This window comes from Rissa tridactyla, chromosome 8 (assembly GCF_028500815.1).
Source record: "Rissa tridactyla isolate bRisTri1 chromosome 8, bRisTri1.patW.cur.20221130, whole genome shotgun sequence".
Lineage (NCBI taxonomy): Eukaryota > Metazoa > Chordata > Aves > Charadriiformes > Laridae > Rissa > Rissa tridactyla.
Genome location: NC_071473.1, coordinates 3,447,335 through 3,516,432, shown reverse-complemented (window position 1 = coordinate 3,516,432; position 69,098 = coordinate 3,447,335). Strand labels below are relative to the sequence as shown.

General features: G+C 45.2%; 3 protein-coding genes across 8 annotated transcripts in view; 1 reads left to right on the top strand and 2 right to left on the bottom strand.

The window, feature by feature from the left end:
• AMZ1 (archaelysin family metallopeptidase 1) overlaps window positions 1–7,493 on the bottom strand; it is an 8,912-nt gene extending 1,419 nt beyond the window's left edge. The window contains exons 1-5 of one of the 2 annotated variants that reach the window (XM_054212161.1): window positions 7,061–7,493; window positions 5,857–6,024; window positions 4,868–4,996; window positions 4,362–4,525; window positions 2,847–3,023 (exon numbers count right to left, since the gene is read on the bottom strand). In XM_054212161.1, coding sequence (XP_054068136.1) covers window positions 2,847–3,023; window positions 4,362–4,525; window positions 4,868–4,996; window positions 5,857–6,024; window positions 7,061–7,364 — 942 coding nt within the window. In that variant the 5' untranslated portion in view covers window positions 7,365–7,493. The remainder of the gene's footprint in view (window positions 1–2,846; window positions 3,024–4,361; window positions 4,526–4,867; window positions 4,997–5,856; window positions 6,025–7,060) is intronic. The other variant, XM_054212162.1, reaches the window with a different exon arrangement.
• Window positions 7,494–29,173: 21,680 nt separating this feature from the next.
• On the bottom strand, window positions 29,174–38,531 carry BRAT1 (BRCA1 associated ATM activator 1). Of its 2 annotated transcripts, XM_054212451.1 has the most exons (13): window positions 38,275–38,531; window positions 37,793–37,947; window positions 36,881–37,028; window positions 35,593–35,965; window positions 35,378–35,497; window positions 34,150–34,241; window positions 33,774–33,892; window positions 33,087–33,273; window positions 32,624–32,697; window positions 31,940–32,042; window positions 31,558–31,656; window positions 30,356–30,534; window positions 29,174–30,136 (listed from the first exon to the last, which is right to left on the bottom strand). In XM_054212451.1, exons 1-13 carry the CDS (start codon window positions 38,450–38,452, stop codon window positions 29,405–29,407), a joined length of 2,559 nt encoding a protein of 852 aa, XP_054068426.1. In that variant the 5' UTR covers window positions 38,453–38,531; the 3' UTR covers window positions 29,174–29,404. The 2 variants fall into 2 exon arrangements, with proteins under 2 accessions (XP_054068426.1, XP_054068427.1); XM_054212452.1 differs by lacking the exon at window positions 38,275–38,531 and adding an exon at window positions 38,068–38,248 and having other exon boundaries at window positions 36,881–37,947.
• A 286-nt stretch (window positions 38,532–38,817) lies between these two features.
• IQCE (IQ motif containing E) lies at window positions 38,818–66,684 on the top strand. 4 transcript variants are annotated; one of them, XM_054211874.1, is made up of 22 exons: window positions 38,819–38,973; window positions 40,355–40,402; window positions 41,058–41,100; window positions 42,453–42,593; window positions 42,883–43,014; window positions 43,964–44,034; window positions 44,718–44,831; window positions 45,465–45,515; window positions 46,072–46,142; window positions 46,364–46,436; window positions 46,854–46,903; window positions 49,230–49,387; window positions 49,886–49,941; window positions 50,257–50,465; window positions 51,268–51,372; window positions 52,138–52,240; window positions 54,521–54,616; window positions 55,315–55,338; window positions 56,485–56,580; window positions 57,620–57,750; window positions 58,480–58,598; window positions 62,996–66,684. In XM_054211874.1, exons 1-22 carry the CDS (start codon window positions 38,932–38,934, stop codon window positions 63,121–63,123), a joined length of 2,061 nt encoding a protein of 686 aa, XP_054067849.1. In that variant the 5' UTR covers window positions 38,819–38,931; the 3' UTR covers window positions 63,124–66,684. The 4 variants fall into 4 exon arrangements, 3 of the variants coding, with proteins under 3 accessions (XP_054067849.1, XP_054067848.1, XP_054067847.1); XM_054211873.1 differs by having other exon boundaries at window positions 54,521–54,640; window positions 56,485–56,576; window positions 57,619–57,750; XM_054211872.1 differs by having other exon boundaries at window positions 54,521–54,640.
• The last annotated feature ends 2,414 nt before the right edge of the window (window positions 66,685–69,098 follow it).

Here is a 69,098-nt window from a genome sequence, read left to right as displayed (position 1 = left end):
CCGCTCTGGGTCCGCACGTGCCCAGCGCAGGGTGAGTCGGGGTGTTTGAGAAGGGCAGGAGTTTTCCAGCCCTGCCGATCTCCTTTTCCCGGCTCCCTCCCCCTTCCCTCCTCCTTTGCTCTCTCTTCAGGCCAGTGACAGAGAGGATAAAGAGCTCAAATTGAGTGGGTGGGAGAAACGGGCCCCGTTTCTCATTTCAGTCTGTGCATGAAGCCTCGGGGGAGAATTTCGTCCAAGAATAAAATGGACTCTTTCAGCTAAGTTAATCCACCCTGCCCCCTCCCTTTGGGGCAAGAAAAGATGGAAAGGGACAACTTTTCTCCTGCCCCGTCCCACCTCCGATAGCCCTTCCCTCCCTCTGGGTTTAAAAAACAAAGGCGGAGCCGGACTGGGGAAGGGGACAGCAGAGCTACCAGCCCGTGATTTTATAACGTCTTTTAAAATTCCCAAGAGTGGTGAATCTGGGAAGGTGTCACAACTGCCGCTTAGCCCCGTTCCCAAGAAGAGAAAAAGCTGCGGAGATACGGATGTTCAAACAGTATATCCGGATTATTTGAGGCAAAAGGAGGGGATGATTGACTCGCGATTGCTACCAAAACCCCAAAATCTTTCCTGCCTCTTTCTTGTGGGTGGTTTGTTGATTCAGGTTTGGGAAGGGTTTGTAGGGCTGCAGCCTCTCTTTTCTGTTCTCCTATTTAACTAGAAAAGGGACAACCTCTTCGCAGTGTTAGCCTACCTGCAGGCGGGAGCATTTGAGGTGGATGCCCACCCCAGGTCGGTCGCTAAGAGTGAAACCTCCTGCCTGACACCTCCAGGGGCTCCCGGTTTGGCACTGGAAGCTCCCCAAACCCCTCTGCCATGGCAGCGCCATCACCCCCAGCAGCGGTGCTGCTGCGCTGCGGCCGAGCACCGGCTCTGCCACGGACACTGCGGTGAGGACGGAGCTAACCCAGCCTCTAACCGCACCTCCAGCGCTGGCTTTCCTCCTGCCCCTGCAAACTAACCCCGGCGCTGGGTGCAGGACAGCCTGGGCTGCTGCGGAGGCAGCAGGTGGAAGCGCCGGCTGCGGTGGGGAAAACACCAGGAGAAGGGATTTGCTTTCGGTGTTCAAGAGGACTCACGCTGGAATAAGCAGCCGTGATGCACAACCAGAGCGCGCTCCTGAGCGCAGCTCGGATAAATAAACGGAGGGGCTCTTCCTCCTGCCTGAGGAATGGCTTCCCGTCCCGCCTGCTCTTCTGCCCCTTACCTCGTCTGGGCCGCAGACTCCAGCGGCGTTACCTGCTCCTGGCCGGGAACAGCCTCGTGTCTGGCATTTCCTGGATTTGTCTCGAGTGTCTGGGGCCGTCTCGTGGCAGGTGGGGCTCCGTGCTAGCTTTCCGAAGGGAAATGGGGCTTCAGACTTGCACTTGGCCAACCGCAGCCTCTCAAAACACGCTTAGCGAGGAACTCTGCTGTCTGATATCGTCTCCAAATGCTTTGTGCTCTCTTCTGCCACGTTCCCTAACTATTTAATTCCTCTCTGGCGTTTATATTTCCTCTCACTGCTATAGGGAAGCCTCTTACAGAGTTTATCACAACTGTCTTACACCAGCTTGTACTGTATCTAGCTGAGCTTTGCCTTGTCAAGGCACCAGATGTGATATTTGGCAAGTGTATCCTCTCTTCAGGCTTGTGTTCATCGTCGCCAGAGGATGCTGAGCCAATTGCAGTATTTACTGCAGGTGTAAAGGTAAAAATGTTGCTAGAAAAGCTTCACGTAGATGTCAGTTCTCTTGTAGAAAGCAAGAGCTGGATGCTGACAGGTCGGGTGTTTAAATAAACCGGAGTTTAACCTTCTGGTGCTCTGGGCAATTTAGGCACCTCTCGGAGAGAAGCAGGGACCAAACACGGAGTCAGAGAGGGGTCTCGCCCGCAGACACACAGGGAAGCAGCAAATCCACACGAGAGTCGTGGGTTTTTTTCTTGCCCCACGTGCTTTGCCGCGCTTCTGTGCGGCTGGTTCCCGGCTGAATGAAACTAGAGGCATCCCCGCTCTCCTCCTGCTCGTGTCTTGTTACAAATACAACCCACAGGCTTTAAAATAGGCAGCCGTGGAAAATCCTGCCTCTGAATACATGATGTGTGTCAGACGGGAATTATAACCAGGGAGAAGATAGGGTACTGAGTGAGAATAGTGAAATTATTTATATTCCACCAGCCTTTTAGCTACGGAATCCCGCTTTTTAGACAACGGAGGTAGAAAACCCTTTCTAGCGCTAAGGAATGTCTGAGTGCTATTCCTGATGTTGTCTAAATGTGGTGTTAGCAGTTCTGTGGGTGGGAGAGAAGTGGCAAAAGATGAGTCTGGGACCCGCCACTTCTTAGGCAGTAATGATTCGGGACCTTTTCTCACGTCTTTAAACAGGAACTGCAGCAAAGTACCTGCCTAGTGTTTTCTCCCTGTTACCAGCGGAACCCGAGAGGCAGAAAACCGCGGTGGCCCATAGGAAAGGGCAGGGATGTGGGAATTGCTGCCCTCCCACTGCCGCTCTGGCTTGGAATCCGCCTGCCCTCGTTTCTGGGAGTGGGGAGATGTGGGCAGGCTGTTGTGCTGTGACCAGCCTTCTTGTGAACCCCCGAAAGCTCCAGAGCTTGCGTGAAGTGCTGCGTTAGTCACAGACCATGGGCACAACACCCGCCTTGTTTAGCTGTTAAGCTTTTTCTCTCAGCACCGTGCACCGAGAGCAGCGGCCGCGTTTAACGCGCCGCCACAGCACATTCAGCGCCGTGGTTTGGGGTGAGCCGCTCCGCTCCCTGCCCCGTCCCCTTGCTCCTGGCATGGCTGCGCGGGGTCTGTCTCTCACCCGGTAGCGCTCGACCAGCTTGAAGCCCACGACGTGCTGCAGCTTCCGAAGGCAGATGGGACACGGCTCCAGGGGCCGCAGCAGGGCTTCGTCCAGGCTGAGGGCGCCCTGCATGATGCACTGCAGCCAGCGGCAGGTCCCCAGCCCCATCAGGTGGCAGATCTCGTGACAGGTCACCTTTCGGGAAAGCAAACATCACGGGAGCACACGGTCAGTCCCGCTTCCCCTGCCCCTCTCCTCCTCCTCCGCCGTTCCTCCTTCCTGCTCCCCAACAGCCGAACCAGCGCATCGCTCGCCCCGGCACCCCCCAGCCCCGGGCTTTCCCCAGGTGAACCTTCTTCCCAGGTAACCCACCACCCATGGTTGTACGGTGGAGGAGGAGGGGTGGGTGTGTGTTTCAGAAGCGGATGTGGGAAGACCCCGTAGGCAGCGTGTTCAGAGCTCCAGGGCAGTGCTGCTGTCACTCTCTTCCTCAAGGACAGTAGTGTTTTTTAAGTTTTTTAAGGACGAAGACCAGTCCCACTGGGGTCTGCAAAGAGCAGCACCACCCACGAGAGAAATCTCTAAGAAGCTACTGGCAATAACAGATCTGGTTCTTCCAAAGCAGACGCTCTTAACGTTTGTGCCAAAGCAAAAACTAAGCTGGAATCCGCTGGCCAAGCGTGACTGCCTTGGGAACCGGCAACCAGGGAAAGGCTGAGGATGGAGGATTCCCCTCCTCCCATTGCTGCCTAACAGCATTCGAAATTACTACAGAAAGAGACCTCAGACCAGAAAATCCTGAGCAAATAGCAGGGGAGGCAGAGGGCAACGGCATGGAAGGCGCTGGTGTGGCTGCTCCACCTGGGACAGCTTTGGGAGAAACGCGAGAAGCAGAGCTGGCAGGGGGGAGATGCTGGGAGGAGGGAGGACAGCGCTTGTGAAGAGGACGAGTTGGAGATGAGTGGGATTTAAGGGCATCTGCATATAAATATACGTGCAAACTTGTCTTAGGAATTTTTCTCATCCACACATGTAAGCGGGGCTGGCACGTGGTCCTCTGCCCTTATGGATACCAGTGTCTGAGGAAGACACAGTCCCCCCCTTCCCAGCCATCCCTTAGGTAACACGCAACTCCCCTAGATATTCTGATTAACCTCCAAATACTGTATCAGCTAACAGATCCTACTGCACGTGAGAAATACCCGGTTTGCCCAAGCGTGAGCCCGGGAGCTGGGCAGGGGGGTTTGTCTCCGTGTCGCTCCATGCTGTAAGGCAAGTCCTGTAGCCTCACTATACAGCTGGTGCCATTAGTTTGCTGCAGTGGCAAGAGGAGTGAGAGTTGTCTACGCGGTTCACTGCAATACAAGCTCTGTAGGACTGCGGTAAGCGTGTGGGCTTAGCTGTGATTGCCTGCGTCTCCTGGGAGCAGTCTCCTGCCCGCTTCACCGGGCTGAGACACAGCCTGTGCCCAGGCCTGAAACATTTAACCCTACATGGCGAGAAACTGGGGGTGCAGGAGGTCGCTGGTCCTACCTTGCAGCACTGGACCATCTCTTGGGCACTGAAGAGCAATGTCCGGTCTCTGCTTTCATTGACGACTTCACATAACTCTTCCTTCTGCGTGAGTGGATTCAAGCTGCTACAACCAGCCTGGGGGAAATCCCCAGAAAATCTGGCAAAGCTGCAGACTCCCACTTCTGTAAAGAGAGGCACGTACAAGTTAGGCATCGGCTCTCTAACGACTGTCTCTCACCTTAGGCATCGTGGCAAGAAAGCTGTGGTAGCAGGGTCCCGTTGAGCACACGGGGCGTGATGAGACACCCTTCCCAAAGGTTTGTAGCACCTCAGTTACCTTTATCTGGATCAAGATCCTTGACTCCCCTAATTTTAAATTGGGAAAATCCAGTTCCTCTTATCGAGGGGGTGAATAGAATATTAAGGATAAGATTTGGCTATTCCAGTCCCCCAGGGAAGGCTTTTTGGTACATTGCTGCCTTATTCACACACCATGCTGGGAGACCAGGGGTCACCAATCCCACCTTGTCCTGGCAGGAATTTGCTGAACGTGAAGCTCCAGGTCTCACACGGGTAAAGGTCCAGCAGAGTGAGTCCAAGGACACACAGGGCATCCATGGGCTTGTTGTTCTTCAGGAAATTCAGGATCCCATCTGGACAAATGCACGAGAGGTGTTCATTAAAATAAAGCATCCCTAGAAGGCATGCAAGAGCCAGAATTTCTCCTGTTTGTTAACGGGAAGGAGGATGCAATCCAAGCCTCAAACAGGCAGAGCTGCTGCCTTCAGCATCTCGGATGCAGCACCATGTGTGGCCCATCCCTGTCAAATCAAAGTATGAGCAGACCTGACTTCTGAAGCGGCCCTGAGCACAGAGTTAAAACAAAGCAGGTGAATTCAGTAGTAACCCATGGAAACAAGCCCCTGGGAGCAGAAGAATTTCCCTACGGGCATTTCAGACCTGAGCTGGAACGGGCGCTGGGTCTGTGCTGAGCTCCTGCTGCCGTCGGTACCTGCAAACAGCTCGTTCCGGAGGGATGTTTGCGCAGGGCGAGTTTGGCAGCTGACAAACCCATTTCCCCGGGGAGCTGCGTGACACTCGAACCCAAATTTCCTAACATGAAAGGCTGGTGAGTTCCCCACCTGCACCACCCCAGCCACGAGTTTACTTTGGCTCCGGAGAAGAGCTGGGAGAGCTCGGACAACACCAAATCAACAATGCCTACCCGCGGAGCCCATCCCATCGCTTTGCAGAGCTGGACCTAAGTGTAATAGCACTGAAAAATACAAACAGCAGAGGGAAAATATGATGAAAGTCACTTTGTGTTTTATTCCTGTTTCCAGCCTCCAAGTTCTGGGTTTTCCATGGGAACAGGATTTCTCCCTTTTCACTCCCTTCCTCGTCCCCTCCCTGCTCAGGCAATGAAGGGCTATTTCAGGCGTTTCCTGAGGGAGGGCTCGTGCCCGCGTGCCGAGCTGATGTCTGCCCGGGCTCCTCGCTGCCAGGTCCTCACCTGCGTGAAGCTGCACCCTGTCCGTGTCCCGGCTGTGGCGGTAGCAGCAGTGAATGGAAGAGATGGAGATAGAGGGAAGGCACTTCACGCGGAGACCCAGGAAGAAAGACTCGACACAGCTCTGGAGGGAATCCAGCAGCGAGAGCCCGGCAGGTCCTTCGGTCAGGTCTAAGAAGAGAAGCTCTATTAATCAGTTCCTTAAATCCAGGGTGAACCATAAGGTCCAAAGGGGTTTTGTGGGTCTAGCCACAGCAACTGGGTTCATTACGAAGTTAATTGTTTACTCTGGGATGTGGCAGACGGCTCTAGATGGTGATACAGATACGGAGGAGAAGAGGGGGCTCCTCCTGAGAGGCGGCTCAGGGCATTAGTGCGCCCTCTCATTAGCAGAGCAGATGTGCTAGGAAGGTTGTCTCCTATTTAACTTGTGCAGAAAGATTAATGTGGGAAAGGGTGGTGGTTTTTAATGAACCATCAGGGATGGAGCTCCAGAAACGCTGTTTTATCCAGCATAGTTTTACATATATATCTATATAGGAGCGATTGGAGGAGCCGGGACTGTTTAGTTTGAGGAAGAGGAGGCTGAGGGGAGACCTCATCACTCTCTACAACTACTTGAAGGGACATTGTAGAGAGGTTGGTGCTGGTCTCTTCTCACAGGTAATTAGCGATAGAACAAGAGGGAATGGGTTCAAGCTGCAGCAGGGTAGGTTTAGGCTGGACATCAGGAAAAAATTCTTCACAGAAAGAGTGGTCGGACACTGGGATAGGCTGCCCAGGGAGGTGGTGGAGTCACCATCCCTGAACGTGTTTAAGACTCATTTAGACATGGTGTTAAGGGATATGGTGTAAGGGAGAACTTTGTAGAGTGGAGTTGATGGTTGGACTCGATGATCCCAAGGGTCTTTTCCAACCTAAATGAGCCTATGATTCTATATGTATGTGTCTATGCATACATCTATTCATAGCAAGTCTCACCCAGGGGCACACGTGCCATTTACAGGGCAGGTCTACTGATGGTTGTCATCACGGCTTGTGAGTCTGGACCGGGGGCATGTCAGAGCCTTTGGTATTACAGACCTATCTTTGCTACGGCAATTGCATTTTGCAGGTTGGTCCTCAGAAGAGGATGTTCGTAGCGCTCAGCACCACCCTCCTCCCTCCCGTATCTTTCCAGGTGGCTCAGTGAAGATGCCCACGTTACCTATAGGTTGGAGGTAAATGTGCTTTCGATAGAAGTTCTGCTTCCTCCTCAGCATGGCATGGTAGAACGTCTCAAAGTCCTCGGGGGCATCGGGATGGCTGAGGAGCCAGTCGAAAGCCGTCCGGATGAGCAGCGTGCAGAAGAGCGTTCTCTGCGGGTTGTAGGCTTCGGAGAGGAACAGCTTCTCTGCCCTGGAGAAAGCTTTGGTGTAGAGCTCCTGCAGGGCCGGGTCGGTGGAGATGAGCGCGTCCTTCAGAGCCCGGGGCCCGAAGCTGAATTCCTGAGCGTGTTTGCACTGCAGCATCGCGGAGAGACCCACTGGCTGTGGCACTGCCTGCAGGAGGGGACACAACCATCGACACGTGGCCTCGCGAGGGACCTGGAAACCTTCTCACGCTTTGCTCTCAAGGCAGTTTTCCCCAGGATCCCAGCTATAAGGTTTGACTGGGAGCTTATAAACGCTGTACATAGAGCTGGCCAGGAGCCCTACGCGTTTCCGTGAGAGAAGCTGTTACAGGGAGCTCTACATCTGCCTATATGTCACTGATTTATGGCCAATGTACCAGTAGATGGTGCTCAAGAATGCATAGCCCCATTATCGCTACCAGATGTCTGGATTAAATCAGATAGTTTGATTATTTTTTGTTGTTGTCGCTCCATCTCAAAGTCCCAGTAAGACGGGAAATACCTCTCTGTGTTGTACAACTGGCTGCGCTGGCGCTCCCATGATGTCGAAAGGTGGTGCTCCTTTTTGTTTAAGCTAAAACACACTCCTTGAGGCTGTCAAAGGTCCATGGCAGGAAAGAAGAGGTAGATCTTGGTCTTTATTTATCTATCAGAACCCTAAACTTCTGACTTACCTGAAACCAATGAAAGCAGCTGTTCACTGATGACAATTCCCTTGAACAGGCTTAAATCCTCGCCCTTAGGTATTGCCCCGGGGCATCTGCCGGCTCACAGAGCTGTTGTCAGCCTGCGAGATGCGGGAAGGTTTGCCCAGCCTGATCCACAGGTGGGACACGACGTGCGAGACTTGTGTTTGTTGGTGCTGCCCCTCTAGCGAGATACGTACGGGCCCATCGCCATCATGTCACCTCGTGAATAACTTCATGTCACACCGCGTTATCGTCAAGAACACTGGTGATGATGTAAAGTGGTAAATAAAGAGCAAACGAACGCCTGCAGCAGAAAGAAATTAATTCAGAACATCCCAGAAATATCCTCTCGGGGGTCCTTTCTAAGGCCAGCGTGTTCCAAAGCTGCAGAAGTCACGCATCCATTTCCCATTGCAGTTTACGCACTTACGGGTGTGCTGGTAGAGAAAGGGAAGAAAAAGGGGAAACAAAGTACAACGCCTATGGCTAACCTATGTCTGGATTTTTCCAAAGCCGTTCATTTTTTGTAAGGAAATCGTGCCAAGTAGAACTATTCTGGAGAGGTACCTGGGGCAAAGCTGCCTACCAGGGGTAAGTGTTCCACCTGGACGGAGCAGAAAGAAAACACACAGGTATGCGCACACAAAAGCACGGGGTCTCTAGAAAGTATTGGCTCCTGTTGGGCAAGTTAATGGTAACCTAAAGGAAACGAGACAAGCTTTCTGGGTGCATAAGCACGTGTATGAGCTGCTGACCATCACCATTATAGCAGCATTATTATTTTTCATTAATTTAGGAGGAACTGGTTAAGTCTATAATTTAAGCTTTCTGGCTGGATAAGCAAACGTATGAGCTGCTGACCATCACCGTTATAACAGCATTGTTATTTTTATTTATTTTAGGAGGAACTAGTTAAGTCTATAATTTAAGTGGGTCTGGAGCCTAGCTTTGTCAGGCAGATGATATTCAGTGGCCCTTGAGGACAGCAATATAACAAGAAAATTCAATATTTTTAAAAATTGTGCCAACATGAGCCAAAGTCTTTCCTCAGTAATGCAGAGAAGGCTCTGGTAGTTCGCACCGTAAGGGAAAGGTGGCAGCCCATTAAAATTAACACCGAGTTTCTTTGCATCCAGCCCTTGGGAAGACATGTGTATGGATGAGCAGTCCTTTAAAAAAGACTCGGTTTCGTATGACCCTTTTTGGGGCTAAGGGTATATAGCCTGGGAGAGGGAGCGGGTAAGCAGTTTTCTTTTATTTTTGCAAGCTTTGTATTTCGCTAGCATTAAAGGCTGACAGCAGACGGCACGGCGGGATCTGAAGCGGTACAAGGGCCCGACTCCAATGAAAGTTTAGAAATAAAATCTGCGATGCTTCCTCAGCCACCTCGTCTTATTGCCCAAAAAATGTCCAAATTGCTTCTGCTGCTTTTTTTTTTCCACAGGTAGCAAAAGGAGTTCGTGTGAGGTTGTTCTGCGCTCTGTCACCCAAATCTCTGCACTTCTGACTTGCTTCCAGATTTGGGAGGCCAAAGTGAGAGTCTGACCCCGCCAGGTCATCAGGAGTTTTGCCTTTGCCTAAGGCCAAGCTTTCACTTGTTCTGCACAAACTTTAAATACAAGCATCGTGTTTGTGGTCATATGCAGAACGAACTTAGACCTGGGGATTATTAAGGATATTAAAACGACCGGGGATGTGATCCTGTGAGCTACTGGCTGCCTGTTGCTCCCAGGGAAATCAGGGAGACACGTCGCACTTGGCCCAGGTTGAGAATGATCTTGTCAAAGAAGGTTTCTGGGAGGCACCGGCCGCTTCCATCAGCGCTTCCTGGCAACAAATGGAGTGTGGGTCTGGGGGAGGAGGAGCTGCTTAGAAAATGAATGGATTTTTCTTTTCTAAATGGGAAGTAGCAAAGAGTGGATGTATGCAACAGCAGATACAATGAGCACACAGTCTTCTAGCCCGTGTTCCCCCAGGGGTCTCTCGTGGAATATAGTGTGTACCCAAAGTTATGGGATACACATTGTTTCCCAAGGCTTCCTAAAAGGGGACATTCACCCAGCTCCAGACGTTCCCAGCTATGAGCATGGGTGTTTTGTGCGTGTCCGCCATGCCCAAGGACGTCCGTCATTGGTTTGAAGGCTCACGCACAGGAATTCACTTGGGGCGCAGGGTCTGGGGCGACGCGTGTCTCCTGCTCCCCGAGACACTGGGTTTGCTCCCGACAGAACAGCACCAGCCCCTCACGCCCGCCAGACCCAACACAGCTCCTTCTCTTTGACAAGCTTTTCTAAAATACTTCACTGGAGAAAATTAATGCTTCAGAAAATCTTTATGGACAACTCGAGCTGTTTAAAGAGAGAAGCTGTTTTACAACATTAACTACACTAGCTGTTATTTGTGCTCGATCTGATATATGGCTATAGTGTTTCACTAACTGAAGTGGTGCAAAAGGGCTGCGTAATTTTTAGCTCTCGTGTCGAGGGTGCCTTGTGTAACTCCCCGGTGCAGTGCTTCGGGAGGGAACGGCGCTTTAGCTGGGATATTTTTTTTTCCCCCCTCAGTTTTTAAGATGCCAAGGTGGTGGATGAAGAATTGGACGCACCGATGCATCCTAATGCCCGTCAGGTATATAGGAAGGAATTACCATGTCTTTAAAGTAAAAAGCAGCTAATTTGGCCCCTTGTTTAACGAGAAGGAGTAAGACTTGAGTAGCAAGTCCTGAGGAGGAGAAAGTAACCCTATTTATTTAAAAGGCCAATAACTTGAGGAAATGCTTTAAGCAAAATAATAATGTAAAGATCTGCTGTGAGTGGAGACACTCCCCACATCCACTCCTGTGCCATTCTCTACTTTAACCTTTAGAAAAAAAGCATCCTGTTCCCAATCTGCATTTTGTAATTTTTTCCAAAACAAGGAGCACCCGTATTGGATCGTACGAAGGAGCGATGCCCATCCGTGCCCTCCCAGCACCCGCGGGGTCCCTGACAGCGCAGGGAGGGAGCCGGCCTGTGCCGGGAATCCTAATCTGGTGTATGGACACCTCCCTCTCTTTTCTGTTACTCGTATCTTTCCTACTACTCGCCATCCCATCCACGCAGTGCAGCGGGGATGCAGATAACCCCCAGGTTTTGGCACTTGGCTCCGCCAGGGACGACCTTTCCCAGTGATTATGTCGTAGGGACCCGTTCGTGTCATCTTTTTACTATGGAATTCGACAGATTTTTTCACAGTGGTTGTTTTCACAAGGAATGCCCCCAAAATCCAGACTCAGCACGTGACAGCTGAGCCGTCGGCATACCCCCTTTCTTACGGTAACCTGTAACGTGCTCTATATGCAATTCGGGTTACTCATAAATTATTCTCTTTCCAAATCAGGCACCTATAAATTATTCTCTGTAATTGAAAATTACCTATGAATTATTCTTTTTGTAATTCACAGATATGTCATTTATTCTCTATTATATTGACATTGCTTTCTTGGATAGATGTGCCCGGGGCTGACGGTAACAGTGTAATTCTCCAAAGCCACGGCAATATCACACAGCGCGAGTTCATTCGGGATATTCTGACAAGACAGAAACGGTCTCGTGTGCAGAAAACCTGCGTTGTACAGGTCCAGAGAAGGGCACTCAGTACATAATGGATTTATTTGGGGGTTTTTTGTGGAATTTGGCCCTAACATTGCACAGACTGTATTCTTATATACGTGTTTTTAAGCCCTTTTTTTTTTAAGCTAGTCATTCTGAAGTTGTTTGTTTTATAAATCAACTTGTAAGTCATTTCTAACTCTGACTCTCCTCTATACGCTGCAGCCTGCAGACGCACAGAAGGAGATTCATCCCGTTCCCTTCCCCTCTCAGCTCCTGTGAAGTATTTAGAGGCAGACTCACTCAACTGGGCCCTCGCCACGTCAAGAGGGACATTAGCAGAGTCTCTTAAAACTGATTAATTGCTTAAGCTAGGTGCCGTACTGTAAACAAGCAGTGATAGTGCAGAGAATGCATGGCCAGTCAACAGAAATGAAAAGCCCAGAGCAAACATAACAAGCATTACCTAATTATCAACACATGCCCTAGTTGCTTAATAGCTCTTTTCCTGAGATTTGCAGTCGGTGTCCGCTACTCCAGAGGATCCGACTCCCCTTCCCGGGATCACCCGGACGACAGCCTGAAAGCAATTTTCTCAATTTATTTGTTGACATGTACAGAAAGAGATTTTTCTTGACTGAGATGCTGAACTCTCAGCCGGCAACAAGTCCAGCGTGACGGGACAGAGAAAGGACACTGAGGTGTGCTGGCATCTAACCAAATAAAAATAAAATTCTCACTAGTCCAGCTCCTTCCGAAGGACCTAAACGCAGCCCCGTGCTCGGAGCCGGGCTCTGCCCGCGGAAAAGGCTCAGCTGCTGGGGTCAGCCCAAATCTGCTTGGCCAGGTTCAGACCCAAAATGGGGCAACTCCCAGGGGCTGCGGGGGAACTTCAAGACGCTCGGCGCTTCTCAGAATCAATCTCCTCTGCTCACGGAGGAAACACCCTGGACCTCATCATCCCCATCCAGGTACCCACGAGGAACTGCAGCATCTTCTGTTCGCTTTGCACTAAATGGCCACAAAACTCTGAGTCAGAGCTGCGTGTGTCCCAGACCATAAAGTCAGATAAAACCTTCTGGCCTCACGTACTGCCAGATCCCAATCATATTTGTGTGCAATGTCTCTAGAACATGTTTGTGACTCGGAAACAGATGCTCTGTGTGGTCTCTCCCAAAATGAGTCATTCCTGGAGTTGCGGAAACCTTCAGGGATTCACACGCGCGTTTACCAGGAGGAGACTCTACCTGTCATATTGTGACTGTGATTGATATGTTACTGCCGCACGGCTCTGTCCTGGAAGTTTGTCCTCACATGAATCTTCCTCATTAATTTACTTGGGCTGTTGGCCAAGCCAGATGGACACCTCGTAGGCAGACAGGTTTGTGGGACTGGAGACTAGATTTGTAAAGGTCATTAAATACCTAAGATGGAGACAGGTGCTTGCATCTGTCTTTATTTAAATCTTCTTATTTAAGTGTTCTTAAGTATTTAAGAACACCTATACATCCACTTTCCCCTTGGTTTTGTTTTACATTAAAGCCTGCTCTCTTCAATACACTTTTCTTCATGTCAATATGCATTAAGGACACACATTATCCCTAGTTTCAGTCTTCTGTCCTAAGGGGTTTATTTATTCTATGCTTATACATAATGATACTTTTTTTTTTTAGCACCTTCTATCTGAGACTCTCTAAGCGTCATACAAACATGCATGAACTTCTCTGTGCTACCTTCCAGAAAACAAGCTGACAGTACATGCCTTTGCCCCTGCTCCCCCTCATCGCCCATTTATTCATCATTTTCGGTGCTGTCTCTATTCATTTCAGTCTGGTTAACCTCTCTGAGATGCTTCTCCCATGCAGATGTGTGACGAAGGGCTGGCTGCCGCCTTCTTCCCTTGCTCTTACACGAAGCAAACCTCTACAATCCACTGGCGGGTTCCTGTGCGTTTGCTAACCAGAGACCCAAAAGCACCCAGAAGCAGAGCAACACCTATCAGTGCTGTACAACAAACCTAACGCTGCAGAGATACCCGACCTCTAATCATTCACAGCTCCAGGCACTTTGCTCTTCATCATACTTGTCTAGACAGACTAAATGGGTTCTGCAAGACAACCCCGGTGTCAGCCAGGAAAGAGGCTGCGTTTTTCCATACAGATGGATGCCCAAACAGGTATGGCGATGGTTAGATATTCCCTCGAGCACAGGCATCATAAAAGTGGTTCATCATGCTGTATAAATGCGCTGTAATGCTGTGCCTCCTCCCAAGAAATCAAGTGCTTTTCAAGTGGTGTCGCCGGGCAGGGGATGTTTATGGGCGTTTTACAGCGGAGGAGAAGGAGGGGGCTCCAAGGTGGTGCCGCGGCCGAGGAGCTGCAAAGCCAGAATGGCCGGGGTGGGGGGGCACACCAATGACTGACCCCAAGCCCAAGTCTCCTGAGTGGCCAACTGTACCCTCACAGCCAGAAAGCTCTGCCGGCCCGGAGCTTTGCTGGGTAAGGGGCATGTTCTGGAAACACTGCAGAAGCAGGTCCTGCTCCTGGGACACCGGAGCCCCCAGCCCTACTTGGGAAAAGGGGCCGTTGATGCTGATCCCCGGCATGGACATCACACGGGTGGGTTTGTGGGAAGGACCAGGTCCCCCAGCACCCTGGGACAATGCACCGAGCTCAGCCCCCTGGCACCCCAAGCCCGCGGGAGGGGGCACCAAGGACACTTGCCCCGGGCAGGACCCCCAGCGCCCCGTGGGGATGATGCCCCGAGCAGGACCCCCGTCACCCCGGCGTGGGGTGGGGGATGCCCCAAGCGCGGCCCCCCGCACTCCGGCGCAGGGGATGCCCTAAGCAGCATCCTCCATCACCGGGGGAGGATGCCCCGAGCACGGCCACCAGCACCCGCGGAGCGATGCCCAGCAGCCGGGGAGATGCCCAGCAGCCGGGCAGCGATGCCCGTCCCCCGGGGAGGTGCCCAGCAGCCGGGGAGATGCTCCGAGCCTGCGCTCCCCCGCCGGGGGGGCTCCCATGGCACCCCGATGCCGGCCGGACCCCCCCCTTCCCGTCGCGCCGGGCTGTGCCCTCCCCCCGATGAGGGCGACCCTGCGTCCCCCCGTGCCCACCCCGAGCTGCCCGGGGGAGGGGACAGGACTCACCGCCCGCCGGGCCGGGGCTGCGGAGGCCGGGGAGGTGCGGCAGGGCCGGGGCACCCGGCTGGCGAGGCGGAGCGGAGCCCGGCAGCGGCGGCAGCAGGAGGAGCAGGAGGAGGAGGAGGAGGAGGAGGAGGAAGAAGAAAAAGGGGGAGCAAAGGGAGGGGGGGCTCGGCCCCTCCGCCGGGAGCCCGCGGGATTCGCCGAGCGCCGCCGAGAGCCGCCTCCCGCCGGTGCGCGGGGCAACCGCCGGGGGGCGCCCTCGGGGCGGGGCTGCCCGGGGGCGGCGGCTCCGGGGCGGGGGGGAGGGAGGGGGCATCGGCACCCCGCCGGGCCGAAGACCCCCCTGCAAAGCGGGGAGGGGAGAAAGGGCTCGGGAGGGTCGGGAGGAGAAGCCCCGGCCGGGCCCGGCGAGGTGGTGTCCACGGGTGGTCGCAGGCTGGTGGCAGCGGCAGGTGTGTCCCCGTCCGCCGTCGTCCCCCCCCCCCCCCCCCCCCCCGCAACGTGTCTGGCTGGAGCCTGGGAGAGAGGAGCGAGAGCAAAGCCAGCCCGCATTTTGGGGAGCGCGTTCCCAAAAGCGCCGGGGGCTGAGCAAGACGACAGCGCTGCCAGGGCTGAAAGCCCTTTAATCTTTGTGTTAATAAGAAGTGAATGAAGGAGTGGGCGTCTGGAGAGCGGAGCGCTCGTTATGTGGTTATGCCGGCGACTGATGCCATCTCCTCCATGGGAGCCGTGTTTGCATTCGCCTTGATGCTTCGCTCAGTGCATCTCTCCCACGTGACCTGGATGCATTTCTGTGTCCCACGATGTCCTTTAATTTGGGAATATTATCTGTTCTTGGAAAGGTTAATTATGTTAGGGGAGTGGAGCTCCATTCCCATTTCTGCATGGCTTCATTTATTCTGGCTTTCATGTTTTGATCCCTTCGGTGCTTTGATCCCTCATTTCTGCCATCTCTAGATGGAAGGAAAAAGGAAAACCCTGGCTGGGACCCAAGTGTGTCCCTAAGTGACATAAACTGAAATTAGGAAAAAAATAAATAAATACGTTTTACAGCCTCAGGAGCTGCAGTGGTCCTGGCACTCCAAATGCTGCCCACACGCCCAGCGCAACCAAGGGCCTGCAAGGGCCAGTAGAAATGCCCCGAGGTGGCCATAGAAGTGGACGAATGCCCCCGTGGCGTGCCGGGGGGTGGGCAAGCACCAGGATGAGCCCATCACTGTGTGCTGCAGCCTGCCGTCCCCGGGACCTGCATTGCTCTTGAGGCACCGACAGCATCACTGGTGAAAAATTGCCCTAATTTGCTGCTCTCATCATCAGGCCGAGCGGCGAAGCAGCGGCTTCTCCTGGCAGCGGTGGCGGCTCGCGAAGCCTCTGTGGGAAACCTTCCCGAGATTTGTTGTGCGCGGAGGGCGGGAGGGAGTCCTGAGGCCTTGCCGTAGCATCATCTTCCACTTCGGCTGCCACCCCAGGCACAGGAGATGCCTTCTGTGCTGTTTTAATTGGTTGCTGCTTGTAATTAGAGTTTATTTGTATTAATTAACTGAAATTATCTATTTGCAAGTCGCTCGCAGCACACCATCAACATGTTTGGAACAATACAAAGCTCAAGGAGTCGGCTCCTGCTCCAAGGAAGCCGTGAGCTAAACCAGACAAAAATACTGTCGCGATACAGCGTGCTCCGAAAACGCCTTTTTTTTTTTTTTTTTTTTTGCTAAGAAACGTGTTACATTTAAACATAATAATTAATACTTGGCTTAGCTGCCAGACTGCTGACTGACCAGCACAGGTAAATAGGAGTGGTGGTGTTACTGAATGTTCATAATGATGTGTTTATCCCGGGCAGAACCGGAAAATCCGTGTCCCAGAGAGCTTACACTGAGGGAAACGGGGAGCAGGAACAGGGCGAGCGATGAGGAAACAGCCACAGGTTCACGCTCTGGCTCTTTAGGGGGCGAGGGGTTTTGTTAAGGGAAGATGAGTGAAAGGGGAAGGGGAAAAGGGAGGAGGAGGTGGTCCCCAAGGGGCTGAGAAGAGGGGCAGGAGTTGCGGAGGGCCGACGTGCCGTGAGCCGGAGGGAGGGAGAGGCACGGCCGGGGAGGGGGCGGGAGAGCGCGGGGACCCTGGTGCTCAGCATTAGCTCAGCTGTGATTAAAGCTGGTCGCAGCAGAGACGTGATGCTCACCACAAGCGGCCTTTATCTGCAGCCAGCAGCAGCGATCATTATTCTGCTTCTAAACTCAATTGTTTATGCCCAGTTGCGTTTCCGAGCGAGGCCACGATCTGTTGCCTCTGCCTAGAAGGGTGTAAAATAGAGAGGCGCGTGCCTTGGGTAGGTGAGTGCAGGAAACTTCACGGAGCAGCATGTCCTCAGGGGGAAGAGGAATTAAAAAATGCCCAAACTGATGCCTAAGACTGGAACTGAAGCAACTGTAGTTGTTCAGCTGAAGAAAATCATATGGCGATACATAAATAGCTCCACAAGGAGAAAAGGCAGGTACCCAAGGGCGGTTTAAGCCAGAGACAAGAGACATGGCCCAAACCCACAGCTGCAGGCTGAAGCCAGACCAATTGAAAAGATAAAATAGGCGTTAATTTCTTAAGAATGAAGTTGATTAGCTGCTGGAACAAATTGCTGGGGAAAGTGAAAGTCTTTCCATCTGGTAGCGCTTTCCAATCAAGATAAGATGCCTTTCTGCAAGATAGGCTTCAGCCAGGCTCGTGTTCCTGGGTTCCGCAGGGCAAGGCAGGGGTGAAACGTGGTGGTCTCTGCTCTGAGAAGGTGAAGAGGTGACCTCATGGTCCTGCCTGGCCTTTGGGAGACGAACTGAAGATTCTGCTCTTGGTGTGTATTCCTAAATCCCTCCTGGAGAGCTGTGATGGTGCTCCACTGGATCGTCCCTTTTGGAAAAGCAGCTGGGCAAGGGTGGCCAGAGGATGGCTCAGACCCAGCCTGTCTGGTGGGGTTTTGTGCCCTGTCCCCACAGCCAAGCTGGGGGCACGGACCTGTGGTGGGTCTCCCTGCGTTTGTCCCCTCAGGTTGACGCGAGGCTGCTGGACACCCGGCTGGAGGTAGGTGACCCCCAGGCAGCGTCAGACAGTCGTCCTGAGCTGACGAGGAGTGAGCTCTGCGTTGGCTGTCGGGGACTTTGCGGTCCTGCAGCGTGACTGCAGCGAGTCATCGCCCTCCTGGCTCCCAGTTCCAGCCTTGTTCACCCTTCCAGGGCTTCTGCAGGGGCTCTCTCCCGGTGGGATTACACTCTGAATATTGGTGCAGTTATTTTTCAGAAAGCAAATTGCTCGCTGCAGGTGTGAAATATTCCTCTGTTACTGGAGCCCTGGCTATTCAAAAGTCAGGGTGTTGTTTCTTGTAATCGCGAGGCAGCTTTGAAGTGGCCGGGCTGCCTCTGCAAGGTATAAATGCACATGAGCTAGCTTTTTTTTTTTTTTTTTTTTTAAAGTTTGGCTATTAGTAGCAGGCTAGAGAAACCAGTGTGGGTTCAGCTCTTGTTCTCTCTCTGCTGGTCAACCACAAAGCACTCGCCTACATCTGGGCTGCAGAATTACCAGCAGCTACTTTGCTGTTGGCCCTAAGGCCATTGCAGCCACAGCTGGGCAAGGAGCTGGCTCGCCTTCACGCTGGGCTGTGCACGTGGAGGAGAATTAGGGAATGCCCCAAAAAATCAGAATATGGTCTTATGTTTCTGCATCTATGAAAATGGGGCGGCTGCGAAATTTGCTGGTAGGGCCAGGCACAAAAGCCGAAGGGTGAGATCTGCTCCATGTTAATGGTGATGGAAAGGAAGGGGAGAAACAGGACGGACTGGTTTGTGGTGGAGACTGAGAGTTACCGTCCTGGGCGATACTGGGAGGATGTAGCATGGACTGCCCTTCCCGGGACAGGCTGGCTTCCTTCGCAGGCTGAAGCTCTGGCGGTGTGTTTCTGGCAGAGAGAGGGCCTGAAGCAGGAGATGAGGGATCATTAAAGCAGGTTTTCACCTTGAAGAGCAGAGTCTGAGGGACCGTGTCAGACAGGACTACGGGAGCTTTGTGCTTCCTCACTGAAACCAGTTGGTTTGGCTCTGTGTGCACATCAGAGGGCGTGAAAGGGAGCCGAAATGTTCCTCGTCTCTTCCATTTGCTCATGATACCCTTAAAAAGGCAGCGTGTTGTGTTGGTGCTGTGGACAGGCTCCTCCTTTGCCCAGCTGCTGCCCTGGGCGCTACCCAAGCTGCCCCAGTTTGTGTGCCAGGACGTGCTCTGGGATGCTGCCTAGCCGTCGCCTGTTCCCTAAATGTGGAGGAACCTCACGGGGGCATGGATGTGAGCGTGGGACTCGGGTTTTCCGATGATTCTCTTGAGAAAGCCAAGTGAAGCAGCTCGGATCGGCAGCGGCGAAGGACAGCTTCCCTCCCTCAGCGGGAGGTGGTAGAAGAGAGCAGCAGGCGCCTTCTGGCCGGTGATGGAGCGGAGGCATTAGTGCCCACAGGGAAACATTCACGCTCCGTCCGGAAAACACACCGGACCAGCAAAATTGTCCCTCTCTGCTCTGCCCTGGCAGGGCCCGGGCTCTGTTGGCAGCCTCGGGGAGGAACGTGAATGAAAACAAGCGTTTGGCTGGTGTTACTGTGGTGCCACAGACTCGGAGAAAGAAACAAGGAGAGCCCAGCCCCGCTTCGATGAGTGAGCACAATCTGCTGCCGCGAGCGGCTGCTGGAGGAAAAGAGAGCAGCTACGGAGCGAGGAGGAAAACACTGGGCAGAAGATCTGCGGGGAAGCGAAGGGGAGCCAATAAATAATTATTTGCAAATCGGTAGCTAGATCATGCTTCCATGTGCACCCTGAGCAGCTACTAATACTGTGGGTTTAGTCAGATTTAAGACTTTTTACTGGCATTAGAGACCCCTGAGAAGGGGCTGTTGACCACAGATCTAGGTGATAGCTGGGTCATGTCTGTCTCTGTGCCAATCTAAGGAAAATTTATTTTATCCCGAGCTGTGCCCGTGTGCAGGGCCTTCCTCCCCTTTTACTACTCATTTCATGTTTGAAGTATCTCTGTGGGAAGTCAGTGTGGATGCTCCGTGATTCATTCCCATGAGGAAGCGTGATTTCAGGTCCCCATATGGTCCCAGAGGCTGAGGAGGGGGCAGAGATATATTTTTACAGCAAGGATAAAGCAGCTTTGGTGTAAAAAAATTTGGCCTGGCATAAAAGATCTGGGGATTGTAGAGAGTGATTATCTTTTTTTTTAATTTTTTTTTATTTCTTAAGTTTTCACGTTTGTTTCCTCTTGTCTCCTAGGATTTAGGAACAATGAGGAAGGAGGCTGATGTCTGAGCAATCCATCCCAGGCTTTAAACTCAGCCCGGTACCTGCTCTGTGTGTTCCCTGGGGTTCAGCAGAGTCCACTTATCGAGGCCAGCAGAAATAGCATCTCGCTTCCTGGTTTCAGAGGAGGTGTTAAGTAGGACATAGTTAAATTTGGGATTATTAGTAAGAGAAGAAGGGTAGCTATTTCTTTTTAAATGCTTTGCTTTGCAATAGGTCTTTGGGCAGAAAACTGCAAAGAGCTGCCTTTTGTAGAGGGCCAGAGGATGGATGCAATTAATTATTGGGCAGAAGTGGACGTTTGGGCGTGTTTCAAGTTTCTATACATGCTGCCCTGACCGGCACCCAGTCCTGCAGCGTTTCAGCCCAAGGAGTATCTCGCTGATGTCAGCAGCTGGTAAAGGGCTGGGCAAGTCCTTGGTCTAGAGGAATTTGGGGATCACTGTGTGAAAGCGCGGGGGGGGATTCTCTTTGATAGCATCTCTGGTTTATCAGAGTTTTCCCTAAGCCAGGCACGCATAGACATCAAGTTTCACATCAGCAATAACCTATTTTATTAACTTCTGTAGCAGCAGTACCCTCTATAGAAACGTGTACTCCGCACAGAAGAATGGAAGCCTGTGAGTGAGAGGCAAAGCCCCGCAACGAGCTGCCTGCGTAATTAAAAAGCTGCAGTGAGATGAAATATGAGATGCAGAGGGGAGATAGTTGGAGGTGCTGAGAAACAGAAGTGACTTCAAGTATTTTGCTGCAGAGATGACAGGAGAATTTGCCAGGGGCCTGATTTTTCTCCTTGCGCCGTCCTCCGCCAGGTGACTCACGCTGAGCAGCCTGGTGGCCACCATCACTGACCCAGAAACCTCCAAATGCTGGTGCCGGTGTGAGAGCTAAACCAGGCTTAGGAACAAGGCAGTGGAGTGTCACAGGGCTGCGGAGCTTTAAGCCGGAGGTAGTGTCTGTGTCTCGTTGGACTGACGCATGGCTGTGATATTTGTGCTCGTGGGTAGGCTGCAGCCCGCTTTGCTGTGGGCTGGGTGATGAGCCGCTTGTGCCCAGAGATGCCACGAAGGCGGCTAAAGGCCAAATGCTGTCATTGGAAACCAGCTGCGAATTAATACACTGTGTGTGATTAATGTGCTTTTTAAATGCATTCATGTCCTGTCACACCGGCTGCGGCGCTTGTGTCACATTCGGTGCTCTCAGAACATTTATTAGCCTTACAGATCCCTTGATTATTGCTTTCTCTTTTATAATTAAGCCATGAAACTCAGCATGGCGCAGCTTATGCGGTATTAATTCATGCCTGGCGTACTCAGCCTGTGCCCTAGGATAAGGCTAAACGCTGGCAGCTGGGTTGCTCTCTGCACTGTTGCTACTCTGAATTTGTTTAATATGATTATAAAAATCACGTTCTGCGGGCATACGGGTAACTCGGGGCTCGTCGCTGCGGCGAGCGGTAGCGAGATGCGGTCTGAGTGCCTTGGGAGCAGGCTCTGCCCCCCGGCAGCGCGGCGAGACGGGGCTCCCCCCTGCCCCAGGCGCTGCTGGTGCTCTCCGGGTCGGTGCTATCGGCTCCGCGTCGGCGCTAACGCCGTCCCGCCAGCTCCCCACTCCTGCTCGTCCTTCTCGGGACACGCCTGTGAAAATGTGAGTCTCACGAGTGAATTCTGGTTCCCTCCCTTTTGTCCTGGCTTTTCTGCACATGAGGTTTAAGCAGAATTCGGGATCTCCTGCGAGGCGGCAGCTCCAATGGTTGTTTGAAGAGTTTTCCTCCCGGCCGGTCGCTCCTGCCTCCTGAACGGCAGTTGAACAGTTTGTGTGGCCATGTGGTGAGCTGAGCAGGGAACAAAACCCTCATAGATCACATCTGGTTTACATTTTCTTTTGTTTTTTTTTTTTTTTTTTAATATTTTTCCCTCTCCTGGGAATTAGTTGTAAGAGTGGCTGCTCTGAAGGAACTGGAGCTCAGCACTATTGTAAGGGAACGACCCAGCAGCAGCGCCCCGGCGACTGCAGTTTGAACGCAGCATTGATGGAGCCTTTGCTGGGCTGGGTGCTGGGCCACTTGCCATCTCTTGGGTGAGTCCAAGCAGCTCCGCAGCTGGCTCCTCCGAGGCTCGGGACGCAGCACAGAGCGGGCAGTAGCGGGCTCTAGCCCACATGGCTCTGCTCTCTACATCTGCTGGAAGTCCCCCCCAAACTTCAGATGTGGGGACAGACTGCTGGGCTGCCAGCTATCGGAGAGCACAGGTATCGGTGTCCCTCATCTACTCTGGGCATGATGGAAACAGCCTGGAAGCCGTAGGAGCCAGGGCATGGGATGTCTCCGTGTGCATCTGAACCTCCGCGCTCTTCATGGGCAGCAGATGCCGTAATGCAGCGTCAGTTCTGCTCCGCAGTGTGCGTCTGAGTCGCGCACAGACGCGTGCTGCTCAGGTTATTGATTATTACTAATCAGACCATTTCTGTAGAGACCTGGGTGCTGATCATCTCAAAGCTTCTCCTTGAAAAAAAAAAAAACCAAAACAAAAAAACCAAAAAACCAAAAAAAACCAGTGCCAAACGCTCCGTGCGGGATGCAAAGCCGTAGTGCAGAAACTCTTTGAGCTCAGACGTTTCCATGGAGATGGATCTTTGATCTCGTTGTAATAAATAAAGGGCGGAGAAGACGCTCCCAAACTAGGGAGGAAGGCAAGGCTGATCCCTACGGGGCAGAAGTTCTCAACAGGAATTAGGGAGACAGGAGGTGTCTTTCTCTCTCTTCTCTTTCTTTTTTTTTTTTCCCTCCCCCTCTGTGATGCCGTGTCTGCAGTAACGGCGAGGCTGAGCTGTCTGCCCGCCAGCGCTGCGGCGTACGCGTACGCCGAGGACGTGCCTTTCATCCCGCCAGCCAGACGGCGTGCTACACCTTTGGGCTGCCTAATTTAATGCTGCTGAAAAGTCAGACCTTTGTCGGCACAGCAATATTCACCCTGTGCGGCGGGATTTAGAGAGCAGCGACCCAGGGTCTTAATACCAGTATGAGACACACTCGCTGTCTTGACTGTGGTGAAGCAATCTGAGGAATAAGAACAGCTAGGAAAAGTGCTGCATTTACGGATGAAGTATAGAAGGGGGGAGGAAATGACATTTTACTCTGGCGCCATGTGCAAAATAAAAGTGTTCAACATGCTGACGTGGAGATAGTGACCAAAGGCAACAGTCAAGTTGGCTTGATCCACGTGGATGAGCTTTGACTGGGCTGGTGACTTGCGTGGTGTTAGACCCATCGGCAGGGCCAGGGCTGTTACTCCTGGCACTGGAAATCAGGGCTTCTGTGGATGGAGCCGGAAGAGAATTAGGGAAGGGAAGGGCATAATTGGCTTCAGCAGTCGCTCAGAACTGGGGTAAATGCGGTCTCACGCGCTCTGGTGGGACGTTTCACCCAGATGCGCTGCGTGGGCAGAGGGAGGTGATCCCTCGCGTTGGGGCGCCCGCTGTGCCCCCGCGGGCCCCGGGGCCGGCTGTGTGCGTGCCGAGCTCCGTGGCTGCATTTCCCGCTCCGCTTGGCAGCCGGGTGGCGGCTTTTCCTGGTCACTTCTGATCTGTTCACAGGATGTTGACAGATCCGTCCCTTTGTCTCCGCTGCCAGGTTTTTCTGCGATGTCTAAGAGTACGTAGGGTGAGCGAGCTATTATATACAGCCTCTTGCAATAGGGTTTTTTCTTCTTTTTTTTTTTTTTTTTTTTAAAATTATCTTCCTGGGATGCACTGAGCTGCCTGTTGTGCTAATTAGGGTCTCTCTACTTTAAGGGTTTGCAATACTTCACCCAGGCAAAACGGTGCGTTAAGTACCTCCTATGGCTCCCACCCAGTTCCACCACTGCTTTCACTGGAGCAAGTGACCCCCTTGTGCCTTGCTGGATCCCAGAGTCCTTCACGGCTCAGCCATCGCTTCATGTAGTTTTGAAGTTCCAGCTTAAATACTTTATTTATAAAGTTTATGTTGTTCGCAGCCCTGAAGAAGTTGTCATCTTTTCCAATTATTTCAGAGACCTTCAGTGTTGAACGTAGCCCACAGGTTCGCTTTAGAAGCTGACAGATGGGATTTCTGTTGATTTTTTGTTGTTGTTTTTTCTTCAAATGACTCTCACTGAAAATACTGACACGCAGCTCTGTGTTTTGTTTTGTTGTTTGTTTTGTTTTGTTTTGTTTTTTTTCAGAACTGGGCCATTTATCCAGGAAAGCGGTGGTGTTGTCTTATGCACTAGTTCACTAGGAAGAACATAATGTTGCAAGAGCATGCAATATTAAGGATATCTTGAATCAAACTCACTTCCACTGGCTTCAGTGGAGGCTTTAGCGTTGTTTTCACGGGGCTCTTTGTCAGAACCTAAAGCATGAAATAACCTGACAGGTCAAAGTTAAGGTTACTAGACAGTAATGAAAACAGCATTTTTATCCTCAATTACATGGACAAGATGGGATTGCTGTGCGGCCACAGCTGTTTGTCTCACGGCTGTGACAAGCCTGTGCGGATGCTGTCACTTAGCAACCGTTGCCATTCGTGTTTTAACTGCAGCTTTTTTGTTGTTGGCACGTAATGAGAGTAGTAATCACGAGATCGGTCCCATCAAGGGTGTTCGCTTTAGAGAGCGACGGGCTCCAGGGCTCACCTGTGCCCTGCCCGGCCTCTACAAGGGCTAAAGCAGAAGAATCTCATGCGCGATGGCTAACGCGGATTAATCTGGGTTTATTTTGGAGTTGGCTTGGCCGGGCCAAGGCGTGTTTCGAGTCGTACAGCCTGGATTCACCATCTGCCAGCCCTGGCTCTGCAGCTCCTTCGTGCCGGTCACAGCCCAGCCCAGGAGCTGGTTCGAGGCCAGAGCTCTGAGCGTGGTGGTAGCGGTGGTGAGGGACCAGCCGAGGCAAGCCTTGACGTCCCTGTCACAGCAGCACAACCTCCCTGCCCCCTCCTACTGACCCAGCCCGAAATCTCAGGGACTACGGGCTCAATGGAGACTGCAAATACAAAGAGATAATGAAACGGGGGAAGGAAGATCTGAAAGCGTATCTGTCTCTTGAGCGTAATCCTCACCTATCTTGCACTGAAAAGGAGTGAAGAGTGCTAACGCTCTATGGGAGCTGTTTAAGGTCATGGTTTTATTTTACATCTGATTGGGTCTAACGGGACGATGTCCCTCAAAGGAGCAGATGCACCCCCTGTCCCAGACAGCCCGTTCCTGCCCTTGCATGGACTCTTACAGCTGGCAACTGCAGAAGGAGCTGGGCAGTGACTCGGTTTGGGTGGGTTTCTTTGGGAGGCGGCCGTGTGAGAGGCATCTTCCCAGCTCTCTTCTACGTTTCCAGTAAATAAACACAATAAGCCCCTGTGCTCTAAGCAGAGACTTGGTATTGATTTTACAGCTATAAACACTCTTGTCCTTAGTTTCGTTTTGCTTTAACCGAAACATTTGTGTAATTGCGCCTGTAGTATTGCAGGGACTCTCGATGCAAACTGCTCTATCCCCTTGCACCTGGGGATGAGGCACAAGCGTGCCCCCACGATGTGTGTTTGCAGAGCCCTGGCTGCTTTCGTGACAGCTGTGCCTCACCAGCTTTGCTCCGCCTGGGTCAGACAGACACCCCGCTGCTGTGAAAGAGAGCCCTTCCATTTCTCCGTGTGCCGGTTTGCAAGGTTATAGGCAAGATGCGTGCTGTCTGTGGAGTAGCACATCTGACGCAGGCTGAGGTCTGGCCGCGTTAAGTGGTGGTTTATTTCCCAGCAGAGGACAAAAAAACCCGCTGCTCTAAAGGGAAATGACACAGACTACAGAGGTGCTGCTACCGATACGTTTTTCCATTGTAAACTGCTGAGAAGTTCTGCAGTGAAGCTGGTCAGCGAGTTTCCTCTCCAACTCACGGTGGTTTTTAGAAGCCTTGATGAATATGTATTGAAAGGTGGAGCGAACTTTATTAGGGACGGACAAAAGAAATTGCAAAGATATGCAGGAGTTGGTCTGTAGTCACAGGTTACATATATCTAAGCTAAAGCAACAGCCTTAGACATTTATGGCCCATTTTTGACCAAGTTGTGCAATTAGTATAATTAGGCAAAGAATATTCTCTGTATTTTAAATGCCCGGTGCATTAAAACAGAAAATTAACAGCCGTTCTTTTGGCAGCTTTTATAAAGCCGATGCTAGTGCAGGGCTGAGCCAAAGATGCTTATTCCCTCCTGTGTCTGTGTGAGTCTGAGCAGTTAAAGGATAAAGCCTTTCTTCCGAGCTTTGCTGAAACTTGTTGAAAGCGACTCTAGGCGTTTCGTACCTGCGTACGGATCAGGCAACACAACTTCCATTGCCCCTGTGCAGATAAAGAGCTGAAATGAGCTTTGTCATCATCTTCTCTCACAGCACCAGCCATCGGAAACGTACATTTTTCTAATCTGTGATGTTCAGCGTTGATACCGCTTGTATTGCTACTGCCTGCTGCCCGCATTAAAGCAGATGACAGACCTGAGCCTTGGCGCTTCTGCGTTCAATGAGACCCGCGTCTGCCCACAGCCTTTGCTGAAATCAGCTGGCGTGTGCGTGCATGGAGAAAACTCCCTGTGCTGCCTGCCTCCTGCAGGAACCCTACACAGCCACAGCACTGGTGGCGTGAAAGCAGCAGTTTCCACAGAAATCCATCCCAAAAAGGCAGCTTTGAACTTTCTCCTCTGCCCATAAAGGCAGCCCAGGCAGCCCACCCCCTTCTCTGTGCTGTTGGAGTCCTCAGTGTGCCACAGGAGCGAGCTGGGCGTCTAGAGCTTATGGAGGGACCGCTGTTGTGGCGTCGTGAAGTGACATAACGACGTTATGAAGTGGTAAGTGGCAATAGCACTTGTTGAAGTGAACGCTCAGCGTGCGCGTGGGGGTAACAAGTCTGCTTCTCAGGACCGTCTCCTCGAGAGCGAAAGCCTCCCCCGAGGTGCACCGCAACCACAGCTCCTTGGCAAGGCGTACCACGCGGCGTAAACTCTTAGCCCAGCAGACAGCTGTGTGGCTGGGATAAGGATCCTGTGGAGGTGCAAAAAAAAAAAAAAAAGCTTTGGTAGGTAAGAAGTGGGTTGGAAATGAGTTAGCAGTGTAAGTAAGTGGGGTAGGGCTTGCACGTGAGTTCTTAACTGGAAGCATATGGCTTCCCAGCGTGAGGGATGATTCACGGTAGTAGCTGTTGGTGTGTTTACTAATTCAGTAGCTAAATTTTCATCTCGCAAGACCCACTGCCATCGTTTTCTATGGAAAGAAACATTTTTTTTCTTTTGCTTTCATCTCCGTAATTTCTCTGTTCCCTGGCACTTGTTCCTCACACTGCTCAGATGTTCACGACTCTCCACGTTTCTCCCAATTATCAGGTGCAGGATGTCAGTCCAAGAATCTCAGCGTTAATAAGACTCTCTAATGTAACTAGAGCAGCAGAGACAGCAAAGTAAGGCAATGTAGTGAGCTCGTAAGAGAGAGAAGTACAAAATCAGCACTGAGTCACCTAATTGCTGGAGGTGAAGACCTGTTTTTAATTGAAGATGAGAGGAGTCCTTAATTCCCCTGCTAAAAACAAGGAGCGCTCCCAGTGTGTTGTACATCGGGTTTTTAGGGTACGAGCATCCTGTGTATAAACAAGACTTTGCACTGCAATTAGGGAAATGATATAAACGTAACAATGTCACCATCACCCCAGCAGATATAAAAAGAAAAAAAAGTTCCATCAAAAACTAATAGGTCTGGGAGTCAAGGGACCTCAGTAATAAGCAGTGGAGTTCTCCTTCTGTAACAAGTTACTTTTCCAATTTGCTGATATTTGACTAATTCCTTGGAGTCTCCTAAACTGCACAGCCCTGAAATCAGAAGAATTCCAGTGACGAAGGGGAGGAAAATGTTTACCCAGCAACCTGCTGTCTCCTTTCCTGGAGCACATCTGACCTATTGCCAACACGTGATGCTCGTTTTGGAACTATAATCCCTTTGCCAGACAGGATTGCTAAAACTCCACAAACAATCTGTGCTGCTTTAAAAGCAAATCCCCTCTCTCCCACTAGCCCTTTCAATTTCTGAGAAAAACACAGTGGCAGGAAAAGGGCTGATTTTTAATATCTCCTGTCTTTTGCCAGGTGTAGAATTGTATATCAGAAGCAGAGCTACTTTCTCCTAATGACGGCTGCTGGTACAACACCCAGGGGCTCTGTCATACATAAAGCTGTGCGCAGAGCGAGAGGTAAGTGTGCTGACTTCATTAAAAAGCATGGAGTAACTCCTTAACCTCAACAGCAAGGAATTCCAACTACATCTCACCCCATTGTGCTGCTGCAGGGATAATATTGAAGGAGGAGACGGCAGAAGCTTTTCTACTACATTAAATGCTGTAGCCTCTGTTAGCCCAAAATGAGTGTTATCCTCTACACCGGCTGCTGGAGGATAAAGGATGCTAAGTAACACCTCAGCGCTGGAAAGGAATATGCAGCCTCCATTCACCTACTGGTAAAGGTACTTCCCCGCCCCCAAGTTTCAGAAAGCTTCTTAGCATATGGCAAGACACTGGAGTAAGTTGCAAACTACAGTCTTCCCTGAGTTGTTTTTTTTTTTTTTTTAAATGGCAATTTTTTTCTCAGAAAACAGGTTGCCATTTGCACGATAGCTGCTGTTTTCTAATTGGTTACCAAAACTAAGAGTAGATCTATTTTTATCATGAAAAAGCTGCAGGTGTCAGTTTCTCTTATTAGTTAGAAGCTGTCTTAGTTCTTTAGGAATGGAGAACAGGAGCACTTGAAAAATTCAGCAAAACGGACTTGCTTCTGGCTTCAATTAAAAACAAAGTCAATTTTTTAGTGTGACTGCTGAGATACAGATATATTAGGGGATATAGTATATTATCTGTAGAAGAAAGTCTGTAATGTTAAAGATGATCAGCTTTTGACTCCTTAAATGTGACCACCTGCTCTAGACCTCAAAATGCAACAGGGAACTCTGTTTTTAGAATGGAGTTACGGGCAAAGTCAAAACAAGTGTCCCTCTGGCTCTAAAGGGAGCATGCAACAACTTGTTTTCAGTCACCGTTTTGTTTTTTAAAAATGTTTCCTCATGCAGGCATGGTCTGGTATTTCTTGAATGACACAGGACTTAAAAAAAAAAAAAAAACAAATGCATTTCTTAATGTATTTACTTTGAAAAACAAATTGCAGTTTATTGGAGTCTACACTTTTTAACGAAAAAATTCATCAGTCTTAAAGCAAAGACTTATTTTAACAGTTAATGAAACCATCCTTTTCTCTATTCAGCATAACACTTTCTTGAGAGAGGATAAAAAGAAGACTTCCGGACTGGTAACAAAAAATTCTACTGGAGAAGAAAACTGCCTAAGCACTGCTCCATCAGAGCAAAAGGTGTCTTCAGTAACAGTCAGCTTCATTCTCCTCTATGGTCCCCACAGTAGCAAGGATGTCCTGTAAGAGGGACTGAGGGCTCTTCTCCACATGGTCACTACTTCTATTGAGCTCATCATGGAGCTCTTCTAAGTCTATTGTACCCAAAGCTAGCATCATGCTCTCTGGATCCTCAAAATCCACCCCATTACCACCACCCGTGGGGAAGTTCTGGGCCAGAGAACCCTGCCTTAGTGTCCTTTGTAACCAGGCAATGCCATGTCCTGCAGGTAACTCTCCGGTCTCTTGTGAATCCCTCGGGGTACCAGTTGGATAGAAATTACCTCTTAAGGCAAAGAGTATATCACAGGCTCTCTGACCTACTGGTTTGTCACAGTCACACAAAGACCGAAACAAAAAGCTGAACAGTTTTGCTCTGCAAAATATCTGCAGCGACCTATTCTGATGAATGGAACTAGCGACTGCAGACAAGACAGGAACAGATGAGCATCTAGGAAGGCCAAGTTGGCAAATTGTCTGACTACAGAAAACTTCAACCAGTTCCAAACCACCAAGTCTGACTTCCCAGTCTAAGTCATGCTCCACAGTTTGGATCACTCTAGAGACAAACTGCTCTGTATCTTCCATCCGACCTGTGCAGCCTTGTCTCAGCCACTTGGTGAACATGCTGATCACAGCCCTCCTGGGAAAGCCCTCTGGGTCCTTTGACAAGATTTCCTGAAGTTTTGCTACAGTGTTCTAAATGTAAAAAAGACAAAGAGAAAGCACAATGAGGGGAGGAACATGCAAAGAAACAAGAACAGCACAAATAAAAAAATCTAGTCTCTTCGTTACTGATCGTGAAATCTGCCTGCACAAGACTGCAGATAACTTGCGAAGAAAGTTATAAACGGTACAGCAGAAAACCGATGGGTAGTTCCGCTTGATTCTGCAGCGGGCTACACAAAGTCATCGTACCTCTTTATTATACTGATTCCCTATGACAGGCAACTCTGGAGCAAAGAAAGTAATGAAGGCCAAGTGTCCCACAGCAGTCACAGCACTCGCTCGCACGTAGCTTTCTGGATCCTCAAGGAGGTTTTCTGTAAGACTCGGCACCTCCGAAGACAGGAGAGACTGCCTGAACTCATCCTGGTCTGTAAACAAGACAGCAATCCAAAGAAGCGAGGCTTTATTCTCTCGGAGCATGAAGCTGTTTCCAATGCAAACAGTTCTTTGCGTCATACAAGGATGCCCGCTGACTGCAGGGACAGCTGCCAGTGAGCTGAGCCACTGCAAAGACCAGCCAGCTGCTCACGAGAGCACAGATCCTCTGTGTCAGGCTCCCCATTTTCCAGCACCTTGGTGACTTTCAGTCACGCCCTGCTAGACACTAGAACTTGGAAAAATCCATTTACAGTTGTTCTAGCAGCAAGAAAAACTTTCTCCGGGCAAGCGAGGACATGGTTTCAGCCTCATCAAACTTATGCCTTTGCTTAAAGGAGGAAAAAATAGTCTTCCTTTCTTGCTGTTAAGGCACGTGGCAAAGAAAAAGAATGCAACTGCAGCACGGAGAGGGGCTGCAGGGTAAACTGCTAATGCAGCTGAGCGTGCTGGATACTTCCTTTGTGACCTGGGGACAACAGTAGTCGACAACATCCAACATCGCAGAGCTACTGTAGGAGAATTAACATTGCCTTAGTGCTACCTGCTGCAAAGCCTGAGCTACCAGTAAAGTGGAAAAATCGGTAATTAATCCAAAGCCTGCAAAGCAGATCTAGGCTTTTAGCCTCCTAAATCCCAGCCCCCAGCCTGCTGAGTGAAACCAGGCAGACTCCACTGCAGAGCAAACTCAAAAAAGGGAAAGTATTATCTGCCATTAAGCATTGTCACCTGCCTTCACATACATGTCTCAACATATATGACTGTCTCAACATCCCTCAGTTTAACGTCCCACAGCTGCCATTAAGGAGTGCGCAGTAATCTGAGTTCAACAGAAAAGTAGTTTATTAATCTTTTTGTCAGATTTTGATTGTGATCTAGGAGTGAAAAATCTTGACGCTTCTTTCTTTTCTTACTCCTCCAGTTATAGGTCAGAGGATGCTTCACAAGCCTGACTGACTTTCATAACATTAAAAGAAATACTCCTCCAATCTGAACCATTAAATATCTGCACCTACCTCTCAAGCATTTAATCAGGACAGTGAGGAACTCCAGAGAAGAATCTCTTACTTCCCAGCAAGGACTGCACAAACGCTTCTGCAGCACCAGAAACACATCTGTAAAAGCCAAGTGACAAGCGTGAACAGACATGAAAAGCAACAAGCCTTACTGAAGCAATCGCTGTACAACCTCTCTATCATTTTATCTGCTGCAATCCCTTTTGCTGCTGCCGCGTACTTCTCCCAGAGGTCTTCAAAGCACTATTTGGGCAGCTAAATCTAAATTCAACATAATTGTGGACAAATGAATCCTAAGTGCTTTAAGCAGGAAAGGTAGGCAAGAGCAGATTTCACGTATGCCACTAACTGCTGTTTGTCCCAACTTGAATAGCTTCGTTACCTGCCAAAATCTTCTCAGTTTGTTGCCACTGACTGGTGGAGCAGGACAGTTCATGCAAGCGCACCAACCACTTGGATGTTGCTTGAAATGTTTTCTTTAGAACCTGAAGCAATATAAAGCAGATTTACTTTACTACAGGAGGAGGCATTGTTGCCTTTCTGCTAGATAAAATTTGTTTTAACCTCAAACTTATAGAGAAATTCTCAGAGTAAACAAGTACGTGTCCTTCCTTATTAAGAAGTAAGCCACAAATAAATGGTGCTTACATAACACTTCTAAAGATTCTGGAAATTGACTGTTCTTAGCTTCATATTACAAAGTTCTAGTACTTCCAGCTTTTGATTTGCAGTTGTCATCAGTCATTTGAGGGAAAAAAAAAATTCCAAAGCAAGAAAAGAAAAACCATTAATGCACAGAATTCAATACTTAAAGGCCACATCAAGTTGAGTATGTTGGTGCTATTCTTGGACACGATGGCTCCTGTCCTTTCAAGAAAACTGAATGTATTGTTTATTTACTCAGAGTTTTAGCTATTTCCTGCAAACCACCCAGAATGAAGACACATCTCCTACATATTCTAATACAAACTGTGCTAAGAAATAACTACTGTCAGACAATTTCTCAGAACTACATCCCACTGGGGCAAGCTAACAGACTTGGATCTCTCCTTAGATCTATACTCACAGTAGGGGTGGTGTTTGGACTCTCCAGGTATGCCAGAAGGACATCAAATAGACTTCCTATAAGTGCGTCACAGCCTGAAACACAGAAAACAGAACTCAAGGACCAATACTGGGAGAAGGAGCAGCTGAATCACGATTCAGCTGCTGAAATACAGAAAGACACAGGATTGTAAAACTCTTTTGGAGAAGAAAGCAAGTACAGTCCTCAGAGTAAAGGAGAAACATCCAGTTTCTCACAACCACTAAAACCTTCTTAACTGCAGCATTACCTGCCCTAGCTCATCAACAGAAAGTAAGGTTAGCCAAGACAGTGGGAAGAATGGGAAAAAATGAACAAGTTTCAGAAATGGAAATGGTAGTCTTCATTCAGAAAGATCAGTGAAGGGGGATGAAAAATTCTGCAACTACAGAATAGTCAAGTATTTCCAAAATTAAAAAAATTTGAAGTGCAAAGATTAACCCACCTTTTCGCTCTGAGAGTGCTGCTAGGACATCAAGAGCTGACCTCTGTACTCTGAAGCAATTGATCAAGATTCGGCTTATTGTGCTTCCCAGAGGAGAAGCTGGACTCAGGAAGCCATTACAGAATTGTAATATTGTCATGAGAGAGCGTAGCAAAGATGTATAGGGTAAATCCACTCGCAAATAAACCTAATGAAAGGGGAAAAAGAAAAAGGTTTCCACCAGATGTCTCAAGTGTACATGTAGAGCAGGAGTTTTTGCTCAGGAGGCAGCAGAAACTGCAATTTCTAGCGTGTTCTTAAGGTACTCCAATGCTAATAACTACAAACATCTTCTTCTCTCCCAAGAACTACTGCACAGATGGAAGAAGATTCTTCTTACTGCTTGGGAAAGCAGTTCAGTTTATGCTTTTTCACCAGATCAATAATTGCAGTAGAAGTCAGGTATGGTAACAAAGCTTGTGAAGATGGATTTAAAACTAAGTGCAGTCCCTCTTTACAAGCCTCGATATTCCTCTGCTATCCTGTTTGGAGCCTACTGTGCTAGATCTCTTTAACGTATGGAAGTCCTCACTGTCCATTCCTCTCCACGTTTTGTTAAGCTTTACTGCAAAAGTCTACAACAAATCTTAACACCGTCTTTCAAGGACCAGTTTGATCCCCAGGCTTTTTTCCTCGTCTGAACGTTACCAGAGACAGCAGCTCCTCCAGATGAGCGAGGGTCTGACACAGGAGACTAGCACAAGATGACTTGGAGGACAGAAGACTTTCAACAGTGGCGGGATCACTAACAGACTCATCCAGCAAACCTACAGGACAAAAGGAGGGAAGAGCTCAGGTTGTCGGTGAATACAAAAGACTGCCACTTTTAAAGTTAATCAAGATATGCAGGTGATGTAGTATGAATATCCCTTCAAATGCAACTGTCAGTAGGGTGCTGCACTTCACCACAAACACTGCTACTGTCCTTGACTACTTCTACTCTTCCTCCTCCAATTTTGTCTGCACCAGACACTTAAAACACTGGCAAGCAGACTAGTCTCTAACTTTTCTATCACAACTGTACCTGCATATTCCAGGGGCTGGGAGGCTGCTCTCAAAATACAGTCCATTGGCTGAAGTAGAACAGTCAGTGCCTGAATCCTCACATCTTGTGGGCTTCAAGGAGGAAACAGCAGTTACCAAAACAAGAACACTTCAATTCCTTCCCAAACATCTGCCCCTAAATGCTGACCAGAATAATGTTTTTCATGCAGGCTTTTAAACAAGCCAGCAATGATAGAGCAATGAAAGTATTATCACAATTCAAGTCTCCTTCCAAGCTTCCCTGGCTAACTGAAAACAGAGGAGAAACGGCTCTGGAATTTATAAGCAGCCTTATCAAGCTATGCAGAGAGTGGGATTCTGTGTAAGAAGGGGGTTTAGAGAGAGGCATTTCTTGTCAACAAAACGGTGTCCTTATATCTCAAGGCTGAGGCATTACTTAGCCTGTAAATCAGTATCCATCTGTGCTGTATTCATTTAACATCTGATGATTTCTTGATGCTTTTTCACTACCTAAGGGGGAGTTACAGGGAAGATGCAGGCAGCAGACCTCTCAGAGGGGCACAACAAGGCAACAGCCTTAAATTGCAACAGTGTAGATTCCAACTGGATATACAGAAAATACTTTTCATCATGAAATGGAAGTGGTTAAGCACTGGAACAAGTTGCCCAGAGAACCTGTGGAATGCTCATCCTTGGGGATATTTGAAACTTGAATGGTGAAGGCCCTGAGCAACCTGATCTGTCTTTGAAGTCAGCCCTGCACTGAGCAAGAGGTTGAACTAGCTGGCTTCTACGGGTTCCTTCTAACCTAAGTTGTTCTACAAATGTCAACAGAGTCTCCAGATGCACACTTCTGCTGGGCATCAGTAAAAGCTCTAAACTAGTCACTGTTTTTTTGTGAAAGAGAAAAATGAACAGGGACTACTGGATTTGACAGCCAGTCAAATTGTGATCTACCTTGGCAGTATAAAGGAGTTTGCTGTTCCTTACTGAAATTGTCTGGCTCTAGGTAAGATGCAGGTATACACATATAAACATGATATTGGCTCCTTTCATTTATCTCTCTTTGAAACAGTATTATTCTTGAACTTTGTTAGCTACTGGCACAGTTCTTGCCAACCAGTCTTACATACTAAGGAACGTAGTGGAAAATGCAGCGACAAAAAAAACAGTTCTTGGAAAGATACCAGACATATTAGTATAGAAACACTTGCAGAATGCAAAAATTTCATTGCAGTAAGTCCTACCATTTGTAGAGCCTCAGAATTCCAACTGCCAAAGGACCCACTTGTACTGGGGTCAAGTGTTCCAGAGCAGAAGTCACTAATGCCCATAAACCGCCTTCGCTGTCACAAAACACAGGGGACCTGAGAAAGAAAGAGGTATAAGTAGGATGTCCCTATTACATGGTGGAAAACAGATACATCTCAGCGCTGGATCCAAGGTCCCAGAAGATCTTTACCATGCCATGTTAAGTAAAAGATTCGCCAGCATGCGCTGTGCTTGAACAGTCTCGTCCGTCAAAAAGGATTCTATTTGCTTTGCTATTCCTAGCCACAGTACTTCAGTCCACCTAGAATGACAACTGCTAAACAAACTAGTTAACAGTTTTAATGACTGCTCGACGTGAGAGGCAGAGCTGGACTGAAGGGAATCTTCTATATGCTTTATAATCATTTGGGCACACACTGGCCAGTCAAAGTCCTTTGCACTGAAAGGTTTAGTTGTTTCAGACTCCACAGAGAAAATAAGCATGTGCACCAGAAGCCGGCTGGCAGATGAAGCCACAAACAGGCTGGGATCCCCTTGCAGAGCGAAGATCACATCTATGCCTCCTGTGTGAAAACAAAACAAGTCACTGGAGGAAAAAACAACAGCCTTCCTGTTGTGAGGTGGAGCTTTGTTGCACTCCAGCCATATATTATTCTAATTCAGGTATCACAGAGCTTTAAAAGGGGTTTTTCTTTATACTTTATTTTGTAGTCCCTATAGCATTTCAAAGTCAGCCAGTCCTTAAAGACAAACAAGTAAAAAAGCAAACAAAAGAAAGTCAAATTGTTTTCAGATCCTCAGGTGTTTTAATAACTCAGGAACAGAGTAGGATTTCAGTATAACATTAGTAATATCAGGATCGCTGACAGCACACTCGCTATTTATTTATGGAAGGATACTGTACCGTCTCTGGACACAACCAGGAGGAAAAACATGAGCAGCAGCAACAGTACTACTTTTCCAACACGCAGACAGCAGCGCATGCTGCACGTTAATATCAATCCAGTCTTTTAGGCCCCTCTGTACATGGGATCTGAAGTTGCAGTTAACAGCAGAATTTACATACCTACATAACAACAATGGGACTGCAATGTGTACAAGTATTAAGAGATCAATGAGTCCCCGCTTAGTTTTTCTGCACTAAAATATCTGAAACGTATATTTTAGTAAGAGTTACAAATAAGAATACAGAAGGCTTTTGATAAGCTATTTTTATCGTGTGTTTCATAAGATGTGCCTCTCTCCCCTCTAAAAAGGGTGTCATCTTCAGTGTTTGGGGAAAAAAAAACCCAAAAACTAAAGGCATAGATAATTTAACAAAAACCCCACCATCTTTCAATGACTTCAGTGTTTTAGACGAATGTCTTATTTTCATTTTAAATAAATGAAAACTCCTGTCTCGTTTGACATCTGAGCAACAGACTGGAATGGAAGAGACACAGAGGATTTGGGGAGTTTGCAGTCCTAGAAGTACTCACCACCATTGCAGAGGAAGTGGAGGGCAGGCTGGTGATGCATCATGCTGTGCACACCCTCCACCCAGCCACTTCGCACAGATGCATCTTCCCACACTGTGCTGCTCAGCGGCCCATCCGTGCCAAAGAGCCTGACCAACAGCTTCTCCTGCTGAGGTCAGAGGAGAAGACACAGAATAAACGGTAAGCAAAGGGGCTCAAGGGGAGCGGAGAGGCTGCTCTGCCACCCAAATCAAGAGTATCAATACTGTAGCAAAACCTCCTCTTGCTAAAAGTATCACTAAAATAGAAATTTTTCAGAATCCCATGCTTAAACTCAACATCTGTCTCTTTCATGAATTAAGGAATAGATGTGTTCAAAACCAAAACCGCTTGTTTTCAAGATGCTAGGGACAACTTATGTGTGTTATCAGTTCCATTAGACTGCTTTTATGCAGTTGCATGCATCTCTTCCCTCTAAGCCTTTTGGGTTTTGTACCATAAACATATTCTATTGTTGAAAGCAGAGCTTTAAAAAGCTCCCTCATTTTCGTGGGGAATCAGAGATTTCCTGTCAGCCAACTGTGGAAGAAAAACTATATCTGTTGGTGCAGTTTAAATCTACAGAATCTGTCCAGGGATACAGTATTTTGCAATGACTGCTGTGAGATAGTGTTATCCCATACACTGTTTTGAACAGAAAACGAGAAGCACTACATATTAGCGTTCATAGCACTACTGTGGCAAGATAGAAGAAGACACCAGCTTTACATGAGAAGTGAAAAGGAATGGTATGATTGTAGGTCTTCGTTACCATATCAGTGTTTGCTGAGTTGTTCAATGTATGCCAGAAAATTTATAAGCAGAATACATACATTTTCAGGTGTCCTCCACATAGAAGGAGGAAACAGACACCTACCTGGGTAGCCGACTCACCTGCAAGTGTTGGAAGCGGTTTTCGGAAGAGGCAAGTATCCCAGCTAACCGCAGAGTAAAGGAGAGGATGCTCGGATTGGGCTCTGGCAGCGCCAGGATGGAGGTGATGAACTCCGTCAGACAGGGGTTGTCCTGCACCAGGCTCACGGAAGGATCTAGAGACCGGGTGTTGCACGAGGAGAGGTCAGAAAACAGAGGGTCAGTGCCAGGACTCAGAGGGCATCTGTCGTTCATTCAGTGGCCAGTCCAGCCTAACCCACGACACTCTCCCGTACCTCTAAGGTGATTGCCTGCGCTCAGTGTAACCCCTTACGACTGACAGGGAGGAATGCGGGTTCACCTGAGGCCCACGTACAGGCCTCAAGTACCGAAGAGCGTGTTTAGGTGTCACCGAGCACCTCTGAGGGAGGCCTCCCCCCACCGCGGACAAGCCCCCCCGGTCATCGGGGTCGAGGTGGGCCCTGCAAGCGGCGGGCGCTCACCGAACTCCGTCATGCTCCGGAACCAGTCCAGCAGCTTCTCCAGGCAGGTGTCGTCGGAGCCGGGCTGCCGCGGGTCGGCCAATGCGGCGCAGACGCCGGGCAGCAGGAGGGCGCACTCGCGGGTCATGGCGAAGCGGCGGCGGGCCCGGGCGATGAACCACGCCTTCTGGGCGTCCATGGCTGGGGAGGGAGGGACGGACCGGGACCGGACCGTCCACGGGACCGGTACAAACCCTCCCTACCGGCCGCGGCCGCAAAGTGAGTGTCGCAAAAGCGGGGGCGTGGCCCGGAGGCCGGCGGGGTGGCGGAGCGGAGCTGGCCCCGCTCCTCCGCGGCCCGCCGGGGTTCCCTGCCTCTCGGGGCCGCTTGGCGGCACTCGCGCTCCGCGGCAAGGCCGAGGCCCGCCCGGCTGTGCCCGCGGGCGACGGCGGAACCGCTGCCGGCGCGGTCTCCCCCGCCTGCCCCCGTCCCTCTGCGCAGGCGCCGCCGCCGCGCGGCTGGTTGCCATGGTTACCGCAACCCGGAAGTGCCGCGGGGGGGAGGCCGGCGCTCAGCCCGGGCTGCCGTGGCCGCCCCCCGCCCCGAACCGGGCGCCGTGGCCCGAGGCGGCCCCCGCCGCCCTGCCACCCCCTGAGGGCTGCCCGCCACCCTCCCGCCATGGCCCGGGGGGCTGGTGAGGCGGCTGCGGACGGGGAGCTGGTAAGGAGCGGGCGGTGGGGAGGAGAAGGAGGCTCCGGGCCTGCCTCAGCTCGGGCCCGGCCCGGGAAACGCTCCCGCTTGAACCCCCTCAGGCTCTCCAGGCGGGCGAGGCAGTGGCTAGGAGGGGGAGGAGGGCGGCTTTGTCGATCTCCAGCCCTCGGGGTTCTGGTTTTTGCCTGTATCTCCTTGGCTGGCCGGTAGCGTAGCGAGGGGTGGGGGTGTGTGTGTTAGCGTTCGTTTCCCCCGCTCTCAGCAGCCAGATGGAGGTTTTGAGGCCCTTTGCTGGGAGCCACCATGTTCTCTGTTGTGTGTCGTAGGTTGCTCTTGTTGGGCCTGTTTTGCAAGAGCAAAGGGACTGTGAAGTTTTCCAAGGACTGCGGTGTTTTCGTTATTGCACGTCTATATCCTCGTGAATGTTTTGTTGTTTACCATCTCCTATCGAGTTTGGGCACCCTCCACGTTCTCTGATTCCTAATGCGATAGCTGTAGTTAGGTAGAGACATCTCCCAGAGTGATAAAAAGGCCTTAAAAATAACAAAAATAATCAGTGTGCTGCAAGGAACATTGCCTCCGGAAATTAAAAGCTGTATGGCATAGTGTCTGAGATGTTTGCTCTCAGCCAGCACAGAAAGCTGTTTTACCTGCTCTGCTGTTGTCAGGCCCAGCTCCTGTTCTGTCATCCAGAGTTCTCAAAAATGCTTCACTCCATGCTGCCTCTTACAGAGATAGATCCGCGTCTGTCCAAAGAATGGTGCTGCAGCTGTGAGCGCCATGGAGTCAGCAGCAAGGGGAAATGTTCTCCCTGTGAGGGCAGCATACATACAGATAATTTGAAAGCAAAGTGGAAATTTATCTTCTGCGGTGGCTATGCTTACATTTGAGAAGCAGGAAAACTCGTCAACTCAATCTGAGGAAAAATTATCCACTTTTGATTCCTTGGTTTGGGGTTTTTTCCTTGGACTGATTCACTTCTGCAGTCAAGTTTACTGGACGCTCCCATAGGATAGCAAGGGTAGGAAAAAGTAAGTGAGGAAGGGGAAAGACAGATGAGTTGCTGCCTAACTCTTACTGGTGGAGAAATTCGTGCAGAACCAGCACCATGGAAGATGGGGCACCTTGACGGTTCAGCTATTGTAATGCTGCGCACTGAGGTGCATAAGTCTCTGTGGCTGGAGTCTGAAGCGACTTGCACTCTATCACACAGAACGTTTGTGTTAGAGCAAACGATGCTGGTTTTTTGCAACAGTGGTGACACATTTACCATTTTAATTTATTGCACTCAGACTTTGTTGTGATAGTAACAGGATACAAAGTTCTCTGGAAGTGTATTATAACCAGTTACTTAGTAGCAAATATCACAGTTAATGTCTCTATTTCCCAGGGAGATGACAGCATGTCTGTGATAACCTGTGAATCAGATACAGAAATGGTGAGTTTTATTAATGGCACACTGTGGGTGAATGCCGTAAAAGGCCTCCCAGCATGTTCTTGCACACATTACATCCACGTGATGCCTCCTGGTCGATAAGACACCCTTCAGAGAGGAGAGCTAACAATGTTATTGCAGCGTAGCTTGATTCAAAAACCTACTATAATTTGAGATGTAATTCTTGCTTCTAAATTCTCAGCACTGGGGGCTGCAAATGATGTTTGGCTTCATTTTGCTGTTCTATCAAGTTATGGACCTAAGTAATCCTTTTACAGAGCTTTAATGAAATTGAATAAGTCTTTCCTTTAGCTAAATGGTTCTACAGATCAGCCTCTACTCAGTGATAGTCTTGAATTTGCTGCTACTTGTATTTAATGCTGATGGGGAAGGTCTTAGTGTTCTGAGCATGAACAGACTACTCTTTTATCTGTAGCATAAAACTTCAGTAGGCACCACCTTAATTCTGGTGACCGTTGCTGTGCCCAAATCTGCATATACTTAATGCTACTATTCTTTTTCTCTACACAGAAGATTGTGTTATTAGAACAAGTGCTCTTCATACAAAATGGGGATTGAAACCAATTTTGAGATTATATACTGAAATCTTTGAAGAGTGCAATGTTTTAAAAACATAAAAATTCTTTTTCTCTTCCAGAAGTTAAAGAAGAAAATTTTTCACAAGCCTCCAAAGTCACCAAGTAAGTGTTCCAAATTTTTTTCTTCTGCTTCTGTTATTGCAGAACAAGGTAGATTTATGGGACACAGGAACTGGAAGATTTACTTGAAATAACATCTTATTGTTCTCTTTAGAATTGTTCATTAGTGTGTGCAGAATACACCTATCTGAGATTTGTTCTGTAGCCTGTGAAGTTAGACCTTTGTAGGCTAAATATTGAAGTTTATGGGTTAGTTGTAATTCTTGATTCTCCAGCTTAAACTGCTTTCTGTAGTTTATCCCTTCTGATGGCAAGCATTCTGGAATTTCTTTTTCTCTTTGTCTTTTTGGAGAAATGCTGATATTTGCTATGTAGAAAGAATCTAGAAATACTGGAGCTACCTACCATCCAGTAGATACCTACGTTTGTAGATTAAGCAGTCCTCTGTTTCATTTGTTGGAGTTTTTTTAGAAACCTTATAAGTACAATGTTATTATTAGATCTGCAGATTTAATATGGGGTTTTGTCCATTTTCCTGGGTTTTATGTACTTTTCCATTTACCTTCCTTTTTACACTTCCAGTGAATGTTTCAAAGATGACTAAGTGTTGCTGATTGTTTTGTTTCTAATAAATTAAATAATATTGCACTTTTAAATTTCACTTTACATTGTGGAAGAGGCATGTTCTGGTAGATGTACATCTACTTTCTTTTCCTGAAATCCCTTTGCTTGCCTAAATGATGGAATTTAAAATAGCTGTTTAATTTCAACTATGATGTTTGTGATGTTGCTTCTTACCGTACTTCTCTTGGTAATTTGAAGACTAACTAGTTAGCCCATATAGTGTACATCCATACTAATAATTTTAAGTGGAATTAGAGTCGTCATTTGAACCTGACAACCATACCTGAAGTAGTAATGTGAGGGGCTCCCCAGCAGTTCCATTAGGCCAATTCTGTTCTTCGATTACTGCAATTGCTCGTGGATTAGTAGCTATAGAGTTACTTCTGTCTGATTAGCCCTACGTATTTTTCTCATTGACAGGACATTTGTGTATACATTCATTGAAACGTCAATGTAATGTATGAATTTAGACATGCAGGTATCTTAAGGATGCCTATCCAAGCTGTACATGTAAATATTTCTACATGCCTTGAGTCACTGTGTCTCTTTCTAAGCCTCTTCATTTTTTGGAATTGGATTTTTTTCTTTATCGTGAGGGTTTTTTTTTAGGTGAATGTCCCATTGCTCTGCATAAGCCAGTATGTAGTATGCTGTTAAATTCTATTTTTATAAGTAACAGGACTGTCTCTGGGAACCTTGAAGCACAAGACAGAATTTTTGTGACCTTGAGCTTTTTTAAGGGAATGCTGAGATATTTTCTTTTGTTTTAGAGTCTCCATACAGCTCTAGCACACAACTGTATCCTAAAAAAGCTGCAGTTTGGCGATCTCTGCAGGGAACAGGCAGTGCACGTCTTGAGAGTGCAGCTGTAAAAAACCCAAGGCAGATGTGGCTGGGATCACTGAAACAAGGTATTAGTATAGAAACTTTATCTACGTATGTGGATAAAATTCAGTGTTGTGGACAGCTTAACATATAAACTCTTAAAAAATAGATTTGTATTTGATTATAGGCTACATAGGAAGTAATTTCACATTTATTTGGGTGGTTGGAATTATCTGATCTTGAGCATTGGAATTTATAGAGGGAATAATTAACAGCATCTGGAGCTTTCTATGTTGCATTTGCTTAGAATAAATCAACAAATTTAATTCACAATTATCCCTGATTTTTGCATTTTTGTTCCATTTTTGTTGGCAGGAATGAGCCATCCTCTGAAATCAGACATTGACATGGGGCATATGCGAACTAACGTTTCTAGTAGCACTCCAGAATATTTGAAGGAAGCTCTAGGAATGAAGAAGCCAAAACATTCTCGTTCTTCTAGTAATGGTAAACTATGTAATGGTGTGGTAGATAAAAGTTAATGATCTTTTTTCAATGTAAAAAACCACATTGCTTACGATCTTAGCTTTAGTAAAGCAAGAGCCATTTCAGTTTAGCCTGTATTAAAATATATGTGTCAAAATATGTTCCATGAGATACTTTTTGAGATTTCTAAATTGGATAAGACAGGGGTTTCCAAATTTTTTGAGCAATGAGTCACTATTAGCTTTCAGAACTTTTTGCAAATTGCCATGTATTTGCAGCTGAAACCGTTGCAAATATAATATGGTTCAATGGGCCAGCTGTAGACAATTTATTGTGACTTTGCAAAACATAGTTTAGGAACCATTGATAGAAACCATCTGCTTGCCTGAAATTCTATGTAATTGACTCCTTTTACTTCTTCTCTAGAAAGTGCTCTATCATGTGGTTGTGATATTAAAATCAATTGAGTTTTATGAGAAGAGCAAAATTTGAAACTTTCATCCTGCTTTTCTTAAAGGAGAACTGTAAACTTAAAAATTCTACTTCCATTTAAAATGACACCTACATTGTTACTGGTAATACACAGCTTCTGGCATCTTTAAAAGATGATGGACTTTTACATGTTAGGCACGAATAGAAAAATGTATTCTGGACATCCTTTAGAAATCTTTTGTAAACAATTGATTTGTTGGGATGAGAAGACTGCAGGCTTCTGTAAAGTGTATGTCTTTCTTGAGGTGGATATTTTAATCTAGCCCCAGAGAGACGAGAAGTAATTAGGAGAAATTTTCTGCAAAACCTGGCAGAAGTTTCACACAGTTACATCTCCATTTCTAAAATGAATTTCCCTGCTGATTGATTGAAAGCTTAATTTAGTGCTGTTCTAGATATCTTCCTTTAACTGTAAGGTTTCTAGTTAGTTAAAAATACTTCTTTCAGTTCTGCTTATTTTATGTATCTTTTTCTGTAGGCTACATTCCTGGAACTCCTGACTACAAAGAAAAAGAAGACATGTATGATGAAATTATAGAACTAAAAAAGGTACAGTCTCTCTGATACTTACATAGAAAGTCATAGGGTTCCTCTATCCATCTGTAGATATCCAGGCCTTGTTGGTTCAGAATACTTTGGTTTCTACAACTGGGAGATCCACCAAATTTTTTTGCATTTGTAATGTAAGGCTAAACTAAACTTGTGTCTGTTTAAGGCAATTTCATTGTTCTTACGGTGTGATAGATACTTCTGAGTACTGGATGTGGAAGCCTTGAAGTATACCCAGTCCTGAACCCCAGCCATGGCCCTAGCTGGACGCTGAAAAGGTTCATTGCATTTGGTTTCTTTGTCCCTCCACCGCCTTTTTTTTTTCCCCCGGCTGTTACCCATCCCATTTTAACAATTTCTCAGTTGAGTTTAGTGCAGTGTATGGAAGATGAGGACTGGGCATGTTAAACACTAGGAATACCTGTAGACAAATAGCTTGGCGGTTGTAGATCATTTGTGTAAGTTTGCCTTTCTGTTAAACCTTTTCCTTTTATTTTTGCCCTGTCACCTCCCTTATCTGCCAGCCCTCATCCAGGCTGATGGTCTTTTTTTTTTTTTTTTCCTTTCGCTTCATCCTCACCATCATAATTGGATTGTTATTGACATCCAAATGCGTTTCCATGTGAAAACTCAGTGTGTTTCTATTTCTGAAGTGTGCTTATGATTTTTCTCCCCTCTTTTAGACAATACAAGCTCAGAAAAATGAGGGAGATCGAATGAAAACTAAGGTCCGTCGACTAGAAGAAGAGAACAATAGAAAAGATAAACAGATTGAACAACTGTTGGATCCTTCCAGGGTGACTATTTCTTGAGGGGGTAAAAGTGGAGCAAAAGAGTGCTGAGCAGTGTGATCCTCTTCTCCTCGTCTCTTTAGATTTCAGGAGTCTGTAGTGTGTTGGCTTCTAGGAATGATGAGTTTGAATGTGGGAGGTGGTTGATGTGAAGGGATTTGTGTTTTGTGTATCTCAGCTCACAAGTCTAGCCTCAGTTCAAAGGAAGGTCATGCCATGCTATGTGGATAAGTTAATTTAGCAAAGATACTTTTAATTTCTGAAGGTAAAATTAAAATGCTGTCTCTTTAGAGGCCCACTTTCTGAATATTTTGCCTGAGAGTAGAAGGGAGTTAACCTCTTGCATGGTGACTGATGCATGTGGTCCTGAGACCTGAACCAATAAGCAAAAGATGAGCCTTTTTGTCACACCCATGAGGCTGAGAGACGTTTAGGATCATAGTTAGAAGACCTGAATTTCACCAGATTCCTTGGGCCTGTTGTTTTCTGTGTGCAGATCTATATCTTGGGAGAAGTGTGCCAATATAAAACAATGAGCACAGGGACTTCAGAACTTAAGCTGTTGGACAGTGAAATGACTGTGGAGCAGTAGAATAAAGCAGCAAGTTGGTTACTTGCTTTATCTGTCTTATCTTTCAGGGCTCTGAGCTGGCACGAGCTTTGTCAGAAAAAAAGACTGATAATGGATGGGTAATAGTTTCTTCATTACCTTTTGCTTTCGTTTTTCCTTCTTTCCTCTTGCCAAGCTGAAACACTACTGAGTAAAAAAATAAAATGAAGTAAGAAAGAATAAGCAATTAGGGAATCATGTAACCGTTATTTCTATAGTCAGATGAGAAACCAGTAACAAAGATCTGGAATGAACATTATTTTAGGGAGCCTTCTTTGTCATTGTTTTGAATCTGTTTAGGGAGCGTTCTCTCTGTCGGCTGCTTTGACTTCAGCAGGGTAATGGCCAGAGTTGTTTTTATTTAATGATTGTGTATAAATATTATTAAACTGGTTATGTTACCACAGGTGTAAGTTAGGGATCTGATTTCATTAGTGTTCCCTTTGTCACAGGGTAGCAGACGTGTGTATGATTTACTAATGTATGTATGTACATATGTACGAATATGCAGTATGTATGAATAAGTGTATCTGGTTAGGTACAATTTATAAAGACGGGGCAAGATTATGGAGAAACGGAACTTCTGTGAAGAGATGGATTATTCTAGGACTTATTAGGTCTTTGTTCTCTCTGTAGGTTGTTAGTGGATTAAAGCAGAAGATTTTCAAGCTAGAACAACAGTGCAAGGAGAAAGACAACACTATTAAGTATGACTTTGGGGGGGATAGAGGCTTGTATTGGATGAGTTAAAGGGATTTTGCAATCCATATTATTTTTCATCTGTATTCTTCTGTTCCTTAAGATGTTTTAATGAACTCCTAGAAAATATTAGCAATTATAAACCACCCACTCAGAAATAGTAAATCAACAGGTATTGCAGTGCTTTGCTGGTCTGACTGAATTATTTTCTATATTAATCTATTTTCAGTAAGTTCCAGGCAGACGTGAAGACCGCTAATTTGGAAGAAATGAGGATAGCTATGGAAACCTACTATGAAGAGGTACGTCTGACAGGTCCTTCAACGTTCGTACAGGAGAGGAAGTTGTTCAGTTGTTGAGTCAAAGTATAAATGGAATGTTTTAGATAGGTTTCTTAATGCTTAGCCGCACCTGTCATTGGAATCAGATTTTCATAGATACTCTCATAGCTCCAAATATATGTACTGAAAAACTTTTTTTTTCAGTAAGTTGAGTGTGTTTAACCAAAAAGCGGAAATAAAGAAACTAGTGTACATCCATAAGTATCTAGATGAAAACCAATATAACAGTACCCTGATTTTCAGTGATGGCATCATTGCCTCTGCTGCTACCCACAGAGTGCTGTTGTGAATTTTCACCTCATGGACAAATGTGTTGCATTAGCAATGTCAGCTTCCACAGGTGGCTCCTTAATGGAATCTATATTTCATATTTCACAGGTTCATCGTCTCCAACTCCTCCTGGCAAAATCTGAGGCTATGAGGAAAAAGTATGTTTAATTCTTTTGAGGCAAATGTTTGTGTATATGTGTTTGATATATCACTCATACTACCTCAACTTATGGAAAACAACTACATGGGAAGAGTTTATTTTGTCATTTAGATTCCTGGATTTGCTTTTCGGTACTGCTTTGGTTGGCTTCACAGACTTGGTATATGTCTTAGTCATGTTTTTTTTTTTTGTAGGCAGATCATTTTGTGGTTGTGGAAAAAATACTAGAGCTATTTAAAAAGTGAATGAAAGCTCTGAAAATTTATCTCAGTTAAATAAAATTCATCTTCCCCCATAATCACACCTATTCTGACATCACTGGTGATGGAAGCAAATTAAAAGTGTCTATGCAAGAGAGTCTTGTAGGATAGGAAAACTTGTTACCACGTCACTTCGAAATACTCTTGCCCTCTTAGTCTTAACTACAGACAACTGTCTTAATTTTGGGTGTAATTATTTACATTGGTAGAAACATATGAGAACTCTTTATGGTTCATTATGTATACTACTTGCATTTCCCTAATTCCCTGTCTCTTGTGGATTGAAAACTGCAATTTGTTTTGTCACTATTAAAAAAAAAAATATCTTTTTGGGCTCAGACATGCAGTGACTAGCCTCTCGAGGCTGTAAGCCATCACAGCTAATTTATTTACAGGTGAAAATGAGTCATCAGGTCTCTTCCTTGTCCTTATTTATTCATAGCTTCAAAAAGCAGTGGTCAGGGCAGTCTCTCTCCATTACGTGACTGTCAGTCTCTACTTGAGAGCCTGAGCGCTGAAATAATAAATGGTGTTGAAGGTCAGGACTCTGGCACGTAGAAAGAGTTGTAGGAGAGTGTTTCTTTCATGAGGCTTGTCTATGTTATTTCTGGCTGATGCAAGTGGCATTTAGCTCCTCTTTTTCAGTGTTAATGCTGAAATACAATTATTTATATGTGAAGCTGTAGTATCCAATTGTAGCTAGAAACAAGGCAACATTTCAAGTCCTCAAAATGGTCTGCAATTCTTTCATTTAAGTTTTGATGAGCCTAAAATAATGGCACTCAGTGATACAGTTATGATTTCTATCATTTCTGTCACTTTTTTTTCCCTCCTGCCTGTGATAGCTGTATGAATAGTCAGTCATCCGTGACATCTGGACAGCCTGATTTGTTTGTTTTTATGGCTTCATTTCCTTTTAATTTCCAAAAGGTAGATTAGATTCAGCTTTTCACTCTGATATGCTAATTGTAGACTATCTCCCCCTTTACCTTGTAATTATTCCAGTGGATGGGATGTAAGATTCCTTCACAAACTGTTCTGTGATTATCGTTGGCGGTAGCATTTGTCCAAAAGTAGGTCCATTGGTTACTTCAGACTTTTGTTTCCAAAAGTAAGTTTTTAATAATTTTCTCATAACAATAAAGAACAAGTATTTTATCTCACTAGAAGTATTTTGTGAACCAACTTTACAAACTTTGCATATCTAGAAGCTGAGGTTTCTTCGCCCTTTTATTAAAAAAATTAAAAAGGCAAAATCACTGTAATGTATTTAAAACAGATTTAACACATAGCAGGCTTTCCCTTTTCTGACGCCTTTTATTCCTTTCACATTGATGCTAGCTGTATTCTTCAAATCTGTTTCAAATCTGTCATTGATTGAAATGTATCTTAAATGAAGAAAGAAATTCCTCTGGGGTTTACTTTCATAGGAATAATTTATTTTACATTAGAGCAGCATTCACAGTTATCTGAAAATACACTTGTGTGTTGGATTTATTTGAGAGTTATTCCATCTATGTATAGTCCTCTCTCTCTCTCCCAATCTCAATCTGTTTGTTAAGTGGAAGAAAGCGATTTGGAGCATGCGGGTTAGCTTTCCGTGCTGAACATTTTTTTTGAGGAGTCTCCCAGTTGGCTTAAGATAAGTGTTTTTAAATCAGTGGTCCGTAGAGCACTGGTAAAGCATTATAAGGTTGGTTAACAAAACAAATAGAAAACCAAATAAGTAAAACTCATACAAGCACCCTTGTTTATGCGTTAATGAAACAGAGTGGGGGAGGAAGTAAAAGTAATAAATGAACTTTCAAAGTTTCACAATTGTTGTAATTTGCATCAAAGAAAAAAGATACTTTGAAAGTGTTGAGCAAGATGGTCTTTGCATGTTTCTTCCTAAAAGAATAGGTATTTCCTCAAGTAACAAACGTTGAGAAATGCTGCTGGGGGGAGCTGAGACGGTTAACTTAGCCAGCTGACTTGAATAGTGAGGCTGTTCTGCTCTTTTTAATGCTGCTTCTTTGTTCTCTGCTTTTAAGTTAACTTTCTGCTTTTGACCCTGTTTCCAAGTACAGAGGGCAGAGATACCCAAAAACGACTAAAGGCACTGAATGCTGCTGTCCTGAGATTATCTAGGAACATCAAGGAATTGCAGAGTGAGAATCAGAGGCTGAAAGAAGACCTAGATCATGTACTGAGTAGTTCTCCTCCTTCCAATAAAACAAAAAGTACGTGCTGAAAAGTTGGTGAACATGGGGCAAGAGATTTAGGTACATTTGAAAGATGTGTTTGAGAGTGGGGCCATACAATGTTAGAAATAAGGGAGTTATTGCAAAGGTGAAGGTACAGGAGGGGCGAAAGTTGAAATGAGAAGTTTCTTACAGGAGTCTCTCTCTGACTTCTGGATATGCTGCTCCGGTCAGACCTGAGTTGCCTTTATTCCTGAGAATTCTGGACTGGAATCATTTGAAGATTTCATGTTTCACTGGAAAACTGTTTTTCAGTTGTTGAAACTGATGAATGTGAATGGTTTATATTGATTTTGAGCTAATTGGTGTAGAAGTCAGATATTTGAAGACCGTTCTCATTTTTTCATTGCTGCATATTTAAAGGTGGGTTCAGAGGTCTGCATGTGGTCTTCCTATGTGGACAGAGGTCTCAAAAAGCAAGAACGATGTTGACTCACTGACAGAGTTCAATGTTTAAAGCTTTGTTATTTTATTTAGATTATAGTGAGTGGAGCAGACAGAGGCTGGTGAGGCGTATTTCGGAACTAGAAAAAGTAAGTGATCATAATCACGTGGCCATCTTACCTGTCTCTGAGCAGAAAATGCAGAACCACTGGCTTGTGCTCATGGCATGTAGTCTTTCAATGCATCACCCTTGTGCATTCTACCTTACACATGTAAACTGATGTTTGTACCGTGTACCCTTCTTCTTTTTTGGTTTTTTTCTAATACTTGTTGCATATAAATGCACATTTTAGAGTTAACTTCCATTTTATCTTTTCTTATGGTCTAAATAAAATCATTTTATGCTAAATTTAATTTTCTTCTTTTTTTCTTTTGTATTTTTTGTGTGAATTTATCCTGTTTAGAAAGTATGTGCCATGGAGAACACCAGGGTGTCATCAGCAGATAGTGAGTCTTCACAGTTACTTGCTGCGTCATCTTCGCCTTCTGTAGACCTGGATCATCCAGCCTTTCAGCAGGTAGACCATATTGAGGAATGCCGTCGCCTCCAAGGGCTAGTGAAGAAACTGAAGAGTGATAGGAAGGCACTTCAAAATCTCCTACTCAATAAAGAGTAAGTGCAACTCTTGTCTGAGATGTTGTTCTTCCGTAGATGTGAATTATTTAATTTCCTATCACATTATGAAACGACGTAGTAAGTCCTTCACATTTTCAGCAAGAAAATTAATTTTGAAGGTCCCTTCAGTTTTTATTTCAAAAGGTTCTTTTACTCTTACTAGCATTGTAAAGTTACACTGCAGAAAAAAAAAAGTCAAGGAGAGGATGGAAAATGAGAATTTCTGCTTATTTCTAACACATTTTTCAAGGCATACTTTTTTTGCCAACCACACTGAAAAGCCTTTGAAGGGTTATATGTCTCTACGCAGCACTTCTTGGAAGCATTTTGCTGTAAAAATTTGTCTTGTTTTTTCAACGTGTTTTGACCTGATCTACCACTTTCTCCATTTAAGCCTGCCTTCTGCCATATGATGCTCTGTGGCTTCTTTTCTCACCAGTAAGCAATTGATTTGCAATTTGCATTGCTTGGACTCATGTGGTGTGTCAGTGCATAGGGGCAGGCAGGTCAATCTGATCAGGAGCGGAGGTGTGCACACTACTGGGTATTGTTGATAAGGCGCTGCCTCCTGTGTCAGCTCGGCTCTGAACAGAAAGGCTTGGTGAGAGCACGCGAAGAGGCCTTTTGCTTCTGAACAGTGTGTGCTTGCATTTTGTTTTGTTTAAAAGGAAAAATTAAACATTTAGTTATTTTACAAATTTGAGAGAACCTATTTTCTTTAGGAGGTTAAACAAAAAATAACCACTTTGGTGAAGTATGAATGTCTTAAGTATTGCTTAATTTTCTTATACCTGTATAGATTAGACATCAAGCAGTTACTGCAGGCTAAGGCTGAAGTGGAGCTGGAGCTGCAGAAGTGGCAGAATAAAAAGGAAGAAAAGAGTACAGAAGAGCAGAATTTAAGGTATCGTATTTTGTATTAGTAGATCCTTTCAGAACAAAAAAAAAAATCAATCGAAGTATAATTCTGTTTTGAAGTGGATCAAAATCCACAGGAGCTCATCTGAACTGCAGGAAGCTGGGAATTCATTTAAGCAAAACTTTTGGAGGGATGGAATAAGTTACTAGGAGCAGAATTCTACAGAATGGTTTTAGAGGAAGCGGAAGACTAAGAAGTATAGATTATAATAAAAATTAATAAGATAAATGGAAAAAGAAAGCTGCTGTGTTGGGCTCAGAGACTTTTTTTCTCTTTCTAGGGAAAAGCTGTAGTATCTTTACCTTACCTTAGCCTATGCTTCTAGACCCCTGCCAATATGTCATTCCATTTACTTCATGCATTCTTATGAAGTGGGTGGGGGAAAAAAAGGTGATTTAGTGATTTCATCATTGCTTTGTAAGAAAGGACTTGGCTATAGGTTCGTATATGTCAGTCATCAGATCTGGGTGCATTATTAATAGTACCAAGCGTACCATTGTAACATTGGGCTTTTTTTTTTTTCTTTTTCTTTTCTCCAAATGTTAACATAAAGCTGTGCTATCACAACTTAAGAATTGATGTTCCATGTCTGTTACTATGAGAATATGTATCATGTTCTCCTGAGCAGTTTCCCACTTTGACCTTTAAAAAAACCAAAGCCACCAAATATTATGAAGTAGGTTCAGTATATTCAAAGCAGGAACAACAGAAACCTTCTAGCTATAAATATCTTTGCTTTTCCAACCGTAGTGAGGAAATCCAGAACCTGACACAGAAAGTGGGGAAGTTGGAGTCAAAATTGGAGGAAGAGACGAGACAAAAGGCAGAAGATACAATGGAAAAGCTTAGTAAGGTACAGACATACGTTTTTGCTTGTTTGTTTTGGGTTTTTTTCCCCTTTGCATCTAACTAATATGTTGCAAATTAAGCTGGTAATCTAAATAGCTGCTAGTTGTGTGTTTTCAGAGGGGCATTAAATCTTGTCATAGAGATTCTGAATGATAGTTAATTCCCAGCATTTGTTGATAGCTTGCTTCAATAATTACCACTGCAACTTGGGGGTTTTTCGGCGCTGTTCTCTTGGTGATTATCCACCCAACCATCACTTTTTTTCTTATTCAGTGGAATGTTGCAAAAAGCTTACACTTCTAAGTATTTGGGGTTTTTTGCCTTACTTTCTAAGTAAAAAAAAAAAAAAAAGACAGTTGTGGTTTTGCTTATATCTTCTTATAACATCTGAACCCATTACCTAATTTCCGTCCAATTTTGTAGAGGGAGGGAGGTCTTGAAGGAGTTGACAGATAAAGGATAGAGACACAGGTAAGTGTGCTCACTGGCAGACTGGCAAAAGACTGAAAAACCCATTTCAATGATTTTTATGCTGGTTGGATGATCAGTTTGGGCACGTGTGCTGTCCGGTCAGAAAATATTCATTAGCCTTTCTGTTTGGATGGAAGCCAAGTACTCTTTCATGGGAAGGTTTACAAGATGTAGAGCACTAATCGTCATAAAAATGGAGGTTGTTTTTAATTCCGCTGCTGATGGGACACCATCTTTGAGTAAAGAATTAGGGAAGATGTCAATACAATATAACAAACCCTTATCCCGTTTGAATTGAAGTTTTTGTAGTGTTGAGGTATTCATAACCTCTTCTGGATTTTCCAGTGTCTAATAAATGTAATTGTGCATCTGTTAACCCTGGACAGTCTTAAATGGGGCTCTGTAATTGGTTGGGGTTTTTTGTGAAATATGACTGAATTTGATATCTCTGCAATCTTCCACTTCTCTGCCAGACATTATCTGGCCAGAAGAGATGAATGGGCACTGACAGATGTGCTTTCCGGTGCAGTGTGGTCATGTTAATCTCATTTCACTAAAAGCTAGTTGAAAATCATTACTGGGGATTTTGATCATTTTTACTTAAAAATAAATAGACCCTGAAATACAGGTAGTAAAAAATATGAATAAAAATGTCCTCTAGCTTAAGAGGGTGCTGGTTTTTGATATACTGTGCAGTTCTTTAGATTCTCTTATGTGTGTTATAGGCTGATGGATGCTAGATGATGTTTTGAATACCAAATAACTTGAGTCTTTAAAAACATCCAACAAATAGCTCCTTTTTTCCTCTGCAGACTATATATATTCTTGGCCAGTAACCATCCATTTATTGAAATGTTCCCATTATTTGTAATTATCACTAAGTTCCTACCAATTTTTCATTTTAATAGTAGGTTGTCATTTTTAATATAACATGATCCATTTGCTAAACTTAAGCCTGTAACTCAGTGTTTTTAGGTTATAAATAAATCCTTTTCACAGAATCAAGAGGCTGTTTTCAGTCTATAAAATCTCCTGTTCCTCTACTTAAAATTTTACATCAACAAATTAAATTAGTCTTTTAAAATTGCAGTTAACTTCTGTTTGGCAAGTGAGGTATGACAATTAGTATGGGATAATTAGGGATCAAAAGGATTGGATGGTGAGAAGCGGAATATGCAACCACGCCTCAGAAGAAATAATTGGAAGAAAATCTTGTTTCGTACTTGGTTTCTTTCTTTTTCCTTTATTTAATTTCTTCAAGATAGAAGAGTAGAGGTATTCCAATTTACAGAAGGTCTCCATCTTGTCAGTGTCATATGATGGCCAACTCATCAGTAAGCTTAAACAGATGATTATAGGGCCACAGTTGCCAGGATGAGACATGAGAGAGCTCCCCAGTTAATTAATACTAGTCTTACCTGGAGAAGAATTGCCAAATTAGGTATCCTGACATTTGTTCTCAGGCTGTCAATAGCATACAAATCGTTTCTGATCAACAAAGCGATGGGTTCCACTGTTGGAGCTTTAGCAATGCACAGAAAAATAAGAGTGTGTAAATGAAAATGCGTCCATTCCCATGCTCTGTTAACAGCTAAAATGGGAACAGGAATGTGTTTCACTGTAGCAGTCATCTAGACGATGAGTTTGAACATGAGCAGTATTCAGAACTAAGAGTTTCCTCTTTAACTTCCTTCCACCCTTCAGGCATTTAACAGCTCTGGTGCTGATTTTTCTGAGTCATTTGTAACCTGTTTCCCTCATAGAATTCCAACTCATGTCTTTAGAGTACTAAGTTAAAGATTCTCCTTTGCAGTCTTCACCAGTCCGCACGGTTAAAGGCAAAGAAGATCACAGGAAGGAACAAGCAGCCAAAATCATCCAGAGACAGTGGAAGATGTACCGAAACAAGGTGAGAATCTCCTCTCAGGGAACAGTGAGGACATCTCTCTCTGAATCTTACTCTTGTTTTAGTATCTACAGTAACCTGCTGCCAGGCTCCAGGAGCTGCAGCAGTGCTTCCCAGTACAATTCCTTACCACCATCTTCTCTTCCACTGCTGCTTCTTTTGCCTTTGCTCCCTAGAACCCTGTTGTTTCTGCTGCGAGATACCCAGTTTCTAATGGGGGAGTCTGGGTGTGCAGAGACCTAAGGAAGCATAGCAGTGTTTGAAGCAGCGCTGCTGCTGTTGCTTCCTTGGAGTATGACTGAGAAGGTAAATTTCCCTTGCAGAAATCCCCCCAAACAATACAGAAAGTTCCTTGTATTAAGGAACACTCAACTAGGACAAAATGATCTAGGAAAAAAGCGTTTACCTTAAATTTTGTTCTATGGGCAACAACTTGATGCTGCTTTTTCCACATATGGGGCATATGGTGTGAGGTGGGTCTTGTAAATGCTTCTTAGGAAACTAAAGACAAAAGAACCATCCACACATCTTTCAACGATGAAAAGCTTTGTTTTTTCTTTAAGTTTGTGGTTTGAGTTTTCAGGAGGAGGTGGGACAGGTTTTTCTGTGTGTTTTTAATTGTTGGGAAAAAATTGGAAAAATCTTTATTAGATAAAACTTGTATATATTTGTGGTATTAACTTAGGCATTTTTCTTTTCAGAAGGACGAAATTGCTCTGGATGAGGTGAGTGTGTTTGCGACACCCAACGGAAGAGTAAAACAGATTTTATTTGTGCTTTCATACAAATTACTTTTTTGTTTTGAAAGAGAATTTATTGTAATATGAACTCTTGTACCAAGATCATGTTTGTTCTTCAGGCTGGCTCATGATCTCCCTTCTGACATCCTGGTTTTGTTTGATATATCTTGTCAAAGTGTTCCCCTATTGGTCCAAAATTTTCTATACTTGGTACCTTCTGCAAGATGAAAGCTTCTGAAAATTTTGAACAAAATTTGATACAAACAAACAGGAAAGATTTTCTATATTAGGAAATTCTAATGATACTTTCATTTTCGCTATGAAGAGTCTTCAGAAAGATTTGAAGTAGGAATTTGAAGCCTTTGCTAAAAGGCTAAAAAAGCCTTTTAGCCTTTGCTAAAAAGAAATGTCTCTTGAGTATTATGAAGAAACTGACTTTGACAAACTTGTTACTTTTTGATAAATGTTTTGCACAAAGGTTTTGATTAAACTGATGTGGTTTTTTTCCAAATAGCACAACATAGCATCTTACATTTGTTTCTTCCAGAACGCTAAAAATCCTACTTTCAGAAATCAGAACAAATTCTAACCATGTGATGCAAACATACTGTTTTACATCTAGATGCTTTTTATTGATTAGAATCCAGTAAAATCTCTGAGTGGAGAGGAAAGACTTACGTTCAGCGTAATCACCACAATGGTACGCCAGACTTGGCTTGATTTCTGATTGTACCGGAGCATCACAGAGCCTGCGGGATAGCCGGAATCTAATATGGGAATGGGAGTGTGTTGCTCTATTTGTGAAATATAGGCTAGCGTTGGCAGCTAGAGCTTAACTGCATTTGATGGGATCAATCTCAAACACCTCCCAGATTGAATTTAAACCATGGAGGTGTATGTCTATGGGTTGTCACAGGCTGGGGATTCTCTGGATTGCAGCAGAGTACTTGTGAAGTAACAGGGTTGTGTGCGTATCCCTTATACATAAGAAAATATCTAGGCATCAAAGAGTTTCCATTGCACGGGGAAAAGTTATTTCCCCCATGTGCCTCTTCCCTCTGGACTCTTGTTTTAATTTAGAGCTGCCATCTTTCAACGGAGCTAACATCTACTTATTTCTTTCCATTCTAGGCAGTTGTAATGCTTCAGGCAGCTTTCAGAGGACATTTGGCTCGACAGAAACTGTTGCTGAATAACAGGATGCATGATGCAAAATCTCACAACAAGGTAATTATTGGGGCAAATGGGTACACAGGCATCCCATTATGTTTAGTTTACTGGGTAAAGTACTGTACTTCCAGACTTAATTCTCTGAATTATCTGGTGATGTTGTTTTAATGCACTTGTTGGCGGCACCACTGTAATTCCAGAAAGATATCAAGCTCATTCCCTAGCCTTCCTTTCCATCTTTCTTAGTTTACAGTTTTTCTTAGGACTAAAGCTATAACTTCTCTGCATTATGAACTGTAACTAGGTCTCCTCCTTTTTTCTGGTTCTCCCATCAGCTAATAACGTACCCGTTAACTCTTTAATTCAGAGTGCTATTGAAAGCTGTACTTGCTCTCATGTGTTTGCTACTGAATCATTGTAGTAATAGACAAATGTCACTGAAGTACAGAAATAAAGATTTGGAAAGCTTCTTTGATTGGATTGAAAATTAAAGGAGTCTTGCTTGTGGCATGCTTAACCAAAGACTTGTAGTGTCCTCTGTAGTGCCAAACTCGCTCCAGATTGCTCGGTTTTGAATATGAAAAAATTTCCTTACCAATTAAACACTTAGTTTCTGTAAATCATTTGCCAGCTTATATGAACATCCTCTGGACCTTTAGCAGGCTAAAGTTAATTTGTAATTCTCCATCCAGGTTGTCCATCTGGTTGCACTTTACATGCACTTTTATTTCAGTAAACTGGCCCAATGCAGTAGGACTGCATACTTTTGCTTGATACAAGCAGAAGATATATCCATCACGAAGGTTGCCTCACCTCCTTAGGTTTTGAAAGGGTTCCTTCCTGGAAAATAAATGACCTTTCCTTGCAGGTGTCTGCTGTTTCATTGACTGAATACGGATGCTTCAAGCTTGTGTGATGAGCAGATATGCATTTCTTGCTGATGTAGTCTTATAGAACCTTAAAGACTGCAGACCAAAAGATGGGAATATTTGCTCTATTTCCACTTTCACAATCAGGAGTAAGATTGTGAAAGCTTCTGTCAAGCTTCTGTGCAATCTGTAAAAGGTCAGTTTTCTTTAATCTGATTGCTTTGCAGAACTGCTGCATGTCTCCCAGGTCAAACTCCTTGAGCTTGTCGTCTGATTGCAAGGAGAAAGACGAGATTGTGACATTCATCCAGTCCATTTTCAGGGCTCACTTAGCACGTACAGTACTGCTTGAGGAGAGGTAAGTGAGGGACAGATATTTCTGCAACATCTGTATCAAAATTATTTTTTTTACTGGAGATGGGTCTTTTTTTTTTTTTAATAGAATTTTAGTGTGGGTTCCTTGGCAGAGGAGAACAAGGCCATTGCTCTAACAAAGACGAGAGAGAGCTTGCTCATGAGAAAATTCAAAGGGTGTGCAACTAATAGGGTTTCTTGTTGCAGCAGTAGTCTTCCCATATCCTGTTGCATGTTCTGTTCCATAGCAATGAGGAAAAGTAAAATAAAATAATTACTCTCTGGAAAAAAAAAATTACAGTTGCTATCAAACTGATTGCTAGTACACTCACTTAATGTAAGTGAATGTGAAGCCCCGACTTGTAAAAGTTAAGGATTATGTGAAGGACGAACAGGGAAGAGCCAGAATACCAATGTGCATACAGTTTAGTGACTTAGCTCAGGAAGAACGCAGTGATTTGCTTAGTGCTTAGGTATATGGTGACTTTGTCTTGAAAAATACTTCCTTTCTCTTTCTTACGGTTTACTGCTCCGTAAGTTTTTAATTTTGGCTGCCATGGTTACAAGAGAGTTACATAGCTGTCACCTCACTTCAGTGTCCGAGTTCACTTCAGCAGGTGATAAGCTTTTGTCTCCTGGTCCTAGCAACACACGAAACTTTTCAGCATACCCTCTGAAGACAGAGCACAGTTCCTGTTCTCTGCCTCACGCTATGCGGTATGTCTTTTTGCAGGCCCTCTGTGTCCAGTGCACCAAGTGAGAAATCAGATTCTGCAGTTTACATTACAGGGGAGAAACCAGTCTCAGCAGCACTCCAGAGACCTCCTTCAATCTTCGTGTCATCTGTTCCTGGTAATCTCATTTCCCTCCGTGTTCAAAAGGATGTGTGTTTTGAGTGGGTGCACGCACAATTTTATAGAGAACATCTGCACATGCACACACGTGCAAATGCATACTCATACTCTGTGCGTGTGTTGTCTTTTAATTTGGTGACGTGTTGCTTGTACTGGCAAGTGCAGTGCCTTACATAAAAAAATAAAAGCTGTGACAGCATCATACCAGCTTCCTCACAGTGCTTTGCCTTTTTGTCACAGCTGTGGTCTGGAAGGTCCCTCTTTGGTGTGAGTGATAATTACTGAAGGAACATGGTGTTCCCCTATATCGCCTCTCTACTTCCTTTCCAGTTCCCCCAGCCCTGTCGCTGTCAGATGGTACTTTCCACTATGTTTTGGGCCCGACGCCATAGACAAGCTGAGAACGTTTTCACCATCCTGACTTTGTTTCTGAAGGGGACAGACATCTGGTAAAAAGAACCATCCTAGTCAGCCATGTGTATTTAGTCATGATTTTTTCAGCAGTCTTCAGTTGCTGAAGTAGGGGGAAAATGGAGTCCTGGATAACCTTGTGAACTAGTACTACTATAATACAAACTGGGAAGATATCTGTCTTTTTTTTATGGCTTTTATACCATTTGGTTTCCTTCTTGAATTCTTCATAGCTGTTTGTGAGAAGATGGAGTTAAAGCCAAAGAGGCTTTTAAGAGAATGTTAGAAGTACTCAGTAGGAAAGGCAAAATAATGATGCAGATAAAACAGCCTTAGACATGCAGCTGCAAAGGAGTTAAAAACAAATTGAAAGAGGGTGCTTCTATCCAGAGTGGGATATTTTAGGCTTTTATGGACCAATGGGAGAAAAAAGAGCAACTTTGAGAGTGACCTGAGAAACACTGACTTGCTTTTTGTCAATGAAAAGCTGACAGTCCCTGCAGACTTGCTCAGAAACAGAGCATGCTGTAAGCAGCTGAGGCTGTTTCTCTAAGATATGAGATGCAGAATAAACCAGATTTGCAGGGGTTGTGAATACAGAGGTTACCCTTGGATGAAGGAAAATGTGTTTAAGAAACTTTACCGTATTGCGTATTCTACTAGAGTGTAGATAGTGTATTCAACTTCGTGAAGGAGTAGTTGGTACTTGCTTCTGAAGATCATAAGATAGAATTGCCCAGGTTGGAAGGGACCTTTCAGATCATCTAGTCCAACCATCAACCTAACTCTGACAAACAGCATCACTAAACCGTATCTCTAAGCACTATGTCTACCCGTCTTTTAAAAACCTCCAGGGATGGCGACTCCTCCACTTCCCTGGGCAGCCTGTTAGAGCTTTGAGTGATTTGAGCTATGTCTAGTGACAGTATTCAGAAAAAAAATGCTGCAGCATCCTGTTTTGCCTGGGCTCTACTGCAGTAGTCCTTATTGGTATGTCCAGTCTAAACCCTGAGTGAATCAGTTGTGAAATTCTACCCAAAGAGAAATAATCACTTAAAAAAAAAATGCTTAGTGCTTCTGAAGAAGTGCTTCTAAGACACAAAGAGGGTGTAAGATTAAGCTAGTCTGGTAAATGCAGTAGTATGAATACTAATAGAGCATAGTCGCTGTCTAGCTATGAAGTCTTCAAAGCTAACTTATTGCAGATTATGATGACAAAGTAGAGTGAAGAAGTTCTGGAAGAATTTGTACCAGAAGGCATAGAGAGGAAACCATAAGCATTCAAACTTTCTTCCTTACGGTCCTTTTCTGGTGAATACCAGGTGAAGATGGTTATATTCACTGCTGATCTTATGAATATGGGAGACATTTTCAAAATCTGGGATGAGGATAGAATGCGTCTAGGTAGGTTGTGAAGAGGCATACTGGATGTGTGCTTCTGTAACTGCCCAAAAGACTGTCTGGCACTGTTAGCTCTGTGAAGTATTAGCTCTTGGTGCATTGGAGGGTTTAACCAAACTCCCCCAAAAGACAAATCAGGAAAAATTTAATAAATGAAGGAGAGTATCCTCTATGAAGAAATGTGATCCCTCAGCAATCTGTTTGGATACAGCAGGTTTTTTTGCCGTTTGAATTTGTGTGGCTTAAACAGGTTAAAGTTAACTAAAAGTCTAACATCTGTCATTCCTAGCTCATGAGTGATGTAAAAATCCACTAGCAAAATTGGTTTTTGATGTAATGTATTTCCCTGGTTATCCTGCAGCTTGGAAAATACTTGTTTAACAGCTGAGTGATTTAAAGCAATCAAATTCCTTTAGCTTTAAAGCATGCAGCTGGTGAACAAGCTCTTGCTTCATTTGTCCCAAGTCCAAACTTGTGTTTTGTGACCTCTAGATCTTGCAACGATCTTAAATTTTCAGTGAAAGTATATATTGCAGTAAGTCATTTTATTTCACTAGCCTTTTGGCATTATTTTGAGAGGAATGGGAAAGATGAAAATGTGTTTCAAAGAACCATATGTACCTGCTAGAATCAATTTATCTAATCCTAGTCTAGCAGACTTTTTAATTCATTGTTTGTATCAGGTTAGATGTCTCTGTTTTTTAAAAAAAAAAAAAAACAAATAGAAAAAGTTGTGTAGCATTTAATACTGTTTTGCTTGTCTTCAGAATGTGGACAGGAGCTATTCCTGCTGCTTCCCATGGATAACAACAGTTCAGTCTGTGAAACTTAGCCTTTTGTTGCTTTCTGTCAGGGGAGTGGCAGGAAGGAAGAATATGTTTTGTGCGTGCATAGCAATCTTGACTAAGGGCAGCATTTCTTTCTGCATATCACTAGCCACTCTTGGTAAAACTGCTAATTTAATTTGAGGCTTTTTTGAAATCATAATGAATTTACATACAACCCTTAGGTCTAATCAGTGCTTACCCCTTCACAAGCATGGAGATAAAGTTGTCACTCTGGAGTATATTAAACTGAAGATGAGTACAAGAAAATCTCAGACATCAAGAGCAGGATATAATCAAGAGTGATTTGGACAATATTAAGCTATTTCATATATAATAACTGTTTAGTGTTGGAGTTGCATCTTCTAGTTATCATGTCTGTTTCTGGAAGTTCTCTTTGCTCATCCTTATCACCAGTACTGCTGGCTCATAAATCTCCCTGAAGAACTCTTACGTTATTTGTTGACTGATGCAGAGAAGGATTTCACTTAACTAGAAAGTCATGGGTTTCTGTGCTTCTGTAGGCTGAGGTCAACGTAACAGCCTCCCTGCACTCCTCCTGTCCACTCACAGACTCCCTGTCTGTCGCTCTCTTTCTATTTCTGGGCTGGTTGCGGTCCCCTTTCTTTATTCCACATTCCAGTTGCTGCGTATCCCGCCTCTTCCATACTAGGAAGGGGTTTTTTTCTGTGTCAGGAATCTCTTATTTCACTATAGATCCACGGCATGTTTATTGTTCTTCCCAAGTAATATTCTCTGTGTGCCCTCTGGTTTTCCCTTCTATTTCAGTGCCAAAATCTCAGGGTATGGCTTCTTACTTGTCTGTTTCCTCTTTCTACCACAGGTCGTCTTGATTTCTTTTCTTCTCTGGGAGACAGTGTTTTCAGAGAATGTATATTTTAAACTGAAAAATGAGTGGAGCTGAGGGAAGAATATCGTGCTAGGAGGTATTAATAGCTGAGGGGAGGATATCGTGCTAGAAGGTATTAATAGATGTCATCATTTAGTTCATAGATCTCTCGCAGAGGGGATACAAGCTACTGTTTCTGCTCATCAGATGTTAGGGGCCTTGCATATATCCGTTTTATCCCTCTGATTTTCCAGTATTTACTGGAATTGTTAGGGTTCTATCTATTCATGCCCTGAACCTTTCTTCAAATGTTGGAATCAATGAGATGCATAGAACCATGCACCCAGAAAAACAGCAAAGAAGCAAAAGGGAAAAAAAAATAAATAAAACCATGGTGCGATCACCATTTTTATTGTCATTAAGTAAGGAGTACAGCATGTGAATAATATTTATTTGTATTTTGCAGATATAAGGATGAAAGACAGTCACTGAGAGCTTCCATTCTCTAATTATATTTGACTGAAGTTCTCATTATGACCTTTCTGCTTAGCTTAAGCTTGCTTGGGTCAATTTTTCCTTTTCTGGCCACCTAATAAATATTTACTTGATGACCTGAGATGGCTCCAGTATCGAATTGCTTTACTTTGTGGTGTGTAACCACTTGCAAAGATTTAAAGACAATGAGACAAATCACGCGTGGTCAGTCTGTCAACTTAATGCTTGCCATGCGTGCTCCTTCATTAAAGAGGAACGAGAATAGTTATATGCAGGAAAAGATAGATGCGAGTTATTCATAACTGTAGGTAATTCTGGAGACTTAATGGCTCGGAGAATATTACGCTTCCCACAAGGGCTTGTTTTAGTCAATGTTGTTTATTGATGACTTTGTTTCCTTTGTAATTATTTCAGCCAGGTCCTCTGAGAAGCAATCGCCGCCTACTCCCTCACTGTCTGCGGATGAAGCTCACTCAGACGATTCGGATGATATTGTCACTGTCCCTCCGTTGTTGCAGATGAAGAAAAACTACCACTTTTAAGTTCTGGTAACAGGCTCTGGTGATTGTGAATTATTCGATTCACAAACAAAACTATTTCTACCAAGATAAAGCACATCAAAGATGAAAAAAGGGGGAATATCAGCCCCTTTTTAATGGCAGTTGTCATTATTTCAACTATAAATGACTAATTGTTTGTTATTTGTCTCTGCAAACTTCATGGCTAAAAGCTGCTGACCGTTAACCTGGTACGCAGAGAGAGTTTGGATTTAAAAACTAAACCAAAACACTTCAATGTTTTGTCTCGCAATGAGGATTATAAATTCAATTGCCAAATTTAAATGAAAGCAATAAAGCCTTAAGCTATTTCATGTCAAAGTTTTGTTCCAGGTCTCCTAAAATACTTTGATTAATCGGAAAGTGACTAATGACATGGCTCCAGTTTTCAGCCTGTGTATGTGAAGGGGAACAGCTTGTATTTGTTACCAGGTCCAGCCTGTGTATGTGAAGGGGAACAGCTTGTATTTGTTACTAGGTCCTCTCTATTTAAAAATTTTACTGTGTCACATTTTAATATCTCTTTTGTTTATTTTTATATTGAACATTTACAGTCTGTGCAGACCTTGTAAAGGCTTTTAGAAAGCCATTTTTTTGTCATAGGGCTATTCTAAGCCTACTGTATCAGCAGGGTTTTCTTATTTATTGCTTTTTCCAAGTGTGCTTGCTATGGTATGTATAGTACCGTTTTGTATTTGAAATGTCCGATCACGTAATCATTTTTTGTATTTGTCAGAGAAGGTGCGTAATAGCAGGAGTGTTCTGTGAAGGATGCCCTTGTGACTGCTTTTTCTGCTTACGGATCGCAAATAGGAGTGGATTATGCAGGGTCATCTCTAATATGTGAAAACATTTGAGGTAGGAGATACGTTGCTTTATGTTCTGTTTTAGCTTACGTCACTTGACAGTCTAAAACTTTCACCTAACTCGATTGCTCATACCCTGAGGGCTAGTGGGGGGGTTTAAGTCTAATGTTGCTTTGCTGTTGTTGGTATCTCTTCTCAGTACTACTTTGCATGTGCACATGTTTTTTTATATATATATATATACACTGCAAGTGCACAGTAAGTCCAGTCACGGGCTGGGAGAGGGATCACAATATACAATCACAGTATCACAATAATATCACAGTATACGGCCATCTTAACCACAACATACAGCTTGACATCGGGTAAAGCCGCAAGGGTCACTGCTGGAAAGCAAGGGCCCTCCCAGCTCTATTCTGAGGGGTATGGATTGGGATGAGCATAATATTCAAAACCTAAGTCATGCAGTTTGGTTTAGGAACAGAAGGAGTAGGTTGGATTGTAATAGAAATTAAGACTACATCAAGAAATAACACAATAACACAATTGGACAATATTGTTGTCCATGGAAGGATCCATGGAAGACATAATGGGCTGTGGAGAACATGGTCAGAGGGATCTTCCCAGGTCTTTTATGGAGACTGTACCCCTTCTTGGCTGGAAGGAGGACCTTACAGTTCCTACTATCGTGCCAGCGTCCTTCATAGGCATTATAACGTGTGGCGTTTTTTTAAGGTGAACTAGATAAATTATATGATATTTAGTGGAAGGAGAATTTAATTTTACGAACAGTGAAGTTTTTGTGGAGACCCTAATGGTTTCTTTGTCATCGAGGAGTAATAAAGACTCCTGTAAACAGAAAGCAGACTTTTAAATATAAGATTTTTATCACCTTTTCCCTCTTCTTTTTTTAAATTAAAAATCCGTCGCCGCTGTTTCACAGAATACTAATAAGTCAGAGCTGTCTCGGTTCTTTGATTTCAATGAAGCGCTATCTGAGGCTTATCATAGTTCATGCCAGTTCTTGCAGCCAAAGAGGAAACTGGATGGCTGCAGCACAATGCAGTTGATTTCATTTAATCCCATCAGTGGAAATGCTGCCTGTGCTATTTCCAAAGGCAGTTTTGGGAGCTCTCCATACCCAAAGCAGCCTGAAAAATGTCATATACACTCCCGTTGGGTAAATTTTTCCTGCTGGTACTTTGGTCACATGACTGTCATCTGCAGAAAGGATAAAAAAATATATATGAGATAAAAGACTAAAAGGGATAGAATCCTCTCAGCAGAAGCTGAGACCTGTTTCCCTCTTTTTTTTTTTTTCTGGAAGTCACGTTACGAAAAAGAGTAATTTTGCTAAACAGAAGCAGAGCTATACCGAGTTGCTTACGTATAATGTTTCAGGTCTGTAACTGTGCCTCTGTCATGGACACCTCCAGAGAGAGTAACTAGAGCTGAGGACTCTGCCACGTTACGGGGAGAGTACGTAGTGTTGAGGACCGAGGCTGATATCAAATACCTCCCTAGCTGTTACCCTGTAGGGAAATACTTGGACAGCAAATATAATGAAGATGACATTCTTTTACTTTACTGTGCTGTAATAACCAATATGAAAGTATTAGGAAGTAGATACATAGCAGAAAGACTTGCGTTTTAACTGAGCGTATGACTCCAGTAATGCTGTCGATAGACAAGCTCTGGGATAAGGGGAGATAGTATCTTGGTATCACCCAGCAGACAGAAATCAGGGTGAAAAGGAGCAAACGTTTTCTGGGATGAATGAAAATGTGTCTAGAGCCTCCTAAATTGGAGTCTGCTATCTCATAGCTATCAAAAATCTGGTAGTTAACTTGAGCTGGGCTTCAAACTCCTATCTTAGTTCAGTGGATAACTGTACGCTCACTGCATATCAAAAGTTTGGTGTGGTACAGTAGAAAGAGAAACCTCCACAGTATCAGTAGCCTTTAATGTTGTTTTGTTATATGCTGTAGTGGAATGTGTTGAAAGGAGTAGTAATTGACACAGGTTTCATTCTGTGGTTATCTATCCGAATGCCAGCACCTGTAAATCTGGGAAGACGTGTGGAACAATGAAGGAAGAAAAGGTTAATTTTTGAATAAATGGTGGTTTTCCTTAACAGGAAGCTGAGTAAAATTGGTGTGGCTCAAACCTGTCAAGATAGGTCCGATACTAATAGGTTCAGTTTCTGAAAAACACGTCTTCTGTAGAAAGCACTGGTAACCTTGTGGGGGCGTCAAGGTCTTGAATTAAAATTAAACTCCGCTGTAACCTCCGTAATCTAACAGCACGCTTTGCGTTCTACTGATACGGGATACTGTTGCCTACTTAAGACCTTTTGCAATTTACAGCAGCGTTTAGTTAGAGATCTTGTGTGACTGTAGAGATCCGACTTTCATGGGATGTTATCTCTCTTGATCTCTTTTTGCCTGTAAGTGCCTATGCCTGTAAATCTTTACTGAGGCATCAAAACCTGAAAACTGTGCTGTTTTCTGCATAGCTATAAAAATAATCCCTGCACAGGCAACTTTTAATTTAGTCAAGGTGGAAAAGGATTAATCTTGGCATATGAGAGCCATTAATTTTTATGATCTTTTTAATATTTAGAACCGCACAAGTCTTTTCCTGTAATTTATTTTGGGATCTCTTAAAAGCTAAAACAATTGCAATGTATCTTCTCCTGATTGTTGAACTTTCAAATAAAGTTGAGAAGTTTGTAAATTAATTGTTGGTGCATTTCTGCTGCAGTTTCTCTATTTGCGTTGCTCCTCTGGCCTCTGCTGCACGCTCCCGTTTTCACTTTGTACCTAGGCCGACCTTTTACCTCTGGTTTCCTGAGCCGATAATAACAAGATAACTCTTAAACGTATAGGGGTGAAATTTCTTCTTTAGTACACCTTCGAGATTGTCCCATCAGGGGTGAATGGTGTTCTTGACCAAAGGCTGGTGGAATTGAGAGAGGTTTTTGCTTTCAGTCTTGGCTTCTGGTGTTTTATTCAGAAAAGAAATCCTGTTGAGTAGTCTTATAACTAAAAGCCATTTAGTTGCCTCAGACATAGCTGGCTTTGTGCGCGGTACCGCAAGGTTCATTTATGCCTCTTCACCTATTGTTGTGCTCCTTGCTTGTTGGTCGCAACAGTCCCGCTGACCAGTTACCAAACCGGTGAAATTCAGATGAAAGATTCAGAAGAAGTCATTGTGGCGACTGTTCATGCCTAAATACTCTACTGATGGATATTTCTCAGAAACCTTTTGTAGGAGGGATGCAGCACGGACAGACAGCGTTTGGACTCGCTAGGCCGCAGGGCTCTCGCTCTGGCCGGGTTTGGCGGTGCTGTGGCCATGCAGAGCGTTGGGTGAAACTGGTCTGCTGTCAGCTGGGGGGAGAAGAGGAGTCTACAGGGCTCCCAAGACTGTCCAGTTTGCTTATAGACTATCCCCTTACCTCGCTTATGGCTGCTGTTTGTGAAGCTCTGGTGGAAGGAGCGAGGATGTAAGTGTTCCTTTCCACGTCCACTGAAAAAGCCTTCAGGGACTCCCAGGAAAACCAGCCTTTTGCTGCTTTGTAAAGACAGAAGACCCTGGTGACTGCTGTGAAGACATGGGAATCCTGTAGTCATCTTCCCGTTGAGTAGAGTCCTTGTTGTAGGACTAAAACCACTATGAGTACAAGACAGAAACAAACAATCTGTGTTTGATGAATATGTTATCTAAATCTCACTTTTTTGTTCTTTCCTTTCTGCTCCTCTGACGTATGCTCTGGATTTCTTAGCAGAAACTTCACTTTTGAAACTTAAATGCTGGAGGTAAGCCGTGCGGCATGAATGGAAAAGTTTTTATATGATTTCTTGGAGCAGACTGGTCTTTAATTAATTTGAAAGCAATTAAGTGTTCACACTAGTTGTATTAAACCATACTTTGGCTTTATCTGAAGTCAGAGCGTCCTTGACTCTTGCAAGCTTTGTAGCATCTGTTTATGGTAGGTTTGTCAGCTAACTAATTGCTTTCTCATGTGAACTTCTAAGGGCAAAAAACCTGCAGTTTCATTGATTCTGTGGGCATCAGTAACACCTGCAAAGAGTGAAATATCCGTGTTGGACTCTAGGTTATTAGGGGAGGATTTTCAGGCACGGTTGGTGGTCTGGAGCTGCATCAGTTCCTCTGATGTTCCCCTCTAACGTTTGCTGATGAGGTTCTTTGCGTGGCAGAGACAGCACTGGCACCAGTTGCTGAATGTTTGCCCTATTTTCAGCTGTGTGTAAGGCACATTGGCTCTTGCTTATACGTGGCCTTTAGCACTTATTCTGTCCTCGCTGTGCTCAAAGGAACAGCCTTGAACGGCGCGTGTTGCCATGTTCTTGTTAACTACACTCTGTTGTAGTCTACTGATTAAGTTGTACCCTGCTCCTCTTGCCCTTTCCACTGTCTGCCTGCCCTAATTACCTTTTCCAGATCTGAGAGCGTTTGTGTTTGTACATATTCTCTGGTTTCCAGGAAAGCGTTCACGTTCTTCCCCTCACCGGAGCGGTGCATAAACAAAACTTCCCCTCTCAAGATGTTGCTCAGACTTTAACAGCTCATCTACTATTTGGCAGGGTTTTTGCCAACATGCCTCAAAGACGCTTTGCGTCGGGTACCGCACAAGCCCCTTTAGGGCTTCTATTCTTGGTAGCGTGAACAGATGTGTCATAAAATCTTGATGCTCAAAATGGTCTGGGAAGAAGCAGGAGGGACATCATGCCCGTTGTAAAGGGCTGTCTCACCTCCCCTGCTATCAGCCAGGTAATATCACACCCGGGTCTCGCTCCTCTGCCCCTCCTCAGTCCGTCAGCTCTGCAGAGATGAGGTTCTGCTTCAGAAATGTAATAGAGCTTGAAAGTCTTTCCTGTAATATGAATTTAGAACTGAAATATTGTAAAATTTATCATTTGATTACAATGCTGCTGTTAAAAAAAAAAAAAAAAAAAAAAAAAAAAAAAGGCTGTGTTTAAATGGCCTCTAGTTATATGCATGGAAAATTAGAATAGCTTTTAACAAACAGGGGATTGACCATGAATGCCTGCAGTACAGTTATAATGTTCTGGGCAAACATTACTTAGCATTGTCATTATGTAGCAGTAATCTTTCTTTGTATCTCAC

Excerpts from the sequence above, each read along its gene's own strand:
- IQCE (XM_054211872.1), top strand. The coding sequence starts at position 38,932 with ATGGCCCGGGGGGCTGGTGAGGCGGCTGCGGACGGGGAGCTG. Across the intron at positions 41,101-42,452 it reads CAAGCCTCCAAAGTCACCAA|AGTCTCCATACAGCTCTAGC; the intron begins GTAAGTGTTCCA and ends CTTTTGTTTTAG. Across the intron at positions 52,241-54,520 it reads CAATGGAAAAGCTTAGTAAG|TCTTCACCAGTCCGCACGGT; the intron begins GTACAGACATAC and ends TCTCCTTTGCAG.
- BRAT1 (XM_054212451.1), bottom strand. The coding sequence starts at position 38,452 with ATGGACGCCCAGAAGGCGTGGTTCATCGCCCGGGCCCGCCGCCGCTTC. Across the intron at positions 32,698-33,086 it reads AGCACTCTCAGAGCGAAAAG|GCTGTGACGCACTTATAGGA; the intron begins GTGGGTTAATCT and ends TCTGTGTTTCAG. Across the intron at positions 31,657-31,939 it reads AACTGAGAAGATTTTGGCAG|ATGTGTTTCTGGTGCTGCAG; the intron begins GTAACGAAGCTA and ends TGGCTTTTACAG.